The 72,089-nt window shown below is 48.2% G+C and overlaps 1 pseudogene; it reads left to right on the top strand.

Annotated features, from left to right (window-relative positions):
* Positions 1–31,305: 31,305 nt before the first annotated feature.
* On the top strand, positions 31,306–34,983 carry LOC144098178 (uncharacterized; annotated as a pseudogene).
* Positions 34,984–72,089: the final 37,106 nt, after the last annotated feature.

Raw genomic sequence — 72,089 nt, 5'->3', positions numbered from 1 at the left:
GGTTCCTGGATAACTAGAAACATACTTAATCTCAAGCGAAGACTTAAACGCAAACGTAAGGCTTACTCACCCAACCCAAACTCCGGAAATAAACTATGTATTCGCCGCATGAGTAAGGCCTTAAAGAGATTTCTTAAGGCATCAAAAGAGAGATTCTATAACGTGACGCTCACGAAATTTCTTCGCGAGTCGCCTGGCAAATTCTGGCGCTATGTAAATCCGTCTAAAGTTCTGCACCCTGCTCGAGAACGACCATAAACGTGCCGAAGATCTAATTTATATTTTTCATCTGTTTACATACGTGATAATGATACACTGCCTCCTTTCAATGCTGAAACTGAAAGACATCCTATTACTGATTTACAAATTGGCGAGCAAAGTGTCCTAAATCGCATATTGGCTAAATTGCATATTGACATCAAGAAAAGCCATGGTCCAGATCGCATCCCTAACGATTTTTTATATAGGTACGCTGAATGCTATCTAAATACTTGACAAAAATTTTTCAGTCCTCTTTTAGTAGCGGATGCTTTCCAACTGGCAGGAAGCGAGCAAAAGTTACACCAGTTCATAACAGCGGAAATAATTCTGTTAGCAATTATCGCTTGATTTCCCCCCTAGTACAGTTTCGAAGTTGATTGAACACATCATATCCAAACACCTGTTCGGCTATCTCGACCAGCATGATATCCTGTATTATCGTCAGCATGGCTTCCGAAAGGGACTGTCCACAATTGCCCAACTAATAGAAATAGTTCATGACTTCGCAGAAACAATAAATTCACGTGGTCAAACAGACCTTATATACCTTGACTTTGCGAAAGCATTTCATAAAGTACCGAACCAAAAATTTTTACATAAGGTTAACGTGGTCTTCAAAAATCAAGCACTCGCACAATGGTTTTCTGCGTATATATTCTCTCGTGAACAGTTTGTAACTGCTAGTGGTTGTCAGTACAACATTCTTCCGGTCGCTTCTGGTGTACTGCAAGGTAGCGTCTTAGGCCCGCTCCTATTTCTGATCTTTATTAACTATTTACATAGCAGCATTGATGTTCCATTAAGACTTTTTGTTAACGATTGCGTGATGTACAGTAACGTAAACACAATTGATGATCAGATTAAATTAAATATAAACGTGCAGAGAATAGTGAAATGGTGCAACGATTCGCCGATGGCGTTGAACTTTAAAAAGTCTGTGTTCATGTCAGTAACTAGAAATAAAAATGTTCTTCATTACAATTATCAAATCAACGGTTATATGCTCGAAAGAGTCGATCACTAAAGATGCCTAGTCATAGCATCTACATCCGATCTACGATAGAATATCCACATTGAAAACGTCATTTCCAAAGGTTTTAAAACACTACCGTACCTGCGACGCACTATGCGCAGTGCTACTCCGGATGTAGTGTCTCGCTTACAAAACCTTAGTCAGACTGATAATCGAATATGCTAAAGTAATACGGGATCATCACACAGCCACTAACGGTCACAAGCTTGATAGGATTCAGCGAATCGCTGCAAGGTTTATCTTTAATCTATACCGCCGTAACCATTCTTCAACAGATCTCTGCCAACAAGCCCAACTACCAATGCTAGAAACCAGAACCAGTTATGAAAGACTAAAAACTTTGCCTTATTATCAATAATTATCTTAAAATAAATAAATAAGATTCCTTTGAGATCAAAACTAATGAAGCATCAAGGCATAGTGATAGTAGGTTTATCCCATTACCGACTATAAAAAACATTTTTTTCGATATCAGTTATTTCCCCCGAACTTATAAAGACCGGAACTATCTTCCAGATTCTGCTCTTTGGTCGTCATCATTAAGTGAATTTCTATGCCACTTTGAAAATTTCATCTATGGCACTAGCACAGGGCGATGAGGTTAGATTGCTGCTGTATAAGATGGCTGTTGTTATGATTTCTTTGTGATGCATTTTTGTTTTGTTTGTGTGTGTGTATTTCAGAGGCGATTTTTTGATTGACTAATGTATAACAACGATTTTCAACATGTTCTGTATTACTCATTTTGCTGTCCAGTTTCGTTTTGCTTTTCCCGCTCCTCTTACAGCATTTTAAGTATCCTGACGGTATTAATAAATGAAATGAAATGAACCTCCTGTAACACGGGACACATCACATAGAGCATGGCAAAAAAGCAAAATAAAAATAAGTAAACAAATATACATACAGCTGCATGCAGAAACACATTCTTTATATAGAGCAGATACAACCCATAGCGATTATATATGTTTAAAGGATTTACTTAAATACAAGCGCTGCGCGCAGAACATGATGAGTCATCACGGCACAACACAATTTAGCAAGGCGCTTCTCGAACATACCTAAAAATATATTTTCATTTATAATAGGCATGATTTCAGGAAAGTGATTAAGAAGGTCTGCTGTCTAGTAGGTCAATTCTTGCGTGCCATAGTGCGGATTGTTCTTGTTTTTTTGTATTTTGTGCGGCGCAAGTCACAATTGTGATTCCTCGCAAGATATTGGTGTGTGAAGGTACCCGGAGTGCATTTTAATTGGGCATAAATTGCGGGAGTTTCGAATGCCGTACCCTTCCCTGGCCGGCGAGGCGCAGCATGGAGACGCAGGAAAGCGGACGCTTTCCTCCTTCCCCACGGGCGAGTAGCCAGAAGGTCAGCTCGATAGCGCTGCGCCGCCTCCTTCCTACGACACGGCCGGGCTCGAGTAGCGGAGGTGGCGCGCGCTTTGTACGGCCTGCGCGCTGGGGTTATTTCCTGTCTGCCTCCGCTGCGCGATCTTGGCGCTGCGACCCAACCGCTCCTCAGCCTGCGGACTGGGCGCTCGCATGTGAAATGCTGCGGCGCGTGGGCGCTTTCGCTCGCTGATCGCGCTTTCGAAGCACTGCAAACTACTTTAAATCTATTCAGGCTAGTATATACTCAATCCGCAGGCCTGCACATGCCTTGCGCATTGATGTATTCGAGTGGCATATTGTTTATGACCAAAGGTGACGTGGAAATTTGTACCGTATAGTAATATTCTGCCGCGTATCTCAACTATACTCCTTTTTAAGGTCGCAACAGACCACTATTCACAAAGGGTGTGCTTGCCCTTACGGCAGGAACAGCGCAGGACGAGGCAAAGAAGGGTCCCTTTTTGTCTCGTGCTGCGCTGTTGCTGCCACAAGATCATGCACCAACCAGCCCAACTTTTCACCTTGCTATAGTGTACTTGCCCGCTCGACTACTAATCGAAGCTAGCTGGCAGAGTGAGATGCAACCATGAACACGACTCAAACAAGAAAAAAAATAAGCTCTGTTATCGTACAGGTATATTGCCTAAGAGACTTTGAGACTTCGAAACAAATACGCCTTCCCAAGTGTTGCATTCATCAAACCCCCATCATGACATCATTATCACCGAAAGATGTTTGCTCGATCTTATCTGGATCAAATGGTCTCGCCGCCATCCGCATGAATGCCCGTAGCATACGGAAGAATCTCGATAACATTACCGCTCTGCCCTGCAACAACACTTTTCCATTATATCAGTTTCTGAAACTTCGCTATCTCCAATTGCTAAAGATTTGTATGCCTTTGCTGGCGGTTCATGCGAATAGGCGCACCATGTTGATAATTCCTATGGAGGCTTCGCTATCCACGTTTCAAAGCACATCGCTTACGAAATACGCCTTGATTTGCGTTTAAATGTGCCTAAATGCGAACCGGTTTGTAACGATATTGCTTGTTCATTCACTGGTGACACGAGGAGATTATATGCGGCGCTATTTACAGGTCTCCTTCCAATGGCGCGTCTGAATTCTGCCTGGCTTTTGAGCTGGCACTCCATAAACTATCCCTTGAAAATAAAAATATTCCCATCATCAGTGACTTTAACATTAATACGCTTGGTACGGCTGATCTTATCTGCATCGACTGCACGATCTGTTTCTACAGCTATGGTTACACAAATTTGGTTAACACGTTGCACTGACCACGGCTCGCATTCGTAACCAGATCACATTCTCTCAAATTTTCCCACTGCTGCTCGGGTTGGCGTGATAGAACGTGATGTCACTGATCACTTTCTCGTAGTCCTCTACGTACTATCATCTCGTTGCACTAAATACAAGTCCACAAAGAAATCAATTTTTGAAAAATCATGGAAATAATGTCTAATACACATCTTTCGTACATTTCAGGTCTTTTGAATCCTGAAGTGGCTGTTCAAAAAATGTCGAAAGTTATTCTGTCAGCAATTAATAAATGCTCATCGCTTCGATCATCCACTCAAAGATATGATACCCCCTTTTCTCCATGGATAACCACCGCTCTCTTCAAGTCACTGCAGAAAAAATAACATGGATAGGAAAACTAAAAGGCAGCCGTTCAATCTTCGTCTTAAATAGCAGTGCATTAGGTATTCCAATATACTTACGTATATTTTAAAGAAAGCTAAACAAGGTATTACGAAAACTAATAATCGAGACGTACTGACAATTCTAAGCGAATAAGGCAGCTCTTTGATGAATTAACATTGGCAAGTCACCAAGTGGTGTTAAATCTATATTTCGCGATGGTGTTCTTGTAACCGATCCCCAGGTAATAGCGAACACCATTGGCAATAATTTTTCGAGCTCTTTTATTTATCCTCCTTCTTACTTGTGTTAACTTTCTCTTTAAAGCTCCCCTCGTTAATTTACCTTACCCCCAGAAGAAATTGAGTTCGCAATTGCAAAATTAAACATGACCCGTCCCGGCGTTGATAACTTCAATGGAAAGCCTGAGATCATTATCCGATCGTGGCTTGCACCGGTTCTCAGCCACATCTGCAATCTTGTTTTTCTATTTGGCAGTTTTCCCCAACAGCTAAAGATAGCGAAAATAATTCCGGTCTTCAAGATAGGTGACCCAACTCTTCCTAACATTTATCGACCAATTGCCATTCTTCCATGTCTTGGAAATTAAAAAAAATGAATAGAATTAAGGTTGCCTAATTATATTGAAACATACAGCACATTTCCAAATAGTCAGCACACACCTTTCTGCGCGGACTATCTACAGATAATGCGATAGCTTCTCTTACTGATAACATCAATGTTCGCAGGAGCTGTATTCATAGATTTCAGCAAGGCATTTGATTCCACTGACCACTCCATCTTGTTTCAGAAACTCGAATCATGCGGTGTCACTGTACCTTCACTAATGCTCATGAAAGGCTTTCTTCTTGACCGAGAGCGCATAGTCTGCATTAATAACCACGCATCAAACAAACCTGTCATTAACATAGGGGTTCCCCACGGTTGTGTTCAAGGTCCTGTATTGTTACTGCTCTATATTAACGACTTGCCTTCCTGTTTTAAGTATTGCAGTAGCATATTATCTTCAGATGACTGCTATCCTGTAATCCCACCACGACATTAACCAGCTCATATCTAGCCTTCGCAATGAACTCAATTTTCTTGAGCATTGAAGAAACATTAGCTGGCTGGCAGTGAATGTCACTAAGACTTACTTTCGGATTTTCCATTCTGTCACGGATCTCTCCGGAGAACACTCGGACTGAAAGAATGGACTAGGCGACGGGTGTACCCACACAAACGCACAATTAATACACCCTACGTGACACATACACTAGAACACAAAACTAACACAAAACACAAATACTATAAATACACACGACCCGGGCACACTGCTACTAGCGTCTACTACTAGTGTTCTACTATTAGCGGTCGGCGTTCATGCTCACGGTTGGTTCGGTGTGGCTGCGGCGTTTTATGGATCCCGTAGCCGGCGTCGAGGCGGCGTTCGGCGTGCTTGGGCTGGCGTTGCTGGCGGCGTTCGACGTGCTTGGGCTGGCGTCGCTGGCTGCGTCGTACAAGCTCCAGGTCCTAGCGCCCGTGGAGGTGATGCCGGTGTTGTTGGCGTGGGTGGCAACAGCGCTGGAGACACCCCTGGCCGTAGCAGGTGGTAGCGTCCTCTGTTGACTCCCCGAAACGGGCTCACGCACGGCAGGAAGTCCACGATGCGTTGCCGTAGAATGCGAGCTCACCGGAGCAGTAGCCGGCGTCGCTCTCTTCCAGCCAAAGTGTCCCTGACCCGCCGGAGTCTCCGCTTCTCTGTGCCCCCCCCCCCCCCGGGCCTCGCTCTCACTCGCCCTTTTATAGCCTCGGTGTTAGTCCACGTATGCCTTGTCATCGTCTTCTTCTCTTCTCCACCAATCATCTCTCCCCACCTCACCGAATGCTTCTTCTTCCTCTTCTTTATTCTTCGGTTAATTCGCATCGTCTTCTCCACACCTTTTTCCTTTAAAATTTAATTTAGGCTCCTTAATATATGTGACAAGGGCCCCCTCTCTCTCGAGTTTTTCCATGAAAAACTGCTCACGTCATCCTCATCTTCAAGCCATCCAGCCAACCGACTATCTTCTGTGGCGATTCTGAACCCAGCACACACCACACCTCAGAGGTCCAGCACACACCAAACGCGCACCACTAACACAGCACACCAAATTGCGTTGTCAGAACACTAACACACCACTGCCGCTGTCCGCACAGAGTCCTTAATAATCATGTTCGTGTCCACAACACGCACCCTTGTATGATCATAACCACAACAACAGCAACAACAAGATAAATCCCAGAGATACATTAACACAACAACAACAACAAGATACATGCCAGAGATACCTAGAGCTATTCAGTTGGCTCTACTCATGAAGTCCGCTCCAACGTTATCTCCGCCTTTAATATATCCCACCTGAAATGAGTATTCTTGCAAGGCTAAACTCCATCTCATAACTTTACTATTGTTCATTTTGGCCTTGGTTAAGTATTCAAGCGGCTGATGATCTGTTTGAATCATAAATGTCTCCCATAAAGATAAATGTGGAATTTCTTTACCGCCCACACCACCGCCAGACATTACTTTTCAATAGTGGAGTAGTTGCGTTCACTAGCCGATAATCTTTTGCTTGCAAAAAAACTCGGATGTACCACGTGATTCTCCTCTCGCAAGAGTACGGCTCCTAAAGCTCGGTCTGATGCATCAGAGTGAAGCACCAACTCTTTATTCATATTCGGAGCAAGCAGAACGGGCGGTTTTGCCATACACCCTTTTAACATCACGAATGCATTTTCATGTTCAGCAGTCCAATGCAGCTTATTGCATGCCCCCTTCTTAGTGACTTCGACAAGCGGGTCGGCTATGTGGGCATAATCGGGAATAAAGTCTCTGTAGTATCCCGTTAACCCCAGGAACGACTGTACCTCCTTCTTGGTCGTCTGTGTCTGGGCCTGCTGTATTTTGTCCAAGATGTCGTCTTTCGTCGCAATGCGGCCCATCCCCGGCTTGTGTCCGAGAAAAGAAATGGCTTCAAAGCCCACCTCACATTTTGCCGGTTTTATGGTCAACCTGGCTTGCTGAATTCTATCAAATAGCTTTTCCAGCGTAATTATATGCTCTTCCCACGTATCTGTTGCCACCAGTATGTCATCAATATAGTGTTCTACATTTTGGAGCCCATCCAAAACCTTCCTCATCAGCTTCGTAAATATTGCAGATGCTGTCTTCAAACCAAAAGGCATGAATTTAAATTGGAATAAACCCGCCGAGCACGAAAAGGCAGTCTTCTCTTTAGAAGAACCTTCCATTGGTATTTGCCAATACCCTTTAGCTAAGTCAAATTTAGAAAAAAACCTTTTGTGAGCCACCATAGCGAACACCACGTCCACTCTTGGTATGGGTTCTGCATCGGGTACTATGATGTCATTTAGCCGACGAAAATCTACACACAGTCGGTTAGTACCATCGGGTTTTTTGACAACCACAAGAGGCGCATTGTATGCATTGTATCCCGCACCTCCTTTTCTATTGATTCTTGAACTGCTAAAGGTAGTGGGTATTGCTTCACGCTGATTGGTCTATCTGTAGAGAGATCTAGTCTGCAACATATGACATCCGTTTCGCCCGGCACATCTGAAAACACATCCTCTTTGCTTTGGAGTAGGGCCTTTATCTGTGAACTTCCGTCTTCATTAAAATGGGGTTAATTAGCGCCTTATCCCAACCTACAGCTTTCTTCCCACTGCATGGGGCATCTCGACAACATCATCTGTCTCCTCGGCTACTACCGAGCATGCTACCTTGGGGGCGCACTGTACGGGAACTCTTTCTTCGTACTTTTTCAACATGTCTGCGTGGAACACCTTCTTGGTGTTATTTATCAGTAACTTATAATCCATGTCATTTTTCTTCTGCGTCACAAGGTAAGGGCTATTCCACTGCATCAGTAACTTATTATGATCCGTGGGTAGCAAGATGAGAACCTTGTCGCCCGGATTCAAACTCCTGTGAGTGGCTTTCTTGTCATAGTAGCCCTTATAGCGTTCGCGCGCCCTTTCCAGGCCTTGATGTGCAAGCCTGCATGTTTCTTCCAACTTGTCCCGCAACTCAAGAACATATGTGTATGTTGTCTTGAGATCTGATGCAATCTCCTTATTAGCCCACAGCTCTTTGAGTATTGTAAGTGGACCTCTAACGGTTCTCCCATACAACATCTCAAAGGGCGAGAAACCAATACTCGTTTGTGGTACTTCGCGGTAAGCGAACAAAAGAGCTGGGAGATATCTATCCCAATCAGTAGGTCTCTCCTGGCCCATTTTCTTGATCATGTTTTTGAGGGTGCCGTTGAACCGCTCTACAAGCCCATTACACATGGGATGATAAGGCGTCGTCAGTAACTGTTTTACTGACAAAAGGCGGTTAACCTCCTTCATTAGCTCCGATGTGAAGTTCGAGCCCCGGTCACTCAAAAGTTCCCTCGGGAACCCATAACGCGAAAACATTTCCACAAGACCCTCCGCCACTTGGATACTGTCAATAGTTCTCAGTGGAATAGCGTCAGGATAACGAGTGGCCACGTCAACCAGAGTAAGCACATATCTATTGCCTTTGGCGGATACTGGAAAGATTGGCCCCACAATGTCAACCGCCGCTCGCTGAAACGGTAGTTCGATGGCTGGCATCTTGCCCAGAGGTACGGGACCAACTCTTCCCTTCGGAACTGTGCGCTGGCACACGTCACATGAGCGAACAAAGCGCTTAAGGTCACTCTGAACACCCGGCCAAAAGAACTCCTCGGTGATCCTAGGCACCGTTTTTTGAACACCCTGGTGTCCGGCCATAATGGCGTCATGTCCTAAGTGTAGCACGGTCTCTCGCATATCTCTCGGTAACACCAGCTGTTGGACACGCCTTCCTGAACTAATTGTGCATTCCCTGTGCAAAAGACCATTTACTAATTGAAACTCGAATGACGTCCGACTCTTCTTTCTTTTCACCTTTTCCCCGACTCTTTCGAAGCAGGTCTTCAGGCTCGGGTCTTCTTTTTGCCTAATTGCAATTTCGCCCGGTGTTACGCTCAGGCACATCGTAACAGGAGCAGAGAGCGGACGCTGCGTTGCTCGGGCTGTCGCTTGAGCTCTTGTCTCCACTGCAGACGAAAAACTTACTGCACCCGTCTGAGCTGTCACGGGCCTTTCCTCCTTTGGATGTTCCTCAACGCCGAGCATCCTCCACTCGGGATCGGGGTCTTCGACACTTCTTGCACCCGTAATGTTTCCCAAGATGAGATCGTAAATGGCTTGGTCTACGCATTTTGCCACAACCTGTCCAGTATAATATGGCGTGGGCACTAGGATCCTGGCTTCAGGAAGGTACCTTACTGTGCTATCTAGAAGAGTGACGGCCGACGCTTCCCCTGTAAGATCCTCTTCCTTCACCAGGCTTCTCCGAACCAAGACTGTGTTGGCTCCGCTGTCTCTAAGCACCAATATAGGACGGTCCCCTATTTGCCCAACCACCACTGGCATTGCTGCTTTCGACATGGGTGTTCCACTCACTGCTTCATTTTCCAGCGACGTTTGCTCTCCTTTCAGCTGCAGAACTTCGGATGGCGTGACAAGTTCTACCCTAGAGTCGACAACGCATGCAGCTCGGTCCTGCGTTCTGTATCGGCACTCCTCCAGAGTATGACCCCTCCTCTTACTACCTTGACAAACAACCTGTGTTTTTTGGGCAGCACTACTAGTTCGACAGTCAGCTGCACGGTGTCCCACCTTGCCGCATAGAAAACACCTTACTGGCGCCTTAGATGCACTGCCATATGCTCTTGGTTTTGCCGCATCTGTCTCTAGGGTCCTTTGGGTTTCCTCTTTTGCCTTACTCAAATTCTTTATCCCTTGAGCCTCGAGGAATTGGTCAGCAGTGTCGGCGAACTCTTCCAACGAACACAACTTTCTTTCCTTCAGGAATAGCGCCAGCTTTGAGATGCAACACGCTAAAAATTGCTCTGTGACCAGCTTGTCACGCGCACCTTCAAAACTCTTTTCTGTGTTTGACATATCAAGCCACCTATCAAAATAGTTGGTCAGCCTGCAGGAAAACTGCTTCGCGGTTTCCGAATCCTCAGGTTTCGCGGTGCTAAATCTTTCACGAAAGCCCTCTGCCGTAAGCCTGAAACTTTGGAGGAGTGCCTTTTTGACTTTCTCGTAGTCCATGGAATCAGCAGCAGGCATCCTTCCAAAAACATTCAGCGCCTCTCCGACTAAACACATGCTCAATGCCGTGGCCCATTCACAGCGCTCCCAGCCTTGCCCCAAAGCTATCCGCTCGAATCGTTGCAGATATGCATCCAAATCATCTCTCTTGTCATCAAAGGGAGCCATCAGCTTCCTTGGGCAAGCTCTGGCTGGTCTAGGAGGTTCTGTACCCGCTAAGGAACGCTGATCATTGTCCGTGATCTCATATCCTCCCGCGACATGCGCCTGTTTCCACAAAATAAACTCCTTCTCCCGTTCTATCCTTCTTTTCTCCTGTTCTTCTGCCTCGCGGCCTCTTCTAGCTTCTCGCTCTTCTGCCTCGCGAGCTCTTTTCGCCTCGCGCTCTTCTGCATCGCGAGCTTTTCTCTCTTCTCGCTATTCCGCCTCGCGAGCTCTTTTCGCCTCGCGCTCTTCTGCTTCGCGAGCGTCTGCGCGTGCTTGCGCCCTTTCCTCTCTCTGCCTTTTTGCCTCTTCTTTCTCCTCGTCACAGAGACGCATCGCCTCTTCTTTGCTTAACCCCAGCTTGAGCGCCAGTTCTAACGTTTTTGCCAAATCCACACTTTCTGCCGTCGAGAGATCGGAAAAATCCGAGACAAAGCAAAAAGAAAAAAAATTAAATGAATCCTGGCACATGCTCGCCATTTATCTTTGTCACGGATCTCTCCGGAGAACACTCGGACTGAAAGAATGGACTAGGCGACGGGTGTACCCACACAAACGCACAATTAATACACCCTACGTGACACATACACTAGAACACAAAACTAACACAAAACACAAATACTATAAATACACACGACCCGGGCACACTGCTACTAGCGTCTGCTACTAGTGTTCTACTATTAGCGGTCGGCGTTCATGCTCACGGTTGGTTCGGTGTGGCTGCGGCGTTGTATGGATCCGGTAGCCGGCGTCGAGGCGGCGTTCGGCGTGCTTGGGCTGGCGTTGCTGGCGGCGTCGTACAAGCTTCAAGTCCAAGCTCCCGTGGAGGTGATGCCGGTGTTGTTGGCGTGGGTGGAAACAGCGCTGGAGACACCCCTGGCCGTAGCAGATGGTAGCGTCCTCTGTTGACTCCCCGGAACGGGCTCAGGCACGGCAGGCAGTCCACGATGCGTTGCCGTAGAACGCGAGCTCACCGGAGCAGTAGCCGGCGTCGCTCTCTTCCAGCCAAAGTGTCCCTGACCAGCCGGAGTCTCCGCTTCTCTGCTGTCCCCCCCCCCCCCGGGCCTCACTCTCACTCACCCTTTTATAGCCTCGGTGTTAGTCCATGTATGCCTTGTCGTCGTCTTCTTCACTTCTCCACCAATCATCTCTCCCCACCTCACCGAATGCTTCTCCACCAATCATCTCTCTCCACCTCAACGAATGCTTCATCCTCTTCTTTATTCTTTGGTTAATTCGCGTCGTCTTCTTCACACCTTTTTCCTTTAAGATTTAATTTAGGCTCCTTAATATATGTGACACATTCCCCTCCGACACTTTCTGCCCGTCACCACCACCACCATACTTCAATTCCACTGCCATTTCATTGCAAGACCGAGTTTCACGTCTGTATGTTGTTATTGGCCCTCACCTAAAATTTCACTATAATGTAGCGGAAACTTGCACGAAAGTTTCGTATGAATTACGCGCACTAATCAAAGTCAAGTTCGAAGTTATTTCCCTACCCATACATTATCATCCCTTTACTACACCTGCGTCCATAGCCGCCTAGACTTTTTCATGTCATCCTCGGGCCACGCTTATCATATTCATCTTCGGCCCTTAATAAAACTCCAAAAGCAAGTCATACGCATCATAACCTCCTCCCCTCACCCTCACCCTCGAACATTGTGTTCACAGATTTAAAGGTTCTAACAATCTTCGGCCTTTGTTTTTGCCGCTTATCACTTTCGGACACAATGGTGTCTTAAAGGGATACGTGGCCAAAAGTTGAGCCACTTCCTTAGGCGCAAACTGGACAGAAAAGTTAGCGGTGACCCTTACCGCGTCCGAATCTGAAGGGAAGTGGCGCAGGTCCTGGAAGGGGGCAAGGTTGTCGGCCACCACCAGTTTTTCTATTGACGTTGAGCACTTATTTTACTCTGTGCCTCACGATGGTTTGGTTTCTGCGGTCCGCGAACATTTCGAAGAATATAGTGAATTCAGGTTTCGGAATACGACTGCTCTCACAAGTGAGAAATTTCTGGACCTCCTAATGTTTTATTTGGATTCCACTGTCATTTGCTTCCGGGAAGAATTTCACTTACAAAAGGCGGGAACTTGTATAGGCTCGTCAGTCGCACCGGTCCCGTGCGAAATCTTTCTGGCGTTATTTGACCGCACCTTGAAGACAGCTTGAAGGTCACAGGGATAGCAGGTATTTTCAGATACGCTGATGACTATGTTATCCTTCTTATTGTACCTACACACTGTGCCGCAGATACACTTGTAAACCAAACTCTCACTGCCCTTTGGTTCTTTATCGAGGTGTCTGAAATCCACGCATGAACGTGCAGATCATGATCGACTCCAGTTTCTTACCTACAGCTTATTTCAGAAATGCGCAAGTGTGTTGGGCTCATCAACCGCGCTCAAAGAAATCACTTTTGTCCCATGATACTGCCCACTCCATGCTGGTAAAGCGTGGCATATCTCTTTGCATGAAATCTGCATTAAAAATCATGCGCCTGCAATGTTAGCGAAGCTTTCAGTGCCATATTGACCGAATTTTATCTGCAGGTTACCCAGCCCATCTGGTCTCCAGCGCGTCTGAAAGCCTTTTGCAAAAAATTAAAAATCGGGACCATGCAAAGCGCGAGACAGAACAGAAACATGCGCAGGTAATGCCTTACCTGCACGATCTTTCACACAATTTGAGGAAAGTTGCGTCTCGACACGGGTTTAAGCTGGTGCTTTTTTATCTCTTTTTTGCCCACCCTTTACAGGGTGTTAATTCCCATCTCTCTTGAATCTTTTCGCTCTCATATTTTTTTCACCTGTTATGCATAGTCTCATGTCGTTGCGCACTTCCTTCTGTAGCCTGTTATCTTTCATGCAGCTCTGTATTCTCATGTTATTATACATTGTTGTCAGCCCATGTAAATGGTTTCTTACCAAGCTTCTATCAGGCCTCTGCACGTGTTGATATGTTCACCTAATTGAGATTTGACTTGATTCACCTAATTGAGACTTAGATATGCCTAATTGCTCTTCCTGTTGTTTGTTGTTAGGATCAACCTCTCTCATGCAGCTCGTCTCTGGGTATCAGAGGATATATAAGAGCGCCTGGCGGCTGCGTTTTTATGGAGGAAAAACGCTAAGGCGCCCGTGTGCTGTGCGATGTCACTTCACGTTAAAGATCCCCAGGTGGTCGAAATTATTCCGGAGCCCTCCACTACGGCACCTCTTTTTCCTTTCTTCTTTCACTCCCTCCTTTATCCCTTCCCTTACGGCGCGGTTCAGGTGTCCACCGATATATGAGACAGATACTGCGCCATTTCCTTTCCCCCCAAAAAACCAATTATTATTATTAAAGTTGTAAGTTGCGCTTCTATCTTGTCGTCTCTACTCCTCTTTTTCCTGTGAACGTCTATTTAGCGCACAGCCTTTCAAAAATTGAATCAGCGGGCGCCTGTGACCGGTAGGAGAGCTCCATGACGAATGCGTCATAGAAGCGGCGTCACTGTAGTAATTTTTCGCGGGAACTTTGAACGTGGAAGGGTGTCTGCAACGCAGCCACGTTTCCGGGCGGGGAAAAAAAAAACAAAAAAACATGGGTGCTGTTGCCGGTATACGTCGCGCTTAATTTGATATCTCCCTTTGGTTACGAAGTTCTTTCTCTCTCGACCTTGAGTAACATAGGCCTCTTGTTTCCCACACTCTGTCTGTCACTGCAGATGCCTAGCACAATTAAGTATTTTTGATTTATTTAATCAATACGACATTACAATGAATGTGAAGTACGGGAGGATACTTTCGATGGCAAGGTGGACAGGCTGACTTATCAAACAACGAACGTATTGCTGTTTGCTAAACTGAAGTGTTTCAAATATGCTCCTCACCGCCCATAATATGCAACTCTCAAAAACGCGGCTTCCTCTAAATATGGAGGCGTATAAAGCGGAACCCGTCGGTTATAGCTGCAATCAATTACGCATGAAAAAGAAATCTTTAAACCTATTTGGCAGCGCCTTGCAGATCTTAGTTATCTGTTTAATGGCTGCTAGCTCACATGATAGCGTGTCTGTTAATACTGAATTAAATTTGACTACTGTCAAATAACGCTGACGCCGTTTTCCGTTTCTGGAAAAATCCTATCAAGGTACAGCGTAACTTGCAAGACTCCTAAGAAACCGCTCCTGCATCCAGTATCCATTTCCCTCGAAATAAGACATGGAGGTCTAGTTGGAAATTCGCACAAACACTTGGTAAAAACTGAACTGCCAGTTTTAACTAAAACCAAGCCTCAACGCGGCCATATGGCGTATTTCTATAAAGATAACGACGATGTAGCGAAAATGCCTAAACTCCGCATGCATGTTTCACAAGAAGCATGCACTCAACTAATAATGTACGGCAACAACTAGAAGGGAATGAACAAAGCGCACATGATTGCATTCTCTCTGCAAATTGTCACACCACTTCCTCGCTGTAACACTTAAGGAAATTCCCAACAACAAGCAAAGCTAGCAGTTCCCAAGTCAAACTTTATGAATTTAGTTTGATGGCCTGCATTCATGGGACGCAAAGCAATCAGCGGGAAGGCGTTTAAAGATGTGTTTAGCAAAAAAAAAAAACGCAGCTCTGCCTTAGTATCTTTGAAGAGTGCTTCTGATATACTGCAAAGATAGACAGTGCACAAAAGAGAGAGAGGAGAGAGTGAAAATTCGGTACAGCAAGCTCTCCGAAATAATCACGACTGTACAAAACAGTACGCGATGAAAGCGTTATGTATGCACTGTTGACTTTAGAGTCACTGTTTCGGGATAGGTCCGCAGATCCAAGCGCACACAGAGTGAAACAAAACCTATGCTAATACGAAAATTATGATCCTTCGGCCAATATATTGAGGAGTACAACAGACATCAACCGCGATTTAAAATGCCGACACCACCAGACGCAGAAGAAAGCTAAGATTTGAGATTGGCGTTCAGAACAGCAGTACTTAAATCCGCCCCCACATTAGGACTTTCATTCGAAACGGCAAAAAAGAACAAAATTCGGCGATGCCGAGAATCACTAAGATGGTGCAATAGCTTTGCATAACTCGCGTTTGCTGCTTTCGTGGGTCGAGGCAAGGTTTTATCTTTTCCTTCACGGGACTCAAATCGAGCAAACAATTTCATTGCAACTGCAAGATGTCCCGGGGAATTAAAAAAACGCATTTCAAGCGCTGTACGGAGCCCCATGGAAGATTTTCGATATGAAAGAGCTTTGAAGACCACAGCATGGAATAAAATATTAAATCATATCTCTTTTTTGTTTGTGAAGACGAAAGCTTGCGGGAAAGCAGAGATAACGACGCATAGCCTACATTCTATACTCATGTCGTTCTAATTTCTAGTCGATAATATGATGTTTCCTGTCGTATTTGTCCCTGGAGCTAGAAGTGCGTCCGCGCTTGCTTTTTTTGCCCCCGATAGAAGCACCTAAGCCTAAGGCATCTAATCTCGTTGTTAGTGCTACACTACCGTCGACTTTATGGCTCTGCGCTCACGGTTCTTCTCTAATCCCTACCGCACAGGCTTGTCAAGAACATATGCCCCGCACGGGACAAACATTTAAATGCAGCTTTAAGACGCTTTGCAGAATTCTATCTGATTTCTGCGGCATACGACGATGCTCACTCAACCTCCTCGCCGGAAGGAAAGCTGCTAGACTAATCCCTGCCGCCACTGCGAATAGCGGCTTCTTTATGCGCAATGATGCAGTTCAGATGAAACGCCTTGGCAGACGTGTGCTTTGAACCACTTGCTCTCCGAACTACCACCGCTGGCCCTATAAGGATGGCTCGAAAGGGTTAACAGCGCAGTCTCAGACACACACACGGAGGACGAAGATTGAGGACGAACACAGCGCTCCTCATTCTTCGTCCTCCGTGTGTGCGTGTCTCAGACTGCGCTGTTGACTTTGAGATGCTTCATAAACAGCTAGCCCGCCATAACCTCTGAACGCAATTCAAGAGGCATACGTAACAACGAGCTGTGGTGACAAATACTGCGACTCGCACTACAGTGACTCGCGGGATTTTTTCTAGGAAACCAACGTGGTGGCTCAGCAATTCCTAGAGGGGTAGCATGTGTGAATCGGTCGGATAGTGTTCATGACGTGCACAATGCAGGCTACCCGTCTACTGAAACTCGGTCCATATGTGTATATAAATGAGGCCCTAAGCACAAAGGCGCTGACACGCTCTCGCGCGGCCCTCGAGTTAGCCGATAGAAGCACGGAGGACGATAATCACTTCGCTGGGCTGAACAGAGAATCAGACTTGAAGGAAGCCAGGAACGCAGAACGGCGACATGAAATTGACCGCTTATGCTTCCGAGCTACAACCGTGCCCCGACAGTCTTCTATAAGAACCTGTCCCTTTCGAGTATGACCGCACCGTTAAAAAAGCAAACACCGTCAACAGCGACCAAGCGTAGCATTTTCTCTTGTCGACTGCCCTCTGCAACATTATTAAGGCTAAAGCCTTTGATGGCTCATACTCGCGGTGTCCGTCCGTCCGTCCGTACGTTCGTTATGCTCTTCAACTCGATAAGGAAAAAAATCACGCACGATGGGATTCGGACCACCATCCTTCCCTTCGCAGCTGAGCGTGCTAACGACTACGCTACTTCCTGCGAACGCATATGTAGTTCTCCGTGTCTAGGACGCTGGAGAGTGTTTGCTGAAAGGCGTCCAATCAGACGGATGCTCCCCCCCCCCCCCCCCCGCAAACGTCCTCCAGTGTCTCTAGCATTTAAGATTCACAAACAATTATGCACTTAACGTCTTAACCACACATCATTGACACAAGCAGCAAGCCGCGCTAAAGGCTTTCGCCTCACCGCACTTTGGGTAAACAAAGCGCCCCCCCCCCCCCTGAATTTTTTTATTGCGTTTGGCATAGAAAAACAGCGTGTTTCGCAGTCTGACTCCTCCACGCACACACCAGCCTCGTTCGGCGAAAACGTCGCTGTGTCCAAAGCCTCCAACCACCGCCCACTCACTTACGCTCACCCTCCAAAAGGCCTGCCTCCCCTGCCCCCCCCCCCCCCCTTGCTTCTCCAGAGGCTCATGCAACAGCGGAATAAAAAAATAACGACAAGATCAAATGCAAGAACTCAAATGTGCAGCCATTAGTGCTAATAACAGCTAGAAAATAAAGCAATACTGGTAAAGCAGACTGCTCGCATGACATTGTATGATCGCCCTTCAATTTTTGTACAGCTCTCAAAGGGCCCGCCTCTGGCTTCGCGCGCAGAGTTGTCACGCGTACTAAGATCAGGCCACGGCTTGCTGCCACCATCCACTGCTATCTGTGTACGGGACTGTGGCAAGTGTCAGCGCTGTAAGTCGCCACGTCTGAAGCACGCCCCGTAATCCACTGCTGCACCGCGTAGCATGCCACTCGTCCGAGTCGGCATGGACCACCTGACGCCATCCCATTATACACAGCCGGTAACAAGCTGATTACAGACACGACTGAATATTTAACGCCTTATGCGGAGACGCGGGCGGAGCGTTGCACGTCATAAAAAACAGTTTTTCATGCATCACATTGCCTTGTGTCACGGTGCCGCATGGTTGTACAGCACAGCTTTCGCGTTCAAACTGAAAGATTACGTTGCTACACAATGATTTGTGCTCTTGTTTTTGAGAACATCTGCTATTTTTTGCCGTTCTTAAGACAAACGAAATACCGTCCCATTCGCGGACCCACAAGAAGCCTGCAGAAACATCATCGATAAGAACGCACCCTCTCATAGCAGTTAACGTCTTCGACTTGGAGGAGGATGGATTGTCCCAAGTCCTTTGGTTTCCGGGTCACATTGATATGCTTGGAAAGGAAACGCAGGGTACTCGAAGCAAGGCAATATGTAAATTCAGCACTTGTCATTCCACACAAATCGCTCGCAGAGAACAAGCACAAAACGAAAACCTTAAATGTCTTTCAAACATGCACGGTTTCCTGCAAAGTCATTTGTCGAGACGCAAATTATGCAACAAGCTATTCTTGGTTATCTATAATTTGTTGAATGACCCAAGATAGAAAAGGCCTTATTAACAGTAACAGAAACAGGACAATCGCTGCCTACCGTCCCACCTGTGCTGCGGACTCCACCCGTAACTTTAGCACGACACTTACTTTGGGTGAAACAAACATTGCAGTAACTGCAACAGAACCAATATATACGAGGCAAAGATTGTAGACTTGAAATTTGTTCTTCACTTTCTTTGCTATAAATGCATTTCCAGCCATGCGTAAACGAAACAAAGAAGCCCCAGACATTTCGTACAACGAAGGGTGCCTGTGGGCTGTGTGGCGTCGTTGCTCATCGGAGAACCAACCGCAGGTGGTCTAAATTATTTTCGAGTCCTCCACTTCTGCGCCTCTTCGGCCTCCTTCGCTCATGCAACGGGTCATCTGTCCACCGAGTAGCGTCATCCCAATCCACACAGAAAATTTGCAGTTTTGCCGGAGTGCGTGGCAACCCTTTGTTAGCGGGAACACCATGTATGCGCGCTTGTGAAGAGAGGAACAGAAAAGCCGTCGTCCCCGGGGAAAGGTTTCTCTACAAAACATTCCTTGCCGCAGCAAATTAGGCGCATGAGTCGTTACAGTCCGCGTTGACGAAGTTTACAAAGCGGAGCACATTGTCGAGGGAGAGAGTTTCAATCAATATCTGAGGTATGGGTTGTTCAAGTAAATGGACCGACATCAAATCGTTTTTGTTTTTTCCTTTGGTGTAACGCAAAGCATATGTTCTGAAAAGTGCGCTGTCCAGCGCGAACACCCCAAGCCTTGGCTGTGTTTGCGGTGAGCAGACCGATGACGTGGGCGTCGTCGCGATGGCGGCAAACGTGTCGCGTCCTGTTGCTGCAACCAGCGCCCTCGTGAACTATGCCTCACGCGTTTTTCTGCGCCTTCAAGGGCAACCTTGTTCACAAGCAGGACATTGATGCTGATGGTAAAACTGCTCGATGAAAACGGGACGAAACACACGTGCACTATGCTACACATACAAATGCACGTGTGCTGTTGGGGACAAAACTTCCCGGGACGGGAGTTCTAGGAAAGATGTTTATTGCAGCTCCACCCTGGAATACCCAGTCGCCTGATATTGTGAAGAGAGGAAGGAGCAGCTAGGCCTTCAATGCCTTCATACAATATCAGGCGACTGGGGAGTGAGGTGGAGCTACAATAAACGTTGTTCCTAGAACTCCTGTCCCGAAAACTTTTCTCCCCAGCAGTACATATCGCTCGGCTGCTCACCCGAAAGACGCAAGTCCGATGCCGGCCGCGGCAGTCGAATTTCGATGGAGTTGCGATGGAAGCAAAATTCTAGAGGCCCGTGTACTGTGCGATGTCAGTGCACCTTAAAGAACCCTAGAAGGTCGAAACTACCGGAGCCCTCCACCACGGCGTCCCTCATAGCCTCAGTCGCTTTGGGACGTTAAACCCCTATAAAACACATATACATAGTAAATTCAAAGATGGCTCTTTGCGTTTCTTCGGAGGGGCACAGGACCTCTCCAAACGTTAATTCGACGGTGTTGAAGGAGCAGACGATGATTGACGCCAGATGATGAAGAGAAAGAGAAAATGTATTTACAGGATGTACAAGGGCAAACTGCGTTACAAGTTGAGTCACACAGACAGTCAAACTGTAACTTAAAAGAAAAGATCTCACACAGAGAAACTCGACAAGACCTTACTCATCGACCCGAGGTTAGAGTCTAGGTCTGTACAATTATGTGCCACTGCACGGAGCCTCTAGCTCAACTAGACAAGACTGCTCTCCAATGATTTTACATGCAATTTTAAAGGTTTTGCAAACAAAGAAGCCCCGCCGCGGTGGCTCAGTGGTTAGGGCGCTCGACTACTGATCCGAAGTTCCCGGGTTCGAACCCGACCGCGGCGGCTGCGTTTTTATGGAGGAAAAACGCTAAGGCGCCCGTGTGCTGTGCGATGTCAGTGCACGTTAAAGATCCCCAGGTGGTCGAAATTATTCCGGAGCCCTCCACTACGGCACCTCTCTCTTCCTTTCTTCTTTGACTCCCTCCTTTACCCTTCCCTTACGGCGCGGTTCAGGTGTCCAACGATATATGAGACAGATACTGCGCCATTTCCTTTCCCCCCAAAACCAATTATTATTATTATTAAACAAAGAAGTTAGGGCGGTCATTTTTCGAGGCCCGCCCTAAGCTTCGATAACCAATGGAGGTAGCCACAACCCCTGAAGACTGGGCCCAACTAACGAGCCCGGGGCTTGGCTCAAAAGAAAAAGAAACACATACAGAAAACATTCTGAAAACCCTCTCCCCGGGGGGGGGGGAGTTCTCGTCCTTATTCCTTGATGCTTTCCCCTTCCCTGCCGCACCCGTACGTCGCCTCTCGAAGGATGAAAAGTTGTTTTTCAGCTAATTGGCGGGACCACTGATCCACTGGTTCGCCGCAGGAATGTCAGACGGCGGAGAACCGCGACGCTTGGGTGCCATCGAGAATGTCAAAAAAAGAAGGAAAAAAAGAGGCCCATCACGGAATGCGAGGTGGTCCGCATTCTGCCGCAGTGGGAATGCTGCCTAAGACCAAGCGACGCCACGTGCTCGTTGTGTGCTCCTCGCATGCTTTCTTGGCGCGCTTAACAAAGCCAGGTGTCTTCGGCCGTCACAGTGGTCAATCAGCCAGTTCCTCCTGCGCCTTTGCCACTGCTTGCGGGGGTAGGGGGGAGGCACGCGGGTAGTGGGGGGAGGGGGGGGGGTGACGTAGACCGGAGGCGTGCAGTGACCGCAAGCCAAGGGAATAAAAAAAAATGTACGCGTTGGTGAAGCGCGGCCTTACATACATATACTATGCTATACTATCCTCCATATAGTGCGCTATTGTCTGTCTTTATTCGTGTTTCATCCCGTTTTCGTCGCACTATATATTTTACCCTGAGAACCTTGCTCAACGTGAGCTAATATGTGTCGCATACGAACAGAGGGATAGCAACATAGTCATCTGTTAGTGCGACGCCGCCTACTGCACGAAACCCTCCCAATGCCTGGTCGAGTGGCACTATATTTGAACTGGCGGTCCACAGCCGCCCTATTGCGTAACCGTCCATTTAGAGACCTGTGTCAAGTGAACGCTAGCAGTTTAGCATAAACGTTTCGGCTGCCGTAAAATCCATTTGCATATCCGAAATTTGTTCTGCGCACGGGTTTGTTATGTGAACCTGCAAATAACGTGTTCTCGATGTGGCATACATACCTACATCGCATTGCGATATGTAGCAGCGTCAGCCTACGGTGAAGCTATGACCTCGGTTGAGCGTTGCTGCAATTTTTCGACCACTGAGCTATACATGTATTCCAAGAGCCGCCGTGTCTTCACGAATAATAGTCAAAGTACGGCCCGCTCTCGATCACCTTGTGCGTAACCGGGCATGCGAGGGCAAGCGCTGCCGCAGACGAGAAATCTGTTTACAGCGACGAATCCGCGTTCCGCAAACCAACGAGCCGAGCACGCCACGGGTCTTCGGGGCCCGCCGCTGGGATCCCACTCCGCACATATCGAGGCAGTCGCTTGCATTGAGCACTGCCTGTCAGTCTGAGATACTGGCTGCCTGAAGGCCCAGCAAGGCAACAAGCTAAAGACGAGGGCAGCAAGAACAAACGATCAGACGTGACAGTCGGCGACTTCCAGCTGATTTTACAGCGAGAGTTGAAATAGCTCTCATCAAGCCTCTTAGCAAAGATAATTTAGGAGATACAAAGGCAGCCGTGTGAACCTTAGGCGTTACGCGCAGCGCGTTGGGTGGAAACCACCGCCACGTGCCTCAAAGCGCGATGATGTTGTCCACTGACCCAGGGAGCAATGCGCCATTCCTTTCCTCAAAACCAAGGGAGCCTAAGGCATCATTAACACTTACGACACAAAGAGTACGCGCCCAGCAGTCGCTTGCGACCAGACAACAGCTCGACGACACCGTTGTTCACATTTGCAAGCGCGACCTGCGGGTCGCCTTCTCGTTAGATTCTCGTTTGAAGCGCGAACTGGCGAAAACTCTCGGGAATGACGTTGTGTGCGCGCTTTCGGGAGTTCCGTCCGCTTTGGCCGCGTCTCTTGCACTCGGTCTTCTAATTGATTTCGACTAGGATGTCATTAACACCGGTTTTTTTTCCCTCATCCACTCTACCAGCTTCCGGTCTCTTAAGGATACAACTATCATTTTTCTTTACATGGCTCGCTGTGCCGTCCTTAACTTAAGCTGAGCACATTTCGTTAGCCTCCACGTTTCTGCCCCGTAGGTGAGTACCGATAAGATACAGCTGGTGTACACTGTTCTCTTCAAGGATATCGGTAACCTGCTATTCATGATCTGAGAGAACCTGCAATATGCACTCCACCCCATTCTTATCCTTCTAGTTATCTCCCTCTCATGACCCGGATGAGCTATCACTACCTGCCCTAAGTAGACATATACCCTTAACCTCACTACCAATTGTGAACTATTGTTCTCTTGCTAGACAAGACGCATTGCTCAAAATATGGCGTTTTTGAAGACAGTAGTGTTATTCAAAATTGAGAGGAAAAAAAACCCCATCCAAAATTTTTCTGAAATCTTCCGCAACAAGTCTGTACAAGGAGGTGAAAAAAAATACGAAAGAACTTATTGCATTATATTGTTTGCAATAAGCAAAAAAAACTTATGTAAGCGAGCAAAATATATCCATCATGGCTTTAATATCTCGATTCTTACGTCATAGCAAAGATGCGAAATTGAGCTGTGCCCGAAAACGCTGCCTCTGCCACGACGTCATTTATAATTTTTTGTCCTGAAAATTTCGATTCTGACCAAACAAAATTCCCTATTGGCAAACAGAGTAATGTGTGCATAATGTATAAAACAATTTAGAAAATTAAAATTTTGAAATATTTCTGCACTTTGATCTCTCGTGGAAACACCCCGTTCCAATTTCAGCGTGTGCCCTGTTGGATTTGCGAAAGTTAATGTGTCTGGATCACGTATACAAAACTGAGAAGCGTGTTTTCCATTTCTTTTTGTCCTGTCCCAGTGCTTATTTCGAGCGCTGATCACAGTAAGGGCACCTCTCATGTGCTTCCTGTTTGCTGTTTCCAAGCACGGACGTGCGTGTATAAGCGAGGTCTGAAGCTGTCACTCGGGGTTAAGTACAAAATTAAAAATGCTTACGGAGATCCGGTGTATTCATCAAGCAAGAGATAAACCAATTGTTAGCAGCAATCTCTCGATTAAATTTTACGACTTAAGTAAACAATGCGGAAGGTAACTTTTGACCCGTGAACACGTTACAGTACGATCAAATGGCATCGTTTAGAGGGAAAAAAAAAAGCACCGCACTATTCTCGCTTTCCGATTCCATCGCCGGCTCGGCCGCCCACCATGTGCGAGCCACGGTCTTTGAGCGCACGTAGAGCACAACGCTCAACTCGGCCTCTATCACCGATTCAGAGGAAACCTCGCCCCACGGTGAACTCTTTGCGTGTGAATAATGTTTGATGTTATGTGGCTTTCTTATTGGACTGTAACATAGTTACTTTTGTTTCCTTACGCTTTCCTAATGGTGTCAATTTTCCCCCCGGTTTCTTTACTTGAACCTGCACGCGATAGCCAATCCCCGGCTATGTTTGGGACAGCGCTGTTGCAAAATGAGTTTTTGCGAGGACTGCGTGGCATCGTTTCTTGAACTGAAAAAAGCGCGCTCGCCAGTGCCCGATGCTCCCCGTTGCCATAGAAGCATCTAGCTCGGGAGACGTCACGAAATGCGCGCCACTTTCCTCCCGCGCTTGTACCATCTCAACAAGTTTGGCCAAAATCCAGCGGCACGTGTGTAGTTCATACAAGACCAATGGAATGCATTAGTGGCGGAGCATGTCTGTCAGTGGGACAGTGGAACCTATTTTATCCCTAATACTCCGTTTCACTGCAAGCTGACCGTCACAAAGGTCACAAAGAGGCAGTTCAAGAAAAACAGGAAAGAAGAAGAAAAAGCGGGCAGTAAAATGCGAGGACTGCGTTTATACCGTATTAGCCCCTTGGCCGTTCCGGAGATACGATAATCCTTCGCAGCAGCCGCGAATGGCGAGTTTGCTCAGGGCTAGAGAAGTAGCGAGCATTGAGGGGGGGCCACGGTTCTGTGTGCCCCCCAAGAGAAATAAACGCGACTTGATTTTACTCCGCGGGTCTCACGCGACATTTCGTGGCCCGGACGAACGCGCTCCGGCTGCCTTGCGACAACGGCAGCTGACTGTCCAAACTCCGTTTCTGTCGTGGCCGAGCGCGAAGACAGGCGCCCAGCCGGGCCAGAGTCCTTTACAGGTGGCCCCAATCGATGGCCGTTCCGAAGGCAGCCCATGTCAACAATCCCATCTCGGCATGACAACGTCGATCGACGCCGCTCTCTGCTGGCAACGGCTGACGCCACCCGAGCGACGCCCCTCTTCCGTCTGCAGGCTCCGTCCGCGCAGTTCCGTTCGCCGTGCATGCTTCGATCCCTCCTTCTCCCTGCTAGCTGCCAGGAGTCGCGCTGTTCACGGCCGCTCTCATGCGCGGCGCACATTTATTTCTTATTCTCTATTTGTACGTACATGGCGTGTATTACCCCTGCCTTTTCTTACTATCTCTTCCTTTCCCTCTCCCTGTCCTTTTATTCCCGCTAGTCGCGGCTCAGGTGCTTCTGGCTTCGATGGCAGATGCCGAGGCCAGCAACATCTTTCCCTTCCAATGTTATTTTATTAATAAATAGCCACTAGCTAACGCGGTCGCTGTTAAGGAGGATCAGGCGGCGAACAACCGCGGGTACTGCTTCAGTCACTCGTTAGACGCTTTCGGGTGCTTGCGCTACGTTTTTTTTTTTTCCTGGGGGAAGGAGGGGGGAGGGGGGTTGACTTTGGTGCGGTGCCCAATGCAATAAGCGAAGCAGACAAAATTTACAGCCGCTATTTACGTCCAAATCGCTCCTCCCGCAATAGCGTGAAGGAAGACCAATCGCGCTACCGGGCCGTGTTCAAGACATCAATGTGGACGCCCTTCTTCCACCTCTAACATGCCTCACAAACAAGTTTGTAGGGAAGTTATTGTCCTTCCTAGTTCGCTTTTTATATGGAATATTTACTGAACTGGTTACGCTATGTACTTATGTGTACGTAAGGAAATAAATGCAAAATAAAAAAGGTGAAAAGGTGACAAACACGACACGTGTCAGCCTTTCTCCAGGTCTCATATCTCATTATCAGTGAAATGGTGCAGGGATGTTTTGCTGGAGGCAGCAAGAATGGTCCATGCGTAGTGAACCACTGCCTAAAATTTGTGCGCCGTGAACGCTGATTAATAAGCACTTTGTTCGCGCAAGATTCATTAGATTGGCCTGACTGGCTCATGCGTAAACACATGCCTCAGAGAGAACAAAGATGCTCTAAAGAAAAACTTGGCGGTGGTTTATCTCTGGTTAAACATGGAGTGACACGGTAGCTACGGCTGGCCAAGTGGAACTTTCTGAGTTGAATTGCTAAGTCAGTCTTTCGCCGCTCCGTTTCGCTGGGCGTTCCTTCTTCATCTTCGTCCCAATTGACACGGCGCATGCGCACAGCTGTCGCAGCTCGGTTTCGTCGGCAGAAGCAGCTGCTCCACACCACGTGACCAACAATGTTGCTGGTCACATGACGAACCACGCGACCACCCACGGTGCCGCGCCGCGGAAGCTTCTCCGCACCACGAGCCCGGCCACACGACCGTAGCGGTGCCGCCACGGTGGTCACTGCGCCGCCACGCTGAAGGCTCGAAATGCTACCGTAATGTAGCTCTCAGTACAAAACGTTTCTTCTCCGAAGCTGGCCACTTGGTACCGTGAATGCAGTTGCACCCCATAGTGTCTACAAAACAAAGTGTTTTTCAAACATACGCATATTGCAAATAGACTTTTTCATTCATGTAATTGGTATTGAGATATCACACGTCGAGAAAGGGTGACTCTTATCGATGTTGTCATACTTTCACCTGCCTTATTATTTGAATCTGTGTGTTGTGTGCGTGCGCGTGTTTGTGGGCCTGTGTACGTGCGTGCGCGCATGTGTGTGCGTTCTGTGTATACGTGCACGAGTGTGTGTGTGTGTTTGTGTGTGTGTGTGTGTGTGTGTGTGTGTGTGCGTGCGTGCGTGCGTGTGTGTGTGCGTGTGTGTGTATGTGTGTGTGTGACTGTGTGTGCGTGCACGCGCGTGTGTGTGTGTGTGACTGTGTGTGCGTGCACGCGCGTGTGTGTGTGAGTGTGTGCGTGCGCGCGTTTGTGTGCGTGTGTGCGTGCACGCGTGTGTGTGTGTGTGTGTGTGTGTGTGTGTGCGTGTGTGTGTGTGTGTGTGTGTGTGCGTGTGTGCGTGCGTGCGTGCGTGCGTGCGCGTGTGTGTGTGTGTGTGTGTGTGTGTGTGTGTGTGTGTGTGTGTGTGTGTGTGTGTGTGTGTGTGTGTGTGTGTGTGTGTGTGTGTGTGCGCGTGCGGGAGTGCGTGTGCGTGGGTGTGTGTGTGTGTGTGTGTGTCGTTATGTGACGCAATTGAACGCGCGTGTCGATGTGGATAAATATTCGAGTGTAAGTGCAGCATTGTGCACACCTCAGGTCGCACCTCGTCTTTTAGAGACTGTCAATGGGGATGTGCGTGGAAATTGATGGGGAGTCGGACGCCGTTCTTGGCAGCTTCCCTGGTGGCGCCTATTTGTGCGCGCATTCCGCGTGATATGGTACTGATACAAGACGAACGCCCACGGTGTTTCGTTTCCTCAGCAGGCTACCCATGACTTTCTGATATTCTGACATTTTTCACGTCAATTCTAACATCAGCTTGAACAAGCGTAAGGCTTCTGCGTGGGCGACGTCACAGTCGGAACGTGGCTCAACCATCTGAACGACGTGTTCTGTTAGTGGGCCCGCCGTTTGTGAAGATTCGATTCGTTTGCCTTTCATTTCATTACCTGCCACTGGTCTCTGCTCTTCGCGGCGTAGGCCGCGGGGATGGCGCCATGCTGGACGTTGCAGAAACACGCTCATAACTACACTTGCATTCAGGCATGCCACGCCGATGCTGCACCAACGAACCGACCCCGATGCCAGCGAGTGCTGGAGAACGACGACACCCCTGGTATCAGACAAGGTTTCTCGGCGCTGTTACCTCCTTGGGAACCAACTGTGTGATCGCTGTGCTACGATTCGGCGTGACACGGTTCTTGTGACACGGCCGGATTGGATGCGGGGGTGACACGTCCAGCCCAGCCGTGCCTGGGAGTGGTCGTTTGCTTGCCTACGTGTGGTTTCCACGACTGACGCCACAACTTAGCGAAATAAAAACGGCGCGGAAAGGTGCCAAATACAACCCTTTATGAAACCCGCCCTCTTCCGAATGCCGGAGCCCGAATAGCGGACGGCTCTTAGAGATGGCAGAGGGCAAAGGCGCATGCAAACACTTAACGCTTCCTCGGGTGCTGTATTTTTCTTAAGTCCTTCAGATGAAGCTTCGAATGGGGTCTCAACAGCTGCATCGTAAATGTTCGTCGCTCCTTCTGGTCACTGCTGGGCCCTAACTGTTCTTATCAGACCCGACAGGCGACCGTTCACAGCGAGGAAAAGGATGTCGTACACACGTTGGAAATAAAAGAGAGAGCATTTGAGACTCGTCACTGCGTTCCGCCCTGTCGCTGAAGTTTCTCTGCACGCTCCATGAGGCGATTTTCTACAGCGCTTCTTCACTTACATTTCGCTCAGAGTGACGTACAGCAGCTGGGGATGCCGGACGGGAACCGTCTTGTCCACTTTGTCGAAGCAGCACCGACGCTTCTATCCAGGTGCCAGAGACGACACAGTGCCTGAGACGCCAAGAATTACTCTTCCTCCCCGCTTTTGTTTTCTCCTTTCTTTCACTTGTTTCTTTCATTGCTCGTCGTGCCGGTGGCCTTTCGAGAAGCATAACTGAGCAATCGATGACTCGAAGGCGGAGCCCTGTGCACTGCTTCCTGACTTGTGTCCTCACTCGGCTTCAACTTTCGGCCCGCTTTGTGTTCAGGCCAATGTGCATTCACAGCAGCCCATGCGACGGGGCAACCAATTGGCCGCTCAATCTCGCCTCTTTATTTGCAGCATCGTACACAGAGGTTGCTCTATGGATGGCAACGTTATTGGGTTGGCGTCACGAATTATGTGCAAGTTCCACCACGAGGGACGACGTGACCATTCTCTATTTCTCAGGCGGTTATCGCCAGCTCCACGTAACCACTTGAGAGCCACGCCAAGCTACTACAAGCCCCGAAATAGCAGCGGGTAGCTAGAAAGTTGTCAGTTATGCATGTTTTCAGCCGCCACTCGCAGGTTATTGCAGCTAGCCTCCAAAAGCCATCCCAATTAACGCCAGTGCCGAAAGCTACAAGGCCACGAACAAAACAACTCACTGACATACTCTCATTAATAACTTACACTTGACTCGCTTGGTGTCCCAAGGTAATTGTGAGGCCCTATCCTGCACATAGAGCCGCCAAAGCTGCGCTATCTACTAAACGTTGCCGTGCGTTCATGCGTGAAGCGCCGAGTAAAAAATGTGTCAGCTCATAGCGCCACGCTCAGGGGAGACGCCCCTCAGGCTACCAGGCTGCTCATAAGCAAGCAACGGTCTCCGAGTGCAAGTGGCACGTTTGGGTTTGGCACGCGCGCCCTTTTGTCATCAATGCCTGGTCTCGTGCTCCAAGGAGGTCGTAACTCATCGAGACACAGCTGCTGCTGTAGCATTTATTCTTTGGATAGGGCTCCGGACATAAATACGCGGAATATAGATTAATGTCGGTCCCACGTACACTGAACTCTCAGGGCCAACATGAGGAGCGTAACACGGCTGGCGTAGCATGCCATGCAGTGAAGCTGCCACACGGGACAACAATCAGTGGAGGATACGTCAACTTCAAAATTTCTCTCCTCGTAAAACAACAAAAAAAACTACGATAAAACTCTCGAGTGGGGAGGCGGAGGAGAAGGATGAGGAGGAGGAGGAAAGGCAGGGAGGTTAACCGGAAGAATAATCGGTTTTCTAACCTGCACGGAGGGAAAGGGGTGAGGGATAAAAATATGGAAGGGAAAGGGGAGTAGCAGAAAACTGGAGTCCCTATGAAACGTTAGCGCTCACTCACAGCCTATTGTGCAGGCTAGAAGTTCGCAAGAAGCGGAGCAGTGCCTTGGAGGCCTTAACCGCCGATGATCGCCGCGGCCAGTGGCCCAGAATGTTCATTTCTGTCAGTGGGCGTGGATCTAGACGCTCCAGCGCACGACAGGGCGACTGCCTTTCGGCGCTGTAGGCAGGGCAGTAACAAAGAATGTGGGATATAGTCTCGTCACACTCACAGATGGCACATGCAGGGCTGTCAGCCATCATACCGATTAACAACGAGTAATTATTGGTGAAAGCTGCACCAAGCCACAGGTGACATAGCAAAGTTTTTTCACGTAGTTGTAGGCCGGATGGAAGCCGCAGCTTCAGATCTGGGTCCAAAGATTTTAAACGTGAATTGGAAATTGGCCGGAATTCCACGCGGCAGGCGTGATGTCCCGCGCAAGTGCGCGAACCCTGGCCGCTGCGTCTACTCTCGAAATGGGGATCGACACAAAATTGTCGCCGTAGCGAGCAGTTCGCACGACCTCATCCGCACGGTGATTGCGTGCTATACGTGTGAGGGATTCGTACCGACGACCTTTTTTCCTCTAAGCCTTAATGAGGGCGACCTTACGAAGCCCTTGGCGGGCGAACCAGTGGTCGCAGAAGGGACTCGGGTGGTACCGAATGAATTGTCGTTACGTGATGTGCACGTTTGCATACGAATTTGTCAACAGCATAGGTGAAGACAACTTAGCTGACGCTCTTCATTTCATATTGCATTCGCGAATCATTCGTTCTCGTTTTTTTTTTCACCTCGGCTTTAAAAAAAGGCCGCGAAGTATGAAAAAAAATAAACCTGTGGCGGCGCTCATGCGCTATCGGACTGCAGCGCTCTGAACCGTTCTTTGAACGAAGCAGGGGAGCCGCCGTCGCTATCAGGGCATTGACGTGAGGTTCGCCAGCGTTGCTGCAGCAGTATGATCGAGCGGCCCGGGAAAATAAGCGCATCATTTTGCGCCGGCTTTGGTTCTAAGCCAGGCAGAGGCACGGAAAGATATTTCTCAGTAGGTGTTTCTTTCATTCTCTGCTAGATGCCAATCTGACAAATTTCGGTTGTTGGCGGCCGTTTGTTTCAGTGTCACTTTCGGCGCTTGTTAAATGGCTTCGTCCAGTATGGAAGCATTAGAAGCAATTCATGCTTATTATTTAGCAGCAGCGTATGCGACCGCAAAAGAGCTCCGATCACGGGGGGGGAGATAAGCTTACATTCACTGAAAGAAGAGGGAAATGGAAAGGAAAGCATAATAAACAGGAAAATAAACCGGAAGAGAGCAAAAAAGACCACCTAACTTAGCTTCGTATAAATTCAGCGAAGAGATGGCCCCGACGACCCGACCGGTGGTGCACTCGGCAAAACAGCAGAGGCCCGAGAAAAACAGCAGTAAAACCGTTCCTGGTAAGAAAATTCCACATTTGGTCCAAGTTCTTTATTTTTTATGCCCCGCAACGTGTTTTACTGCAGTACCTTTCTTATACAGTGGGCCCTTTTATATGTGAGCGCCTGTCTCGTCGTCTCTTCCACTGCGCTTTCCTGATTGGCACGCTTTACTTTTGTACAAACCATGCACCAACTGAAAAATTGAAAATTGGTTTTTACGGAAAGGAAATTCCGCACTAACTGTCTCATATGCGTCGGCGAACACCCGAAGCGCGACGTAAGGGATGGGACACGGCCGCTTGATGCAAAGCGCGAAGCGATGTGCTGCCAGCCACGTCGCGCCGCCGACAATGGGCGAGCGCGTCTCGACGGAGTTTACAGTCGCAACCTCTGCTTTAGGTGAAGGCGCCACTGTTCGGGGACCAGTCGCCCGGCTTCCTGGGAGTCGACTCCTGAAGCGCACCTTGCTTCGTCGTGTCCGAGCGCGTTTGCCTCATGCTGCTTGTGTTTGCAGTGCTTTCTTGGGACTTTTTCGTGTTCGTGTCAGTGACCACATTTGCCTCGCTTCTGCAACGCTGGATTTGAAATTTTTACTGTGCGCATGAGTAACAGCGTTTGACTCGTGTCTGCCGCACACGCTTTGGGCCGTTTACGCACGTGTGTGTGGCAGTCACTGCCGCGTACGAGGCGCGATGCGCGCAACTGCTATGTGCTACTCTGCGTCACAAGCGCAAGAAAGGACCCCACCGTGAAGTATCACGAGTCCCCCTGTGAACTACAGCGTCGAGAAGCATGGCCAAAAATTATCTCTCGCCAAGGACCGCTAGGTATAGGAAACAAGTAGGAGCCAAGCGACAGGTCTCTTGTATCTTCCTTGCGTTTCACAGAGAATGACTACAGAAAGAACACTAAGGTCAAGGTTGTGCTTCCGACTGCAGTCCGGACCGTGTTTTACAAATATCCTTAGCATATGCGAAAGGAGAATGTAGACCCAAAAAAACACCAGCGAAGGAACTTTACTGATAGCAGATTGGTTGGAGTAGGCCATGAATGTGGCAACTCAGGAGAAATCGCCAACGTGAGTGAAAGTCTCGTGCACTCCCCCAGCGACCAGGTAGAAGCGCTCGATCCAATGGCTGGCATAGAACCGTGTGGTTGTCCAGTTGATCAGGCCTGCCAAGCTACATTGGCATGTCTTTTGTGCATGTCTTGCAAGAGGCGAAGAAAGCGGAGAACAGACTGAACAGAAAGGCTGCTCGTCAAGGTAACCAGCTACAAAAATTACAAACTGACCTTGACGACACAAAACAGCTCTCCAAGTCTACACAGACAACAAAGAAATTCAGGCTCTTCTACAGGTGTTGAAAGTAGCGGGAAAAGGAGACAAAGCTGCAGTTTTTATCTGTAACCAAGTGGCTAGTTTCAATAAAAAAAAAACCTTCCTACAACGAAGGAATACTGCGGGAATGTGTTTTGTGGAAAGCCTGCTCGAACAAAGGGTATGAACACGTTCGAAGCAGAGGCCTTTTGAAGCTCCCAAGTCGAGCTACGCCACAGAATTACATAGGGCATTCAACCGGCGAAACTGGAGTGACTTCACTGATAAGAGAGCGGCTTCGTGTGGAGCACGAAGGACTAGGTGTGGAGCAGGAAGCTTACTGTTCCCTCGTTGTCGATGAGATGTCTATAGCTCAGAAGGTTCTATGCGACCGAGAGGTGGACAATATATTTGGTCGTGTTGACATGGGCCCCGGGGATCAACAATTACAGCCCCTCAAGTGGCAGGCCGCTTGTTGCGCTTCGTCTTACGAGGACTGTCGACAGCGTATGTCATACCGGTTGGCTATTTCTTCATGCGGTGTTTCAAGAACGACAAGTTGTCGACAATGACAATGGAAGTCAAGAAAGACGTCGAAGATGTGGGTTTTCGTGTTCTAAGAATCGTCACCGACAACCACCAAGCAAACGTGGCTCTTTTCAAAGGCCTCTCAGAAGACGGCACGCTTGCGCATGCGGTGTCTCATCCTGTGCGGGCAGGCCACCCACTGTTCTTTTCCTTTGACCCTAATCACGTTGTAAATAATCTTCGCACTATCTGTCTTGAGCGAGAAATGACATATGGCGAATCACTCATTCAACATGGTTTCTACTTAAAGAAGCTCTTTGAACTTACGCCAGAGCTGCTGGTCAAGCCAGTCAGGTTTCTTAACCGCGCACACGTTGAACCCAACGATTTGGAAAAAAATGAAAGTGTGCAGGGCCACTCAAATATTTTCTGCGCCAACAATAGCAACACTCCAGTTTCTTCAGGAGAACCCAAACTGTCATCCTCATGCAGGCCAGTTCAAGGACAGCTCGGCCACAATCAGTTTTATGAGGATGGCTGCGAAATGGTATGCCTTCCATGATATTGGTGCAGTGATGGCACGGGGGGTAAGCATGAGGAACCGTTCTTCGGCACAGATGATGAAGGACTCTCCAGGCTGGAACTATACTTCATCTGTTACCTTGAAGATCTCCAGATGAATGGCGACCGATCGAAGCGAATGACCAGAGACATACGAAGCGACGCTTCTCACAAGGGCAACAGTGGCATTGATTGGATATCTGCTTGACCACATAAAGTAGGTTACCTTTATTCGGCTCTGCTTTTCGTTATTTACATCAATGTGTTATAGAGGTAATTTTATTAGTTGCAGCTTCCGCTACATCTTGACACGCGGCCTAAACAGCGACCCTGTGGAATCACTGTCTAGCTGCCTTCGGCAGTTCAATGGCGGCAACGACAGAATGGATGCCAGGACTGCAGTTTTTACAGTGGAGAAACTACTAAAGGTACTGCTAAAAATAAAAAAATAGTGTTCAAAAAGTTTCTAAAATATATTTGACTCATTTCTCTTTCTTCCTTATTTCCTTTTTCAGGTTGGCATCGTTCAAGCCGCAAGAAGTGGCAATGCACCCACTTCTTTTGAAATGAAGGCACCTCTGAGGCTGGCAATTCCGCATGCCGAAACATCTGCCCTGCCAGCAGCCGTTGAATTTGCTACCAGGGAATTGTCGAGTGAACTCGCTATGTTCCGAGGCACACCTTGAGGTAGCACCAGTTGCTTTTCTGGCTGGCTACGCTGCGAGAGCATGCAAGGAAAAGGTATGAACAGTTTTCTCTATGTGGACACAAACCGCGTAATTTGTCTAGTTTGAGTGGTCTCGGTAGAAAACCTATGCATTATGCTTCGTTCAACGTAACTGTTTATATATACTGCTATGATTGTATGAGCCGGAGCATTTTTTATCACTGCCAAGTTGATGGTTTATGGGATTTTGGTACTGGTTTTCAGGTGACATGCGAGTCATGCAAGACCTTGCTGCAGGCAACAGAGCCGGCCGGACCAGCTTACAGGCTAATAAATGACATGGACAGTGGAGGGTTGATGTACCCTAAAATGGAAGCGGTCAAGATTTGCCAACTCACGCGCATCTTTGTTAACCAATTAATGAAGCTTCCAGAGATCAGGCGAAGCAGTAAGCTCTGCAAGCTGTTGATGTCAGTACTGCTTCCACACTTTACACGGTGCCCGCTACTCATCTGTGAAAGCAACAACCGTGCCCACACTTAGGAGCTTTGCAAGATATTCTTAAGCAAGTTGCTCCGACCTCTGATAACTAACTGGGCTGGGAACGATAATTCTACAGTAGAGCGACTTTTGAGGCTTTGTCACAAAGCTCTCTCAAGGAAGGTTCTCCATCTGTGAATGGTTCCTTACTTTTTTGTATAACCGTGCAATAAATGAAGGAAGAAGGAAACCAGCGCAAAAGACGAAGACACAGGAACAAGGAACACAGGACAACGCTGGACTATCGACTGTATTTAATTGAGAAACGATCACATTTATACCCTTCAGTTATCAACCAAGCTTGCGCACACATGACAAGCTTGCGCACACATGAAGGTGTCAAGCTGCTGTTTGAAGTACTTTCTGGTTTTCTCGGCTGCAGTTGCGCTTACAAATACTCCATAAATTCACCTATATTGATTTTTTTTTCTAAATTGCAATAACTTACATAGATTGGCTGTCTGTAGCGCTGTGTGTGGCCATCTCGTTCAGCATCCTTTTATCCGCTACAACTGGAAGCATGCATGCGTTCGCGAGAAGTGAATAAAAACAGATTAAGAGGTTCAGGCGCATTAACGCAGCATCCTAAGGCTGAGCCGCTCGCCCGGTCTTCCATCATACAAGCATCCGTCATGAATAAAGATCAGGAATACGCTAGAAGGGGGATTCCCACCTACTAATAATAATAAAGATAATAATAATAATAATATATATTTTATTCACTTCCATTCACAAGTACATGCTCCAGCCCGCGTAAGCGTTATCGCTTGTGTGCGTGGCTGGGCAGCCGGGGTGTGAAGTACCTGATTCAGTGAAATAAAAATAGAAACACAAAAATAGAGCTCGAACAAGACATAGACTCACAAATTGCTTCCGCGATGCAATAAAATAGAAACCCAAAAAAACACACAAAAGAGCTCGAACCAGAGAGAGACAGAAATTGCAAGGCGAACACATGTACAAGAAACGTGGAGTGCAAGAAAGCATTCCACAATTATCACTTTCATGCATGAAATGACAACGCTGAGAACATGGAAAAAAATAGATCAAAAATTTGTCACTCAATATTACTATTCAACCACGACCGAAGAAACTTGTTAATTTGTTTTAATTCATTAATGCTCGGGGCGGTTTGTATCTTATTGAAGTAATAAGGAACATAATGACTGCGGGTGTTTTTTTCCATAATTAGGGTAAATCCGTGGTATGACGTATTTTTCCGACTGACGGAGAGGCCGTACTTTGATGTTGTCGATTTTAAAGACGCTGTGGAAGAAATTTTTTCGCAATATGTCAAAAATAAATTGCTTGTGTACAGGTAGCATCTCAAAATGTTCCATACTAGCTATAACTGCTTTATCATGACAGCTAGTTCCGTAGGCGAGATTAGATGCAATTCTGTACAGTATGCGGCTTAGTATGTTTAGTTTATATAATGATGCGGTTCAGTAAATTGATATTCCATATCGCAATATGGATTCTCCTAACCCTTTATAAACCATTTTTCGAACCGACACATCGCAAATAGATCGTAGGGCATACATATAAACACACACCAGACGCAAACGTTTGGCTAGCTCTTGAATATGAAAATTCCATGACAGAGTTTCATCAAATGTCATGCCAAGATACTTGAAGCTCGATTTAAGTTCCAAAGGTGGGCATGAACAGTATGAACAATTCTTATCATGAAGGTATATATTAGAGCATATTTTAGGTTGTTTGTATGGACTATGAAAACAAAGAAGGCAGGTTTTTGAGATATTAGTATAAATCTGATTAACGTTGAACCATTCTATCAAAAAATGAACATCCCGTTGCATCCTGCTGCATGCTTCTTCATAAGTTTCACTTGGTATCACCAGAGCAGTGTCATCTGCATATAAAAAAATCTGAGAGCTTAAAGGAAGATAGGTCACGTCATTGACGTAAATATTGGATAATAAGGGTCCTAAAATTGAGCCCTGGGGAACACCGGTAGAAACGCGTAACATTTATTTATTTATTTATTCAAAATACCTTACAGGGCCCAGAAGGGCATTGAGTAAGGGGGGCAAAACAATAGATTAAGCAAATAGGAAGAATAAATTAAAAACAACGCGTGATACAAGGCAAAAATTGAACACAATTATATATATACAGGGCAAAACGTAACTAAAAGACATACATCACCGCGAGCAACAAAAATTAAATTAGTAGCAAGAATGCATCGCAAGTGCCCAATAGGCATCAAAAGGAAAAAGCAGTAGTCATAAAAAACATACAGATGGCTGAAATTGCACAAGAAACCAAAACTTTGTAAAATACCAACGAGAAGAAAAGGGGACCAAGGACACAGAACAACCTGAAACAAGACACAATGTCGTTAAAGAAAATGTTTGTGCAGTTGGTCTTGAAATGATTGGTGGTTGCCGATAGATGCGATACAGTTGGGAAGATCATTCCAAAGAATAATGGCACGTGGAAGTGCAGATGAATTGAATGCTAAGGTTCTTCCGTAAATGCGTGTAATGCTATACTGATTATGTAGGCGGCGTGAAATGCGTGAAGGCTCTTCGAGGGGCAAGGGAGATGGCCTGGTGCTATGACGATATTTATGAAGTAAGCATAAAAGAGCGATGGAGCGACGAATATGTAATGGTTCGAGGGAGATATCAAGTTTAATCTTAGTGATACTGGACTGGGGGTGGTACTTTTGTGTGATGAAACGAGCGCCTCTATTTTGTACGGATTCAAGCATGTTGATCAGGTAATTTTGATAAGGGGACCACATAGGTGAAGCAAATTCTAATTGAGGACGCACGATTGTTAAGTAAGCGACTTTTCTCACGTTATTAGGGGCGTTTCGCAAGTTCCGGCGCAGGTACCCAAGTGATCTTGAAGCTTTGGCACAGATGGATTGAATGTGTGTGGCCCATGAAAGATTATCTGTGAGGTGAATACCTAAATACTTATAAGATGATGCCCGAGACACTGCGGTACCTTCAATGGAGTACGAGAAATTAGAATTAGTACGCTTGCGGGTGAAAGAGATGACCTTGCATTTAGATGAGTTGAGCATCATTTGCCATTTACTGCACCAATTTGAAATTAAGTTCAGGTCAGTTTGGAGGGCAAGGTGATCATGCATAGAATTAATGGGCCGGTAAATGATGCAGTCGTCAGCAAAGAGGCGTATAGAAGAAGATATGTCTGTTGGCAAGTCGTTAATGTATATTAGAAACAATAAGGGGCCAAGAACACTACCTTGGGGTACGCCAGACTCTACATCACTGAGTGGGGAGGTGAAATTGTTAACTGTAGTGAACTGCTGGCGAAATGAAAGAAAGTTACGTAGCCATGACAGTGTTAAAGAATCTAGGCACAGAGCAGACAATTTTGAGAACAAGCGGGAATGTGCAACACGGTCGAAGGCTTTAGCAAAATCTAAAAAGATACAGTCAGTTTGAAGGTTAGCATCCATGTTGAAATGCAAGTCAGTCGTAAATTCTAGCAGTTGGGTGTCACAAGAAAAACCTTTTCGGAAGCCGTGCTGATTAGGAAAAAAGAAAGAGTTAAGTTCCAGATGGCAGTAAATGTGAGAAGCGATAACATGCTCGAGTAATTTACAGCAAATGCAGGTTAGCGAAATGGGGCGGTAGTTTTCCGGTGAAATTCTGTTTCCACTTTTGAACACTGGAACGATCTTAGCAATTTTCCAATCTGTAGGAAGTAAACCGGATGATAATGATTGCTGATAGATGAGGCATAGAATTTCACTGGAGATCGATACGGTGTTTTTCAGTATTTTAGAATTTATGTTGTCAACACCTGCTGATGAGGAAACCTTAAGATTAGAAATGAGACGAGCGATACCTTCAGCGGAAATGGTAATAGGGGCCATAAATTGGTAATCATGATTGTACTACATTGTACTATATGATTCGCCTATTCGAACGCATTGTTCTCGATCTGTAAAATAGCTCTTGAAAAACGACATATAAGGACCTCTGAACCCAAAATTATCGAGTTTGGCTAATAGTAACTTATGGTTAATAGTATCAAACGCTTTTTGCAAATCAATAAAAAGTGTAAGGACAATGTTATTTTTATCTATTTCTTTACAGATTAAATCATGAAAATCTTCTAGTAGGCTTATGGTACTTTTACCTTTGCGGAAACCATACTGGGCGGGATTTAGTAGATGGTACTTATCACAAAAGGACGTCATGCAGGCGTGTACAATTTTCTCCATGATACAAGCGATGGCGGACAAGATCGCAATTGGCCTGTAATTATTAAAATCTCTTTTAGAGCCTTTTTTGTGCAAAGGTCTTATTAAACTTATTTTCATATGCCTATGAATGTGTCCGGTTGTGAAAGTTTCATTGATAATATAAAGTAATAAGGTTTTAAATCTGTCAAAATGCACTATGAGATCCCTCATCCTAACACCATCATACCCTGGCGATTTTGTGATTGACATTGTTTTGAATACATCCCGTAATTCTAGCTCAGTAACAGTAGGCATGTAAGCTGAATGGATGTTCGAAGTAGCAGCCGTAGCTTTCCTCATTGATTTTCCCTGTTTACACAAGAAGGAAACAGATTCTACAAAGCGCTTATTGAATTCGGTGGCCAAGTCTACGTTGTTTTCATCTGGAAATGTTTGTTCTAATACGTCATCAATGCTTTTCTTGGGTGGTTTTCCTATAGTGTTCTGCTCTAAGTTCCATGTTTTTTTTACATCCTTACTGCATGCCGAAAATTGATTTAGTTGGTACTGTTTTTTTGCCAGTCGTATTTTCGCTGTGATTTTATTCCTCAGCTGCCTGAATTCCTCTCTTAGTGCAATGTCATGTGGGTGGTCATTGCACCTTCTTAAAAGTTTACTTTTAATATAGGATAATTCAATGATTTCTTTGTTTACCCAAGGACTTGCCTTATTTCTACGTTTCATCCGGACATTTGTTTTTGAGGCGTTATAAATTGATTTTAATTGCTCAACAAGGAGTTCATAAGCATCTAAGTGATTGTGCTGTAAGAGCGAATTCCAGTCAAACGACTTAATTAGTTTATCTACTTTGACATTGTTAATTACAAGCCTATCCGCAGGTTGCTGCTGTGCCTCTATTTTACCCTCTTTTAGCACCGTAAGAGAAATAAAATAATGATCAGCAACTTTTTCTTTGATAATACAGCCCCACGTCTCCTGTTCCATCACGGTTGTACTCATATGGTCAATGCATGTCTGTGTTAATCTACTGCCAAGAAATTCTTCTCGCGTGTAGCCTTGAATTTTATTCTCCAAACCAAAACTAGCCAACAACGTTAAGTATTCGCTTACGCCTACTTTGCCAGTTACAGAAATGTCAATATTGAAGTCTCCAGTAAGAATCACACGTTTGTTTACTCCATATCTTTTAAGGAAACTAGCCAGCTCCTCTAAAAAAAACTACAATATTTTTGCTAGGAGGTCTGTAGATAGCACAAACTAACAATTCCTCATCACAGTTTGTAAGATTAAGAGCTATAACTTCTGCTTCATCAAAATCAACTTTCAAGCGTTCACAAAACCAAGAGTTTTTAACAAAAACTAACACTCCCCTACCACGTTTGTCCTCCCTGCACAATGCATATGATTGATAGTTGTGTATATTGTAAAGAGATGATTCAAAATCACGGATATTGATCTCAGTAAATGCTATGACATCCAGAACAGCTAAATAATTCTCAAGGTACATTTGCAACATGTCCCAATGTTTGTGAAGGCTTCTCACATTTGCATGGATAATATCAAAACTTATGCAGGGTTGGACCGATGCAAATTCCCGCCGTATCTCCATCCATTCACAAAATGAACGCACACTCGCAGCCATCACGTTATCTTGATCAAATCCGCTTCGTTTTCAACAAGAATAACAGGGACACCTTCAATTTTCCTTACAAATATACGACCGTTTCGCACCCAAACATATTTGTACTGTTTTTCAGTTGCAAGACGCTTTGCCATCCATCGAAGCTTCCTAGTTAGGTATGTTAGATTTTCATTGATGTAAATGTTCTCATCCTTGAGTGTGGTTCGTTTCACAAGCCACTGTTCTCTTGTTTCCCTCCTGGTGAAACGTACTAATATGGGAGCCTCAGCATCTGCTTTGCCTTTGATCCTGTGCACTGTTTCGATTTCCTCATTGCTGGGAATGGGGAGTTCAAGTCTACCTGCAATTGAACTTATTACTGTTTTCAAGTTTTCGTTCTCGTTGTACTTGACACCGTGTATCTCCAAATTATTGCGCCTTGAATAGGATTCCAATCTATTCACCTCCATTTCCAGCTGAGGAAGCCTAGTGTCCTTTACCAGCAGTTGAGCCTCCAGATCAGCAGTTTTTTCTTTAGCTCCTTTACTTCTTGCTTCTGTTATTCGAGGTTTTTAAGCACTTCATCGTACTCAGAAGAGAGTAAATCGAGCGATTCTTCCATGCACTGTATCGTTATTCCTTGCTTTTGAAGATTTTCATTGGTGGTATCATGTTTAGCCAGTTGTTCCTCCTGTTTTCTTTCAAGTTCGTCTAAACAGCGCAGGACAATGTCTAACTCTGACATGACATCAGACAAAGAAGGCTGACCACAATCTGCCGCCGAGCTCCCACGCCCATAGCCAGGCTCGCTTTCAGTCAAACGTGTTTTACGTTTAGCGCACGTGGGACACAGCCAACTACGGATGTCTTCTGCTGACATGCTTTTCAGGGTAGTCTTTGTGACACCTGAACATTTGCCAGTGTGATAAGGGTTATCACAATCGCTGCAGCGAATACTCTGGCTATCAGGCGCAAGAGCTTTCAGGCACGCGATGCAATCACTTTTAGACATCCTGAATACAAAGTTGTGCAGTGATTAGTGACATAATCGGCGCTTTTAATGACAACTTGAAAATTCCGTGTGTCAGGAGGAACTATAAAACGCACTGTTTACGCCCTCAAACAGTCAGCACAGGCGTACCGACGCACCTGTCGCGGCGGTTTCCCAGAGCAGTAGCGCCGCGGCGGGCGCGCGGAGAACTAGGCCCAAGGCGCCGTTTCTGTGCGACATGGCGGGCCGCACCTCGCTTCGCGCTTTGCATCGAGCGGCCGTGGATGGGATAAAGGAGGGAGTGAAAGAAGAAAAAGAGAAAGAGGTGCCGTAGTGGTGGGTTCCGGAATAGTTTCGACCACCTGGGGATCTTTAACGTGCACTCACATCGCTCAGCACACGAGCGCCTAAGCGTTTCTCCTCCATCGAAACGCTGTAAATTTGCCCCCCCCCCCCTCCCAACGTGCTTTAAGGCGAAAGCCTTTCTTTTTTTATTTGTTACTGTAAGTCACATCAAGGACTGTAACAGGAAGGGCTGTGAATGATACAACCAGGTGTAGTGCACATATTGGTAAGTAAAACAACTTGAACAATAACATATGGCGAAAATAGTTACAAAATCGGTTAGACAATTCAAGTTGAGGTACAAATAACAAGCTGCAAACATAGTGAAAAGCATAACAGAAAAAGGAAATCGGCTGGGGTTAGCGCTGTCTAGGCACAAACAAAACGGTAAAAAAGAACAGGGCAGAATAGGAAAGTGTGCAAAATGAGAATAACTACTGGGAAACAAACAGGTGATCTATAACCAGGGCAGTAAACGCATGTAATGATGATCTGTTAGTAATATCTGTGTTTAGATTGTTCTATTCTCGTATAGCTCAACAAAAAATGAGCATTTGAATATGTCAGTACGGAATGGACACTCGTTTAATTTGTGTGTGAGGTTGTGGCGGGTCGATCTAGTCTTTGTGGTCGTTATGTATTTTCTAGCGGGCACATTTAGTTGGTTGTGTATTAGCTGATACATAATTTTAAGTCTTGCAAATTTTGCTCTGTTCTCCAGGGTTAGGAGTTCTGCACATTTTAGTAATTGTGTTGGTGAGCCTGTAAGGGAGTGTTAATTATATACTCATCTCAGTGACTTTCTCTGCACCTCTTCAAGTTTTTTAATGAGCTTGTTAGTAAAGGGAAACCAAACGTTGTTGGCATACTCTAGAAGTGGTCTGATAGTTTTATATTCATGTAATTTTCTTTCAGATGGTGCTAGTTTAAGGCGTCTGTTAACGAAGAAGTCTTGTTTTAGTGCGTTAGATGTGATGACGCTAACGTGCGAATCCCATCTGAAATCAGAGGTTAGTTTCACACAAAGATACTTATGCTCAAGGACAGATGTAAGATGAATATTATTAAGCGTGTACTGAAAAGCTGATGTGTGTTTTTTCCTAGTTATAGATAAAAGAACAGATTTATTTAAACCTATGTCCATCTGCCAGTCCTGACACCGCTGGGACACTGCTGTCCAGGCGTTATTTAAAACTATATGGCCATCAAGAGAGTTAATTTCCTTGTAAATGACGCAGTCATCCACCAAAAGTTTAATATTTTGTGAAACACAAGCTAGTAGGTCATTTATAAATATTAGAAACAGTACTGGTGCTAGGACACTTCCTTGGGGTATTCCCGATGTAACTTTAGTTATGGCTGATTTCTTATTGTTAATTTCAAGAAAATGCATGCGATTACTAATATAGTTTTAATCCAGTTTAGAATAGGGCCAGCTCCTAAAATAAGTTGAAGTTTTGCAATAAGTTTAGTACTCGAGACGCGATCAAATGCTTTCGAGAAGCCTAAAAATGTGAAGTCAATTTGTGTCTGGTTTTCAATGCTCGTGAATATGTCATGTGTTATTCCAATTATTTGAGTAATAGTAGAAACGCCCTTACGAAAGCCGTGCTGACACGGGGTTAAAATGTCATTTACTTGAATAAAAGCGTTTATGTGTTTTAAAACAATAGGTTCTAATAACTTGCATACTGTGCTCGTTAGTGATATAGGTCTGAAGTTTGAAGGGTCGGATTTATTCCCCGATTTGTGTATGCGTGTTATCTTGGCGTTTTTCCATTCCCTAGGGAGGGTGCAAGTGGATAATGATTTGTTAAAAAGTAGTACTAGGAATTTAGCTATCCACTCGGCATATCTATGTCGGGATATGTTAGACATGTTATCAGGCCCTGGTGCTTTCTTAGTGTCCAGATTTAGTAAAATGTTTAACACTCCTGGTTCAGTTATCGTTAGTGGTTCAATTGTGACGCCTGCACTACAGTTCATTCCTGGTACCTCTCCGTCATCCGTTGTGAAAATGGAGCAGAAGCAGTTATTCAGAGTAGTTGCTGCATTTCTGTTATCAGGGTGGATACGTGTCCACATTTAGTTCTGTGTTTTCTCTTTTTCGCCTGTTTTTTCGCGTGCGGCGTGGGTCGGACAGTGCCCTCCGTGGGAACGAATGCCGACGACGCCCCTGCGGAGAAATTCCCGGCAAGGGGGGCTCATTCTAAAACGAAAAAACTCAACAGGAACCCTCAGGCGCAAGCTAGGCTTAGCTCGGCGCTGCAGAGCGAGGCCACGCTACGTGTCTGTATGGATTCTGCGACGACAGCTACGCGGGTGCCCGCTGTGTTGCCACCTTACGCAGCCTCCACGTCCACGCAATCGTCAGCGCCTCCGGGCCTCCAGCCTGCGCCGTTTTCGGACGCAACGACTTTGGCCTGTGACATGCACTGCTCCAACGCCTCCGTGCCCGTGACACTCCCCCAAGGAACTGTGCCCGTCGCGCCAATTCAGTATTCCCACCAAGGGGCGGTCTCCAGCGTCTGAGCGCCTGCCACCTCCACAGATGCCTCCCGTGAGTCAAGGCTCTCTTCCGCCTGCTGCGAACTCGTTCCGCGTTACCATCAAGCCTACATTGCGCTTTTATATGACCGCCATCCCTGCCCGGAATGTTCCAGCCACAATTGAGCACGCTCTTGGCTCTTCGAACTACTGCGGGTTTGTCGTCCATCACTCATCGAACACCATCACGGTAAACTTGCCATCCTTGATGGACGCCCAGAAAATGTGCGCAATTACGCAGATCCCCCTGGATGATAGCAAGCATATCCCGGAGCAAATATATTTTGCATCTGGTCCTGACACCCTCTGCTGCACGGTGTATCATGTCGACAGCCCGAGCCCTCCCGATGAGGTGCACGCATGCACGCTGCTCAACTCACGTAGTACTGCAAGCAAGGCCCGTTGACTCTCCCGAAGTACCTTACCTACTACGGTGCGATCGTCAAACCACAGCCCTTCCGACCTCGTCGTATTTTTTGTTATCACTGCCACAAAGAAGGACATATGCAAATTACCTGCCCTAATCCTGCAGCTGTGGCCGACATGAATGAACCAACGAATGAAGCAACAGTTTCTTGTGCCCTATGCAAATCGCCCCCCCCCCCGCATGTCCAAAGAAAAAGCAAGCGAAGAAGTTTCACAAGTTGCCGCAAAAGTGAATGTTCCTACAAGTGATCGCTTTGCAGCTCTCGCATGTGACGACAACGACTTCCCTGAACTTCCTTTATCTGATACCTCTGCTCACCATACACGTGTCCTCCCCAGCGTTCATATGCACAAGTGGCGGCTCACCTTCCCGAATCAAATTGTACACCAAAACAACCAGTGCTTTCATTACATGCGGATACCACAGATGAAGACAGCTTTAGACAATGCCATCGTGGAGGCTCGCCGACGACTAGACGAACTCACCCAGCTCCGGGAACAGCGTCGTACTCACTCCTCTCGAAGAATTCTAATAAGTCGGGAGCAATCATCAGAGGAATCAACTAGGGTAAGCACTGGGCCACAATCAGGTGCCGACCACCTGTTAGCCGTGACTACTGCGACAATGGATAGGATATTAGCACTCATGAAACAGGTGACATCCCCCATCGTAGAAGCTCTTCGGCCTCGTCATGGATAGCGCATCATATATGGTGGTGCAGTGGAACTGTAGAGGATTCGCTAATAAGGCCTCTGAAGTGAACATCCGCCTTCGCGACGGAAAGCTGAAGGCATGGGCGTTCCTACTGCAAGAGCATAATGCACTTCCACGCCTTTCATGTTTCTGGGCATATCGTTCACCCTTTATCCCTGATCGCCGTTGCACCGCCTCCTCCCTCATCCCAGGTAAATCTGCAATTTATATTCGCAGGTCAGTTCCGCACACACCGCTCGACCTTTATGGTGGTGCAACACACGTCAAGAGGTTGTCGCCCTTCTCGTAAAGCTTGCACGCACACCCCTTGTCCTAGTTTCTTTTTATAGACGTCCTGGCTCCGCATCTCCCAATCTGGGATGGGTTGGTTTTCTACGTTCTACCAACTCGGGTATCCCTATTCTAGTTGGTAGCGACTTCAACGGCGCACACACTTCATGGGGTTACCCATCTGATTCCTCAAGGGGCGCACACATCCAAGGGAGCTTTTCAAATAATTCCATTCAACTTTTAAACCACCTGAATACTTCTACCCGCCCACGAGGTGGCCCGTATTCACCTGATTTGACTTGGTGCTTAGGCCCCGGTAACCCTCGTTGGGCTGTTGATTCAGATACTTGGGGTAGGGGTCACAGCCCTATTTTTATCTCCCCCGCGCCTACGCGTCTACGGAAAATACGCCGCAGCGTACGCATAACATCATGAGACTCTGTAAGCACAGAAAACCATTTATCTACATTCAAACCGTCTTAAGCACTGTCTACTCTCTCTGCTGTTCTCCCTACTCACACTACTACCACTACTGTAAATGGCTTGGCGGCACCGGCAGTGGGTTTGGCGGCACCAGCGCGAACAGAATGAACAATTCACTTCTCACCCTTCTCCAGGTGGTGGCCTATTCTGCACAAGTTCTACCGGAACATGGCCTCGTCATCGTATCGTGGAACACGGCTTTCATTTGCGCCGCACAAGAAACAGGAGCGGCTGCAACAAGCTTTGACGAATGGCAATGGACCGGCAACCGCTGCGTCGGCAGAGCACCAGGAGCATCGACATTATCGGCGGAGGCGTTTTCCTTGAACCTGCCTGTCCGTGATTTAGGCAGTGGGCTTGGCGGCACCGGCGCGAAAAGAATGAACAATTCACTTCTCACCCTTCTCCAGGTGGTGGCCTATTCTGCACAAGTTCTACCGGAACATGGCCTCGTCAACGTATCGTGGAACACGGCTTTCCTTTGCGCCGCACAAGAAACAGGAGCGGCTGCAACAAGCTTTGACGAATGGCAATGGACCGGCAACCGCTGCGTCGGCAGAGCACCAGGAGCATCGACATTATCGGCGGAGGCGTTTTCCTTGAACCTGCCTGTCCGTGATTTCGGCAGTGGGCTTGGCGGCACCGGCGCGAAAAGAATGAACAATTCACTTCTCACCCTTCTCCAGGTGGTGGCCTATTCTGCACAAGTTCTACCGGAACATGGCCTCGTCAACGTATCGTGGAACACGGCTTTCCTTTGCGCCGCACAAGAAACAAGAGCGGCTGCAACAAGCTTTGACGAATGGCAATGGACCGGCAACCGCTGCGTCGGCAGAGCACCAGGAGCATCGACATTATCGGCGGAGGCGTTTTCCTTGAACCTGCCAGTCCCTGATTTCGGCAGTGGGCTTGGCGGCACCGGCGCGAACAGAATAAATAAATAAATAAATTCTTTATTTCACTCATGAAGTGAGGGAGTGCGGGAAAAAAAGCTGAAAATTCAGCTTGACTAGTTCCCAGCTCCCCAGATTACAAAAAATTCAAGAAACAAAAGAGAGGACCAGGAGAAAAATAAAATAAAATAATGGCAGAGCGGCATAATAACAGCACAAATCAAAATACAGAAATGCTTTGTTTACAAAGTCAGATCGGCTTGTACAAGGAAAATAAACAAAACAATTCTAATTGAACTGTATGATACACCGGTGATAAGCGAAAGTACATGCCGGAAAAAGCCCGAAAAAACAAGAACGTTACATAAGTAAAGGAAAGAGACGGAGAAAACAATGCGCATGAACAGAAAAGCGTTGCTCAAGGAAAGGTACAGCGTACATATGCAAAATGCTAGAAATACCCCATCATATGAAGGAATTGTTTTCTATGAACAGTAATTTCAGTTCTCTTTTTGAAGTTAACTCGGGAGTGATACCGTTTCTGTAACAGATATTTAACAAGTGTGGTAGCAATCTGTTTATCATTTGTCGTCCATAATCAGTCCTGCACGTTTTTACTAACCAAGGCTGTGTGCTTCTATATTCATAAGCTAGTGTCCTTTTACAAAGAGATGCCAAGAGTACTAGACAATGAGTGTTGTTTTTTATTTCAGTCCTATAACGCAAACACAAGCCGTGCGAGTATAGGCTGTCTATTTTCATTATGCAATATTTCGAGAACAAAAGGTGGGAAGGGTACCTTCTGGGGACGTTTTCAATGTTTCTTAACATTTTTTTTCTACAATGTCAGAATTTTTTGCAAATTTCCTTTCGTTGTATTCAGGTGGTGGCCTATTCTGCACAAGTTCTACCGGAACATGGCCTCGTCAACGTATCGTGGAACACGGCTTTCCTTTGTGCCGCACAAGAAACAGGAGCGGCTGCAACAAGCTTTGACGAATGGCAATGGACCGGCAACCGCTGCGTCGGCACAGCACCAGGAGCATCGACATTATCAGCGGAGGCGTTTTCTTGAACCTGCCTGTCCCTGATTTCGGCAGTGGGCTTGGCGGCACCGGTGCGAACAGAATGAACAATTTACTTCTCACCCTTCTCCAGGTGGTGGCCTATTCTGCACAAGTTCTACCGGAACATGGCCTCGTCATCGTATCGTGGAACACGGCTTTCCTTTGCGCCGCACAAGAAACAGGAGCGGCTGCAACAAGCTTTGACGAATGGCAATGGACCGGCAACCGCTGCGTCGGCACAGCACCAGGAGCATCGACATTATCGGCGGAGGCGTTTTCCTTGAACCTGCCTGTCCCTGATTTCGGCAGTGGGCTTGGCGGCACCGGCGCGAACAGAATGAACAATTCACTTCTCACCCTTCTCCAGGTGGTGGCCTATTCTGCGCAAGTTCTACCGGAACATGGCCTCGTCATCGTATCGTGGAACACGGCTTTCCTTTGCGCCGCACAAGAAACAGGAGCGGCTGCAACAAGGTTTGACGAATGGCAATGGACCGGCAACCGCTGCGTCGGCACAGCACCAGGAGCATCGACATTATCGGCGGAGGCGTTTTCCTTGAACCTGCCTGTCCCTGATTTCGGCAGTGGGCTTGGCGGCACCGGCGCGAACAGAATGAACAATTCACTTCTCACCCTTCTCCAGGTGGTGGCCTATTCCGCACAAGTTCTACCGGAACATGGCCTCGTCAACGTATCGTGGAACACGGCTTTGCTTTGCGCCGCACAAGAAACAGGAGCGGCTGCAACAAGCTTTGACGAATGGCAATGGACCGGCAACCGCTGCGTCGGCACAGCACCAGGAGCATCGACATTATCGGCGGAGGCGTTTTCTTGAACCTGCCTGTCCCTGATTTCGGCAGTGGGCTTGGCGGCACCGGCGCGAACAGAATGAACAATTCACTTCTCACCCTTCTCCAGGTGGTGGCCTATTCCGCACAAGTTCTACCGGAACATGGCCTCGTCAACGTATCGTGGAACACGGCTTTGCTTTGCGCCGCACAAGAAACAGGAGCGGCTGCAACAAGCTTTGACGAATGGCAATGGGCCGGCAACCGCTGCGTCGGCACAGCACCAGGAGCATCGACATTATCGGCGGAGGCGTTTTCCTTGAACCTGCCTGTCCCTGATTTCGGCAGTGGGCTTGGCGGCACCGGTGCGAACAGAATGAACAATTCACTTCTCACCCTTCTCCAGGTGGTGGCCTATTCTGCACAAGTTCTACCGGAACATGGCCTCGTCAACGTATCGTGGAACACGGCTTTCCTTTGTGCCGCACAAGAAACAGGAGCGGCTGCAACAAGCTTTGACGAATCGCAATGGACCGGCAACCGCTGCGTCGGCACAGCACCAGGAGCATCGACATTATCAGCGGAGGCGTTTTCTTGAACCTGCCTGTCCCTGATTTCGGCAGTGGGCTTGGCGGCACCGGTGCGAACAGAATGAACAATTCACTTCTCACCCTTCTCCAGGTGGTGGCCTATTCTGCACAAGTTCTACCGGAACATGGCCTCGTCATCGTATCGTGGAACACGGCTTTCCTTTGCGCCGCACAAGAAACAGGAGCGGCTGCAACAAGCTTTGACGAATGGCAATGGACCGGCAACCGCTGCGTCGGCACAGCACCAGGAGCATCGACATTATCGGCGGAGGCGTTTTCCTTGAACCTGCCTGTCCCTGATTTCGGCAGTGGGCTTGGCGGCACCGGCGCGAACAGAATGAACAATTCACTTCTCACCCTTCTCCAGGTGGTGGCCTATTCTGCGCAAGTTCTACCGGAACATGGCCTCGTCATCGTATCGTGGAACACGGCTTTCCTTTGCGCCGCACAAGAAACAGGAGCGGCTGCAACAAGCTTTGACGAATGGCAATGGACCGGCAACCGCTGCGTCGGCACAGCACCAGGAGCATCGACATTATCGGCGGAGGCGTTTTCCTTGAACCTGCCTGTCCCTGATTTCGGCAGTGGGCTTGGCGGCACCGGCGCGAACAGAATGAACAATTCACTTCTCACCCTTCTCCAGGTGGTGGCCTATTCCGCACAAGTTCTACCGGAACATGGCCTCGTCAACGTATCGTGGAACACGGCTTTGCTTTGCGCCGCACAAGAAACAGGAGCGGCTGCAACAAGCTTTGACGAATGGCAATGGACCGGCAACCGCTGCGTCGGCACAGCACCAGGAGCATCGACATTATCGGCGGAGGCGTTTTCTTGAACCTGCCTGTCCCTGATTTCGGCAGTGGGCTTGGCGGCACCGGCGCGAACAGAATGAACAATTCACTTCTCACCCTTCTCCAGGTGGTGGCCTATTCTGCGCAAGTTCTACCGGAACATGGCCTCGTCATCGTATCGTGGAACACGGCTTTCCTTTGCGCCGCACAAGAAACAGGAGCGGCTGCAACAAGCTTTGACGAATGGCAATGGACCGGCAACCGCTGCGTCGGCACAGCACCAGGAGCATCGACATTATCGGCGGAGGCGTTTTCCTTGAACCTGCCTGTCCCTGATTTCGGCAGTGGGCTTGGCGGCACCGGCGCGAACAGAATGAACAATTCACTTCTCACCCTTCTCCAGGTGGTGGCCTATTCCGCACAAGTTCTACCGGAACATGGCCTCGTCAACGTATCGTGGAACACGGCTTTGCTTTGCGCCGCACAAGAAACAGGAGCGGCTGCAACAAGCTTTGACGAATGGCAATGGACCGGCAACCGCTGCGTCGGCACAGCACCAGGAGCATCGACATTATCGGCGGAGGCGTTTTCTTGAACCTGCCTGTCCCTGATTTCGGCAGTGGGCTTGGCGGCACCGGCGCGAACAGAATGAACAATTCACTTCTCACCCTTCTCCAGGTGGTGGCCTATTCCGCACAAGTTCTACCGGAACATGGCCTCGTCAACGTGTCGTGGAACACGGCTTTGCTTTGCGCCGCACAAGAAACAGGAGCGGCTGCAACAAGCTTTGACGAATGGCAATGGGCCGGCAACCGCTGCGTCGGCACAGCACCAGGAGCATCGACATTATCGGCGGAGGCGTTTTCCTTGAACCTGCCTGTCCCTGATTTCGGCAGTGGGCTTGGCGGCACCGGCGCGAACAGAATGAACAATTCACTTCTCACCCTTCTCCAGGTGGTGGCCTATTCTGCACAAGTTCTACCGGAACATGGCCTCGTCAACGTATCGTGGAACACGGCTTTCCCTTGCGCCGCACAAGAAACAGGAGCGGCTGCAACAAGCTTTGACGAATGGCAATGGACCGGCAACCGCTGCGTCGGCACAGCACCAGGAGCATCGACATTATCGGCGGAGGCGTTTTCCTTGAACCTGCCTGTCCCTGATTTCGGCAGTGGGCTTGGCGGCACCGGCGCGAACAGAATGAACAATTCACTTCTCACCCTTCTCCAGGTGGTGGCCTATTCCGCACAAGTTCTACCGGAACATGGCCTCGTCAACGTATCGTGGAACACGGCTTTCCTTTGCGCCGCACAAGAAACAGGAGCGGCTGCAACAAGCTTTGACGAATGGCAATGGACCGGCAACCGCTGCGTCGGCACAGCACCAGGAGCATCGACATTATCGGCGGAGGCGTTTTCCTTGAACATGCCTGTCCCTGATTTCGGCAGTGGGCTTGGCGGCACCGGCGCGAACAGAATGAACAATTAACTTCTCACCCTTCTCCAGGTGGTGGCCTATTCCGCACAAGTTCTACCGGAACATGGCCTCGCCAACGTATCGTGGAACACGGCTTTCCTTTGCGCCGCACAAGAAACAGGAGCGGCTGCAACAAGCTTTGACGAATGGTAATGGACCGGCAACCGCTGCGTCGGCACAGCACCAGGAGCATCGACATTATCGGCGGAGGCGTTTTCCTTGAACCTGCCTGTCCCTGATTTCGGCAGTGGGCTTGGCGGCACCGGCGCGAACAGAATGAACAATTCACTTCTCACCCTTCTCCAGGTGGTGGCCTATTCTGCGCAAGTTCTACCGGAACATGGCCTCGTCAACGTATCGTGGAACACGGCTTTCCTTTGCGCCGCACAAGAAACAGGAGCGGCTGCAATAAGCTTTGACGAATGGCAATGGACCGGCAACCGTTGCGTCGGCACAGCACCAGGAGCATCGACATTATCGGCGGAGGCGTTTTCCTTGAACCTGCCTGTCCCTGATTTCGGCAGTGGGCTTGGCGGCACCGGCGCGAACAGAATGATCAATTCACTTCTCACCCTTCTCCAGGTGGTGGCCTATTCCGCACAAGTTCTACCGGAACATGGCCTCGTCAACGTATCGTGGAACACGGCTTTCCTTTGCGCCGCACAAGAAACAGGAGCGGCTGCAACAAGCTTTGACGAATGGCAATGGACCGGCAACCGCTGCGTCGGCACAGCACCAGGAGCATCGACATTATCGGCGGAGGCGTTTTCCTTGAACATGCCTGTCCCTGATTTCGGCAGTGGGCTTGGCGGCACCGGCGCGAACAGAATGAACAATTAACTTCTCACCCTTCTCCAGGTGGTGGCCTATTCCGCACAAGTTCTACCGGAACATGGCCTCGTCAACGTATCGTGGAACACGGCTTTCCTTTGCGCCGCACAAGAAACAGGAGCGGCTGCAACAAGCTTTGACGAATGGCAATGGACCGGCAACCGCTGCGTCGGCACAGCACCAGGAGCATCGACATTATCGGCGGAGGCGTTTTCCTTGAACATGCCTGTCCCTGATTTCGGCAGTGGGCTTGGCGGCACCGGCGCGAACAGAATGAACAATTAACTTCTCACCCTTCTCCAGGTGGTGGCCTATTCCGCACAAGTTCTACCGGAACATGGCCTCGCCAACGTATCGTGGAACACGGCTTTCCTTTGCGCCGCACAAGAAACAGGAGCGGCTGCAACAAGCTTTGACGAATGGCAATGGACCGGCAACCGCTGCGTCGGCACAGCACCAGGAGCATCGACATTATCGGCGGAGGCGTTTTCCTTGAACCTGCCTGTCCCTGATTTCGGCAGTGGGCTTGGCGGCACCGGCGCGAACAGAATGAACAATTAACTTCTCACCCTTCTCCAGGTGGTGGCCTATTCTGCGCAAGTTCTACCGGAACATGGCCTCGTCATCGTATCGTGGAACACGGCTTTCCTTTGCGCCGCACAAGAAACAGGAGCGGCTGCAACAAGCTTTGACGAATGGCAACGAACCGGCAACCGCTGCGTCGGCACAGCACCAGGAGCATCGACATTATCGGCGGAGGCGTTTTCCTTGAACCTGCCTGTCCCTGATTTCGGCAGTGGGCTTGGCGGCACCGGCGCGAACAGAATGAACAATTCACTTCTCACCCTTCTCCAGGTGGTGGCCTATTCTGCGCAAGTTCTACCGGAACATGGCCTCGTCATCGTATCGTGGAACACGGCTTTCCTTTGCGCCACACAAGAAACAGGAGCGGCTGCAACAAGCTTTGACGAATGACAATGGACCGGCAACCGCTGCGTCGGCACAGCACCAGGAGCATCGACATTATCGGCGGAGGCGTTTTCCTTGAACCTGCCTGTCCCCGATTTCGGCAGTGGGCTTGGCGGCACCGGCGCGAACAGAATGAACAATTCACTTCTCACCCTTCTCCAGGTGGTGGCCTATGCTGCACAAGTTCTACCGGAACATGGCCTCGTCAACGTATCGTGGAACACGGCTTTCCTTTGCGCCGCACAAGAAACAGGAGCGGCTGCAACAAGCTTTGACGAATGGCAATGGGCCGGCAACCGCTGCGTCGGCACAGCACCAGGAGCATCGACATTATCGGCGGAGGCGTTTTCCTTGAACCTGCCTGTCCCTGATTTCGGCAGTGGGCTTGGCGGCACCGGCGCGAACAGAATGAACAATTCCCTTCTCACCCTTCTCCAGGTGGTGGCCTATTCCGCACAAGTTCTACCGGAACATGGCCTCGTCAACGTATCGTGGAACACGGCTTTGCTTTGCGCCGCACAAGAAACAGGAGCGGCTGCAACAAGCTTTGACGAATGGCAATGGGCCGGCAACCGCTGCGTCGGCACAGCACCAGGAGCATCGACATTATCGGCGGAGGCGTTTTCCTTGAACATGCCTGTCCCTGATTTCGGCAGTGGGCTTGGCGGCACCGGCGCGAACAGAATGAACAATTCACTTCTCACCCTTCTCCAGGTGGTGGCCTATTCCGCACAAGTTCTACCGGAACATGGCCTCGTCAACGTATCGTGGAACACGGCTTTGCTTTGCGCCGCACAAGAAACAGGAGCGGCTGCAACAAGCTTTGACGAATGGCAATGGACCGGCAACCGCTGCGTCGGCACAGCACCAGGAGCATCGACATTATCGGCGGAGGCGTTTTCTTGAACCTGCCTGTCCCTGATTTCGGCAGTGGGCTTGGCGGCACCGGCGCGAACAGAATGAACAATTAACTTCTCACCCTTCTCCAGGTGGTGGCCTATTCTGCGCAAGTTCTACCGGAACATGGCCTCGCCAACGTATCGTGGAACACGGCTTTCCTTTGCGCCGCACAAGAAACAGGAGCGGCTGCAACAAGCTTTGACGAATGGTAATGGACGGGCAACCGCTGCGTCGGCACAGCACCAGGAGCATCGACATTATCGGCGGAGGCGTTTTCCTTGAACCTGCCTGTCCCTGATTTCGGCAGTGGGCTTGGCGGCACCGGCGCGAACAGAATGAACAATTCACTTCTCACCCTTCTCCAGGTGGTGGCCTATTCTGCGCAAGTTCTACCGGAACATGGCCTCGTCAACGTATCGTGGAACACGGCTTTCCTTTGCGCCGCACAAGAAACAGGAGCGGCTGCAACAAGCTTTGACGAATGGCAATGGACCGGCAACCGCTGCGTCGGCACAGCACCAGGAGCATCGACATTATCGGCGGAGGCGTTTTCCTTGAACCTGCCTGTCCCTGATTTCGGCAGTGGGCTTGGCGGCACCGGCGCGAACAGAATGAACAATTCACTTCTCACCCTTCTCCAGGTGGTGGCCTATTCCGCACAAGTTCTACCGGAACATGGCCTCGTCAACGTATCGTGGAACACGGCTTTCCTTTGCGCCGCACAAGAAACAGGAGCGGCTGCAACAAGCTTTGACGAATGGCAATGGACCGGCAACCGCTGCGTCGGCACAGCACCAGGAGCATCGACATTATTGGCGGAGGCGTTTTCCTTGAACCTGCCTGTCCCTGATTTCGGCAGTGGGCTTGGCGGTACCGGCGCGAACAGAATGAACAATTCACTTCTCACCCTTCTCCAGGTGGTGGCCTATTCTGCACAAGTTCTACCGGAACATGGCCTCGTCAACGTATCGTGGAACACGGCTTTCCTTTGCGCCGCACAAGAAACAGGAGCGGCTGCAACAAGCTTTGACGAATGGCAATGGACCGGCAACCGCTGCGTCGGCACAGCACCAGGAGCATCGACATTATTGGCGGAGGCGTTTTCCTTGAACCTGCCTGTCCCTGATTTCGGCAGTGGGCTTGGCGGCACCGGCGCGAACAGAATGAACAATTCACTTCTCACCCTTCTCCAGGTGGTGGCCTATTCTGCACAAGTTCTACCGGAACATGGCCTCGTCAACGTATCATGGAACACGGCTTTCCTTTGCGCCGCACAAGAAACAGGAGCGGCTGCAACAAGCTTTGACGAATGGCAATGGACCGGCAACCGCTGCGTCGGCACAGCACCAGGAGCATCGACATTATTGGCGGAGGCGTTTTCCTTGAACCTGCCTGTCCCTGATTTCGGCAGTGGGCTTGGCGGCACCGGCGCGAACAGAATGAACAATTCACTTCTCACCCTTCTCCAGGTGGTGGCCTATTCTGCACAAGTTCTACCGGAACATGGCCTCGTCAACGTATCATGGAACACGGCTTTCCTTTGCGCCGCACAAGAAACAGGAGCGGCTGCAACAAGCTTTGACGAATGGCAATGGACCGGCAACCGCTGCGTCGGCACAGCACCAGGAGCATCGACATTATTGGCGGAGGCGTTTTCCTTGAACCTGCCTGTCCCTGATTTCGGCAGTGCGCTTGGCGGCACCGGCGCGAACAGAATGAACAATTCACTTCTCACCCTTCTCCAGGTGGTGGCCTATTCCGCACAAGTTCTACCGGAACATGGCCTCGTCAACGTATCGTGGAACACGGCTTTCCTTTGCGCCGCACAAGAAACAGGAGCGGCTGCAACAAGCTTTGACGAATGGCAATGGACCGGCAACCGCTGCGTCGGCACAGCACCAGGAGCATCGACATTATCGGTGGAGGCGTTTTCCTTGAACCTGCCTGTCCCTGATTTCGGCAGTGGGCTTGGCGGCACCGGCGCGAACAGAATGAACAATTCACTTTTCACCCTTCTCCAGGTGGTGGCCTATCCTGCACAAGTTCTACCGGAACATGGCCTCGTCAACGTATCGTGGAACACGGCTTTCCTTTGCGCCGCACAAGAAACAGGACCGGCTGCAACAAGCTTTGACGAATGGCAATGGACCGGCAACCGCTGCGTCGGCACAGCACCAGGAGCATCGACATTATTGGCGGAGGCGTTTTCCTTGAACCTGCCTGTCCCTGATTTGGGCAGTGGGCTTGGCGGCACCGGCGCGAACAGAATGAACAATTCACTTCTCACCCTTCTCCAGGTGGTGGCCTATTCCGCACAAGTTCTACCGGAACATGGCCTCGTCAACGTATCGTGGAACACGGCTTTCCTTTGCGCCGCACAAGAAACAGGAGCGGCTGCAACAAGCTTTGACGAATGGCAATGGACCGGCAACCGCTGCGTCGGCACAGCACCAGGAGCATCGACATTATCGGCGGAGGCGTTTTCCTTGAACCTGCCTGTCCCTGATTTCGGCAGTGGGCTTGGCGGCACCGGCGCGAACAGAATGAACAATTCACTTCTCACCCTTCTCCAGGTGGTGGCCTATTCTGCACAAGTTCTACCGGAACATGGCCTCGTCAACGTATCGTGGAACACGGCTTTCCTTTGCGCCGCACAAGAAACAGGAGCGGCTGCAACAAGCTTTGACGAATGGCAATGGACCGGCAACCGCTGCGTCGGCACATCACCAGGAGCATCGACATTATTGGCGGAGGCGTTTTCCTTGAACCTGCCTGTCCCTGATTTCGGCAGTGGGCTTGGCGGCACCGGCGCGAACAGAATGAACAATTCACTTCTCACCCTTCTCCAGGTGGTGGCCTATTCCGCACAAGTTCTACCGGAACATGGCCTCGTCAACGTATCGTGGAACACGGCTTTCCTTTGCGCCGCACAAGAAACAGGAGCGGCTGCAACAAGCTTTGACGAATGGCAATGGACCGGCAACCGCTGCGTCGGCACAGCACCAGGAGCATCGACATTATCGGTGGAGGCGTTTTCCTTGAACCTGCCTGTCCCTGATTTCAGCAGTGGGCTTGGCGGCACCGGCGCGAAGAGAATGAACAATTCACTTCTCACCCTTCTCCAGGTGGTGGCCTATTCTGCGCAAGTTCTACCGGAACATGGCCTCGTCATCGTATCGTGGAACACGGCTTTCCTTTGCGCCGCACAAGAAACAAGAGCGGCTGCAACAAGCTTTGACGAATGGCAATGGACCGGCAACCGCTGCGTCGGCACAGCACCAGGAGCATCGACATTATCGGTGGAGGCGTTTTCCTTGAACCTGCCTGTCCCTGATTTCGGCAGTGGGCTTGGCGGCACCGGCGCGAAGAGAATGAACAATTCACTTCTCACCCTTCTCCAGGTGGTGGCCTATTCTGCGCAAGTTCTACCGGAACATGGCCTCGTCAACGTATCGTGGAACACGGCTTTCCTTTGCGCCGCACAAGAAACAAGAGCGGCTGCAACAAGCTTTGACGAATGGCAATGGACCGGCAACCGCTGCGTCGGCACAGCACCAGGAGCATCGACATTATCGGCGGAGGCGTTCTTCTTGAACCGGCCTGTCCGTGATTTCGGCAGTGGGCTTGGCGGCACCGGCGTGAACAGAATGAACAATTCACTTCTCACCCTTCTCCAGGTTAGTGAAAAACGTTATTACAGCAGTATTAGGGACGATTGTCCTGGTTTGCTAGTGCTGCCGAGCCCACATGCCCTCTTGTCTATTGCTGTTGAGTGTTGCGATGTCATTTCTGGCATTCTGCTGTGCTGTGGCGATATTGAAACGAACCCGGGGCCCGACACGGCGGCTTCGTTACAAACTATTCTTGATGGTCAAAACGAAATCAAGGCGGATATATCAGTAATGAAGCATAAGCTGTCTAACATGGAAACGGCGGTATCTCATGTGACCGAATTGGCTAAAACGCTTGAGGAGTCTGAGAAAGAACTATCTAGTTTGCGTGGAAGCATGGATAACATGTTGAGAAAGTTCGACGACCTCGAGAATCGTTCTCGTCGAAACAATGTTGTCATCCACGGTATTCGTGAGGTTCCAGATGAAACGTACGAACAGCTAAAAACCAGTGTAGTAAGCGGGGATTTTTTCATGAAAAACTGGGCGTTTCCGTGGCGAGCACCGAACGTATTCATAGGATAGGAGGACCAAGCACAGAGCGTCCCAGGCCTGTAATTGTGCGTTTTGGCAACTACAGTGAAAAGGGAGAAGTACTAAAAAATACCAAGAAGTTGAAGGATACAAATTTTTCCGCTCACGAAGATTTCTCAAGTATCGTCAGGAACAGAAGGCAAAACCTTTGGAAGAGTGCTGCAGATAACCGAAAGAACGGACAAAAAGTGGCTTTAATTTTTGACAAGCTGAAAATAGATGGTGTCATGTATGCTTGGAATGACGTTACAAGCGAACGTTATCAGGTTCATCAGCCGCTATCAAATGCTCCCACGTCTGCCCGAGAGAGTGCTTCTACGCCTACCCGGGGGAGTGCTTCTCCATCTGTTCAAGACTGACAGACACGCGGAAATGAATTTCATATACTAAACATAAATGCACGCAGTCTTGTTAATAAGGTAGAGGAGCTGGAGCACGTTTTATTAGAACACCAAACTGATGTCGCAATTGTCACGGAAACTTGGCTTCACCCTGATATTTTGGATACGGAGATATGCCTCCAGGGTATGGCGTTATCAGATTTCACCGCAGCAGCCGAGGGGGAGGCGTAGCCATTTTCATTGACAATACGATAGAGCACACGGTTATTTCAGGCCCTCATAACATCGAATCCGCTGTTTGCCGAGTCTATCGCGGAACACATGAAATTTTAATTGGCGCTGTGTATCGTCCTCCGGGCGCAACTTCAGACGTCATTGATGCATTGATACGACTTTCTACACCATTTGCGAATTCAAAACAAAAACGCGATAATCGCGGGGGATTTTAACGTTGCGGATGTGAAATGGGATGAAATGATGCCGGGGCAACGTGAATGAGAGGCAGCGCTCGTTCTTCTAGATTTGTGCTTTTCTCATGGGCTTCAGCAGGTAGTACGAGAGTACACAAGAGTACAGGGTAACAGCAAATCAGTTTTAGACCTTCTTTTCTCAAGGTCTTTGTCACAGCCGGTGGAGGTAGAAGTGTTGCCTGGTCTTTCCGATCATTGTTTAGTTAGTATGAAATTGTCCTTTGCCTCTTTTCGAAAGAAAACGATTGAAGTGTCATCTTACAGAGATTTTAACAGGGCAGACGACACCGCCGTACCTGACGAGCTAGATTACTGCTTTGGCCCGTTTGAAGAACTGAGCTGTAACGAGTCAGTGACTGTTAATGAACTATGGTTAGAATTCAAATCTTTAGTCCATAGGTGCATAACTCGTTATGTGCCACTGGTCACAAAAAAGAAACGTGCGTGCAGTCCGTGGATAACAAGGAACATTATTCAACTAAAAAGAAAAATCGGCAGGCGTAGGAAAAAGTACCGACGCACACTCGATCCGGCTGCGTTGAGTGACATGCTAGCTCTAAGTAGTAATATGAGGTCACACATAAAGGAATCTAAGTTTAAGTTTTATAACGTTACATTGGAAAAATTTCTACGAGAATCACCTCAAAAGTTTTGGAGACACTTGGCAGTACCAATGAAAAAAGTCGCGGAGATAAGTTCAGAGAGCGGACCTATAAGTGAAAAGACTGAAATGTGAGATCTTTTCAATAGATACTTCGCAAGTGTTTTCAGTGAAGACGATAACAAGCCAGCGGATACTAGGTTCGCTGCTGAAACACGCGCAATTGACGACATAAGCTTATCGATAGAAGGCGTACTGAATTCATTGTTGAGCCTAAAAACATCAAAATCAATGGGCCCTGATAATATTCCTAATCTGTTTTTGAAGCGATACGCAGAATGGTCAGCTAGATACCTCGTACTAGTGTTTAGGAAGTCACTATCAACAAGCACGGTTCCCGGTGATTGGAAACCTAGCAAAATAGTTCCTATTATCAAGACTGGAGATTCAAAAACGGTCAGTAATTATCGTCCCATCGCAGTAACGTCAACCTGTTGTAAGCTTCTAGAGCACATTGTCTCAAAGCACATTCGACAATACTTAACAGATATTGAATTCTTGAACAGGTGTCAGCATGGTTTTCGACAAGGCATGTCAACGGTTACACAATTAATAGAAACTTTGCATGATTTTAGCGAAATCTTTGACCAGAAAGGGCAAATTGACATAATATTCCTAGACTTTAGGAAAGCCTTCGATCAGGTAAATCATAGAAAACTTTTAAGCAAATTTCAATCAGTACTCAAAAACTCAAATATAGTTCGTTGGCTGGAAAGTTTTCTTGTGGGCGGCAGGCAATTTGTAAGTATTGACGGGAGCGCATTCCAAGTGTGTGACGTGACATCGGGAGTGCCACAGAGCTCGGTACTCGGACCGTTATTGTTTCTTGTTTACATAAACGACCTCATTGAAGATTCAGAAATCAAGGCCAGATTATTTGCACACGATTGCATTATTTATACTAATGTTAATTCAGTTAAAGATCAAGTTAAGCTTAATGGTTACCTGCTCAACATTAGCGAATGGTGTAGAAAGTGGCAAATGTCTTTAAACCCCAGTAAAACAGTATGTATGACAATCACACACAAACATCAGCCACTCGAATTTGACTACTCATTACAAGAAAACAAACTTAATCGAGTAACAGAATATACATACCTGGGAGTGACAATTACTTCAGACCTGCGTTGGAACACTCACGTACATAACATTGTTGCTAAAGCAAATAAAAGATTAGGATTCATTAGGCGGTCACTTAAGCATGCTACACAGGATACTAAACTTACGGCTTATAAGATGCTCGTACGCCCGATAATGGAATATGCGTGTGAGGTGTGGGATCCCTACACTCAAACACTTGCAGCTGAACTGGAGCGAGTGCAGCACGTGCACTTCGCTTTATCTTTTCTCGCTTCGGAAGACAAGATCAGGTAACCCCACTTTACACTTTAGCGAACTTGCGCCCTCTTCAATGTCACCGGAAACAAAAAAGACTCATTCTTTTCTATAAGATTATGAACAACATGGTACATATCGATAAGCAGCAATACATAAGCGAAACTACTTCACGTATCACTCGGGGTAAACATTGCAGACACGTAAAAGAACAAAAGTTTTCTAAGCACTGCTACAAGCATTCCTTCTTCCTGTCCACAGCGAGAGAATGGAACAGACTGCCAGAGAATGTGGTGCTCGCATCGGGTGTGGATGTGTTCTCTGCCGGAGTTCGTGATTGTTGGTATATTGCCTGATATAATGCGCCTTGCATTTGTGTTGGGCATGGTGTTTTCACATTGTTTTCTGTTTCGTTGCAGCGATATTTGTTGCTTAGAGGTCAGTTCCATTTTTTGATATGTTAAAACTTGGCACCGACTGGATGGTGCTGGTGTTTTGTTTGTCGTGTTCCGCCTTTGTAATCTGTACCCTGTATCGCTCCTATCTTGGTCCTGACCGGACTGATAGTATCTCTAATAAATGAATAAATAAATAAAAAGACGACCCAATCCCGGACATACATCTCCTGAATCTAAGGGCTCTTCCTCGCCAGGCCGATCTTTACGCTACTCGTCACCCCGACGACCCTTCGGCTCTTCCCACTATTCACCGTGCTACCGCACGTGCGCAAAGCGGCTAGGCAGGCAACGCTGGGCTGCATGGTGTGCCCGCCTGTCCTCTATGCATTTTTGGAGAGTGTTTCACGCCATGGAGCGCCCTTCTCAGGTTGCAGATTACACAGAGAGCATTCGCCTCGCGCTGAATGTGGATGAGGACACATTTGCACAACAAGCGGCCCGTCAGTTTTTTTCCACACCATGACTGCACCCCCACGTCTCCGCCTGACTTATCTGTAACAGAGCCCTCCGATGGGATTACTTCTGACCTAACCATGGCAGAGTTGCTGGCCACCATTGAACGCCTAAAAACTTCCGCTACTCCAGGGCACGACGGCATGCCTAACTCCTTATTCCGTAACTTGGAAGGGACGGCTTTGCAAACCCTACTTGATACTTTTAACGAAGTGTGGCTTTCTGGCGTCATGCCGGAAGACTGGAAGCATTCTATAGTGGCTCCAATACCCAAGTCAGGTCAGCCTCCAGTATCTCTCTCGGTCCTTCGTCCCATTTCCTTTACGCCTATCATCTGCAAGCTTTATAAAAACACTCTAGCCGCACGGCTGTTGTCGTGGCTGGAATCCCATGATTGTTACCCAGATTCTCAAATTGGTTTCCGCCAACAAATTGGAAAGGATGACGGCCTTGCTACTTTGGCTTCTGACGTGCTTGACCACTCTCCGCAGAGTGACCTTGTACGAACCGTGATCGCTGCAGACATAACAAAGGCATATAACATCCTTCACGCTGCCATTATTGCCTCCCTTCAAACTCTTGGTCTCCCTCACCGGTTCCTCCTCTCCATTCACGCCTTTTTAGCAAATCGAACCTTCAGTGTGCGTGTCCACGGAAAGCCCTTTGGTAACTTCACTTCCAATAGAGGAGTGCCCCAGGGCTGCGTTCTCGCCCCCAATTATTTAATGTGGCTTTTATTCCTCTTGTTCGAGCCCTAGAGACCATCCCTTCTCTCCGTGTGCTTGCGAATGCCGATAATATAACCCCGTGGTGCTGTCATCCAGATGCGTCTATCCATCAGTCGGTCCTTTTGTCTTTACATCTCGCCTCCCACCTCTGGGTCTAACACTCTCTCCTACTAAATCACGTTTCATTCGCATTGGAAATAAAGGCGGCTTACTGAAAGCTCCCCTTTAAATTTTACGATACGTAATTCTCCTATTCCTCAGGTAAAAACTGTTCGTATTTTTGTTTTTCTCCTCCATACATCTGGTGGAGCACGTGCTCATACGGCCCGCCAGCTTGCGCGCTTTATCCTTCAGGCATGGATAGTATATCAGGCACAATTTCAACGTCTCACCCGCAGACAGTGGGTCTCCCTTGAAGTTGTCAATCGTGAGGCTATGCGCGCCATAACATATCTGCCTCGTTTAACTCCCATACCTGTGCTGCAGGAGTTCGCCCAACTTAATACACTCAGTGAACTCATCGACTAACGGGTGGCAAATAGAGCTCGAAAACAGTCTCTCCAACTTCATCGTTTAAAGACACTTCCTCCGTGGTCATATTGCCAGCTCACAGACAATCGCCCCACTGTTTTCCCGTCGGTATCAGCCGCGTACCTGCCTGAAGGGTGCATAATGTACACGTGTGCATCACATACTGCAGAGAGGGGAGTTACTGCGGTGTATAGTCCATCTCATCCGCATCTCAACTCTCGCGCGACGTATACCGCGAGTCACGATATTGATTTTCCCTCCTCTCTCTTGTTGTGCGATGTTGTTTTTGCATCCAGATGTTAACGTGGAGTGGTAGAGGGCGGGTCTCGTGAGTGACCCGGGGGACGTACTTCGCGACTGGCGAGTTTGAGACAGGCGTGCAGGTCTTCTGACGTTGGAACTTGGAAAGGCTTTCCTCAAAAAATTATTTATTACAATATTTACAAAACTTATTTACATATGTCGACAGATTTCGGCCTCTCCACTTTAACTAAAAAAAGGCAAAACTCCAACACTCTCGCGACTCCGGACCACCGTCGGCCACCACACGGCCAACCCGCCCGGCCGCCGCTCAAGCAACTCGCTTCTCCAACTCCGCGACCCCGGGACCACCACTGGCCACACACGACCGATCTGTCCGGCTGCCACCAACCAACCTCCCGCGCTCTCCTTAGCGCGCACCCATCTCCTTGTCCTCCCGCCAAAACTACACCCTCAGCCAATAGGTGACTTTCCCGCCACATTTCGGACGCAACATATCACAACACAAAAGAAAAGCACACAATATAAAACACACGCCTTGCAACGCAAAAGAAAAGCACAAAATATCGAACACACGGCTCGCTGCAAGCTGCCCTGGCTAACTATAAAAATGCCACAACGAGGGGGGAGAAACCAGTTAGAACACATGCGTCCTGTTGGCCGCTCTGGCCTAGGGCGCCCGGATACCCGCTCGCCTCCGGCGCTGGCCCATCGAGCAAGCTGCCGTGGCTAACTAAAAACGTGCCACAACGAGCGGAGAGAAACCCTTTACGACACATGCGTCTGATCGGACCATTCCCCCTCGCTTAGGCCGAGGCTCCCGACACTCGCGCGCGACGCCGCCCTGAGAGCCTCTCCCTTTTGTCGGCGCGTTCCCCTGCTCCCCCCCTTCGGCGGCCCTCCTCACGCCTTACCACGACGTACGCCAGCTGCGTCGTGACACCGCGGATACGTGCACTCCTCTGGCATTGGAACTTCAAGCCATTTGTAATGCCATTCCTTCCCTTCCGCTCGTTCCAACATTCAATGCAGTTCATATTTACACCGACTCCCACGCCGCCCTTAAACAGCTTAAGGCTGTTCGACGCACATTTCAGATTTCACAATCAATTCACGTACTCTGCGCCAAGTATCAATGTCATATGCGCATACACTGGATTCGCGGCCATGCTCCGGATCCACATAAAATGCAAGCGGATGCTATGACTCATCTTCATACATCAGACGATCCGCCACCTTCCCCTCTTCCCCCAGATCCGTTCCTGTCCCATGTTTTCGATTCCGAAGTTCTGCGCCAGCGAATACGCGCTCTAATTCCTCCGTGTTCGCAACCTCTCCCCCGTAGTCTTACTCGGCAGGAGGATGTATCCGTGCGCCGGATTCGGGTAGCAGCGGCTCTGACACCATTTGTCTGTCATCGGTGGCGTGCAAAAGATCTGCCAGAAACTGACAGGTGCCCTCACTGTAGCGCTGCACCGGATATTTGTGATGTGCGGCACTTGTTGTGGACGTGCCCAGCGACGGCTGCTATTATAAAACGGCTCCTCAGGGAGGTTGGCCTGCGGTGTAACCGCGAACGTGACTATGTGAAGCGGACTATGAACAATCGTTTCATCAGCAATTTCTGCGACTACCTCAAAGCAACGTGTCTTCACTCCTTTTAACTTTCAATCTCTCGCATTCCTTCCCCTTTTTTCAACTTATTACTCATGCCACACTTTTCGAATAAAAAAAAATTCTGTTATCCTCCGGCGATGCTTGTCTTTCACCTTGTTTTTTAGGGTTTATGTAACGCCAGAATGTTTGGGGAAATTTTTTTAGAAATTTAGGAAGTGTTTCTGTAACATAATGTTTTGGCTCTCTTGATTTTTGATTTCAGATCATCAACAGCAGAAATAAGTTTTTGAACTGTTCGTTGTGACGGATGGTCTTTCTGGCTCTTTCTGAGTCGTCGAACATTTGTTTTTACGTGGATTACGGTTCGAGTTATCCAGGGGTTATGTTTATGGGTCCTTTTTGTTTTCAATGGTACATAGTGACACAGTATCACACAACTGTTTTAGATTTATGCCACAGGGATTGTGTGTGTGTGTGTGTGTGTGTGTGTGTGTGTGTGTGTGTGTGTGTGTGTGTGTGTGTGTGTGTGTGTGTGTGTGTGTGTGTGTGTGTGTGTGTGTGTGTGTGTGTGTGTGTGTGTGTGTGTGTGTGTGTGTGTGTGTGTGTGTGCGTGTGTGTGTGTGTGTGTGTGTGTGCGCGCGCGTGTGTGCGCGTGCGCGTGTGTGTGCGTGTGTGTGTGTGTGCGTGCGCACGCGAGTTGATAGAAGCATGAGAGTTCGAGAGAGAGTGTATCAATGATGCTTGTATCATCGGCTGTGCTGTAATCTTTATGCATTATTGTTGATCGCGAAGGGGGTAGAGAACCATTATATGGGACAGCACAAAAGACCAGTATGTGGTCTGACAGGCCGGCTGACACTTCGGATTTTGCCTCATGTATAGGCAAATGATTACTAAGAAATACTAGGTCTAAAATGTTTAGGCTAGATCCTTCTAGGCGGGTAGGTTCGTTTATTATCTGGGTTAGATCGAAAGAAAGCATGATATCAAAAAAAAAACATCTGCGCAAGGTGATCGGTGATGCAATGTGTGCCAGTTAATGTCAGGTAGATTGATGTCGACCAGTAATATCAGCTTGTTTCCCTTCACATGCTGCTGCATATACGCGTGCAATGATTGCACAATGACCTGATTACAATGATTGCATTGTAATCAGGTCGGAAGAAGGACAGCGATAAACGCATCCCACTGTGTTGGTAGTATCTACAAGGCAAAGTTTACAAAAAAAAAACTGCTTCAACTACTTCAACGTCAGGCAAGGTAATGAGCGGTATTTCTTTTTTTTATCAACAAAGCAACGCCTCCGCCTCGTGTTGGCCGATCTTTGCGAATAATGAGGTACTTTGGGAGAGAGAAAGAGAGAGAAGCAGTAGAAGAAAGGCAGGGTGGTTAACCAGTAAAATGCTCCGGTTGGCTACCCTGCACTGGGGGAGAAGGATGAGTGGGCGTAAAAGAGTAAGAAGAAGTAGAGAAAAGCGGTCCGCAGCACGACAGGCAATAACACAAGCACTGTAAGTTCCAGGCCGCCGCATCTGTAGCCTGCACACCTTGAGGGCTGCCGACTGCTGCGACCTGAGAGGAACAGATCGAGAGGCCTCTATCACAAGGCAGCGCAGACGTTTCAGTGTCAAGAAAGGCTGCTTGCCGTTGAGGCTGATAATGTTGATGACAACGTAAGCATCGGATTTCTTCTCGAAAGGATGAGGCTGGAGGATGCGTTGTGCCAGCTATTGGACCGCTGCAAGCACTGCATTCAACAAATCCAGCATCTGCAGAGCATTCTGTGCAGCTGGCATGTGCATGCTGAAAAGCAGCACAGGCATGGCATTGACGATTGGCTTTAGCATTGCAATCACTCGCTCGTCTGCGACCTGGTCCGGCTTCTGACCTACTACCCGACCAGCAGTAGGCTCAACAAACTGGGTTCGCGTGCTGGGGTGGGTGCTGGGTGCTTCTGGAGCGATGGCCAAGTCACTTGCCGGTCCCGATCTTGGACCGGAGTTGTGACTTGTGCTTTATTAGCAATAGGCTCTGGACTCTCAGTATGCAATACCTGCTTGGTCACTGCGGGTGTGTGTAGCTCAGGCAGGGATGGCCAAGGCCCATCTGCGACAATCGTCTGTGTCTTGCCAGTCATATTGCTCCCAATCCTTTAAGTACTATGCGGAGGGGAAGGGCAGGTTGCGGAAATTCTTGGACGATTCTTTCCAATGCTCGCTACACTTTTAGAAGGTCTGTGACGAGTGCGACGACGTCGTCGCACTTTAGCGGCAGCTTCTCTGTGCGTGGAATTGTCTCTTGCCATTTGTTTGAGTATCGCCCTTTCCCTTTTCAGGCGAGGACAATCTTTTGAGGAAGCGTCATGAGGGCCGCGGCAATTGGCACGCGTAAGGACTGTTGCCCGGCAAGAATCGCCGCTTTGTGGCTGAGTACACCGTGGGCACATGATTGGGAAATCGTACACACTACTCACGTGTCCTATATTCATGCATTTCCTGCACTGCATATCCTTCGGGACGAAAGGCCTAACAGCATGCCGAAAGTGCCTAACCTTCACGTATGTACGTTGGAATGCAGTCCTCTTGGAAGGTCAACTTGATGCACTTTGTCCTTCCAAGACGCTGAGCTTGCAGTATGGCTACACCGTCGGTAGTTGGTTGAATCAAAATGGGCAGATCAGAGTTGCGGAAGGACATGGGAATGAACGCTGATTCCGCCGAGCGTTCTGATGTTGCTCAATCTCTCAAGCGCGTTCCGGTCCATGACATCAATGGCGACGACATTCCTAAAACGATTCACCCTCACATTTTTAATTGCTCCCGGGACGCCGGCCTCCAGGAACGCAGACGTGGCTTCCCTATTGATGTGGTTGAGATTGTCGGTGGGATGTCTCTAGCACAAATAGGACAGTATGTGCCGATGATCCTCGCTCCACAGTGATCGTGGACGTACTCGACGACGACGAGTCCTCACCTTTACGCAGTCTCAGTTTGGCCTTCTTGCTTACGACTCTCATGAAGCCGTCGTCAGCCGAAGTCATCACTGGTGGCCGAGTACACCACGGTGGCCTGTCTGCTTGCGTCATTCGGGAAGCCAAGACGTTTCCTCTAGGCGGCAGCGGCTGACCGAGCGGACTGAAGTTCAACAGCGTGCACTTCCATCACCGTCACCAAAAAAGAAACAGTGGTTTCATTATAATGTTGTAAATCAGGAAAAAAACTGGAGAGGCGAAGGGACTGCTTTCTGGTCTAGAGCCACTTCATCGGGAGTTATTTGAGTCTGACGTGTTTGGTTAGCCAAGTTTCTGTTATTGCGATAAATTCTGGCTCAAAATTTAATATTATTGATTCGAGGGGATCAAGTTTGTTAATTATACTTTGAGCGTTAACATTAACGAAGGTTATTTTGGACACTGAGGGCGGCGTGGACGCAGGTTGCGCGTATCGGGATCCTGGTTTTTTCTTTCATTAGAAGTTGGCACTATGGGAGACACAGCGTTTTTTCTTCATCCCAAAAACAAAGGCGACTGATGATCTTTAATTTGCCATAAACTAAAGCGACTTTATCACCAGAGTCCTTCTCCGGTTTCCCATATTTCGGTAGCTTCCGCCTAATGTCTCGAACCCGGGGTGAAAAATCTTCGCTGATGACGTATTCACTCCCCTTCAGTTTGTAACAGCTTCGCAAAATTTTTGTTCTCACTCGTAAATTTAACAGCTTTAAAATTATTGGCCTTGTTTTGTTTACCTCTGGTCTGCCTAGTCGATGGATCGGTTCAAATGTGACCTCATCTAACTTTAAAGTATCCTTAACGACCTTTTCGTTGACTGCGTGTTCCAGGGATTCCTAGTTTTCTTCTTCATCTTGTGGCATACCATACACGATGATGTTCGATCTTCTGTATCCATATTCTAGGGATCTATTCTTAATTCAAGGGATGATACAAGTTTTTGTAGGCTACCGACTTTAGTCCAGGTTGAAACATTATTTTCAAGGCATTTTAGATGATCTAGCTTTTCTTCGATCGACGTCACTCGTTCCTCTGTTCGAGATTTTATGTCGGCAGCGATTTGTGTTAGCTGTTCTGAAAGCTCCGACATCCCGGGTCCAGGATTTCTCTCGACATCAACAGCAAGCAATAGCAACTTTGCAAGGTACATTATCTCATACAGAGCATCCAGAAGTACCGCATGGCACAGCAGCACAAGACCGCGCTCGCTGGAGCGAAAACGTTTTTCAAAACGTCTTCTTACTTGCACGTAGAAGACAAACGGGTGAGCCATCAGCGTGTGAGCCCTGCTGCCGTGCCCTTTGGAAGCGGCGGCGCGTTGGCGGTTTTTATCCTCAGGAAGACGGGTGGCGCTGCGCTGAACGGGTTGAAGCATTCAATTCCACTGGAAGTAGACGATGATGGGTTCCCAACCGCAGGTTCGAGAATAGGAAGCGGCAAAAAGCTGACGTTTTGTAGCACATGCGCGTGGTGAATCACGAAAGGCCGGTGTAACTCTTGTTGTCCCGCTGGCATCAGCAGCAGGCTGGCGACGATCTGCACGCAGAAGACAAACGGACGAGCCATCTGCGTGTAAGCCCTGCTGCTGTGCCCTTTGGCGTGGACGGAATCAGTGGCGTGGGCGGAAGTTGTAGGCGGAAGTTGTCCGCACGAACTGTCAATCAAAAGTTGTGTGGTAATAAACAAACATGTAAAAGCTGATTACGCGGCAAATCTTAAGGAACGTATGTATGAAATAAAAAACAAATAAAATTAAAACGAAGTAAACAATAAATAGGTAAAAATAAACAAGCAATTACAATAAAACAAAAAAAAAAACAAAAATTGCACAAAATTAAAAAAAAACGAGAAATGAAGGGAGAAAGAGGACAGGGAAAGGCTTTCGCACTTTTAAGCAGACAAGTGCAATCCTGTATTATTTTAATGCAGTTCCTTTAATCATATTTTAAGAGTTGGTTTATTTATTTATTTTTACCTCAAATACCCGCAAGGGGGCATTAGATAAAAGGTGGGCTGACATATGTTTTAAGTGATTAGTGGTTCGACTGAGGGCTTGAAGCGGTTGGCAAGTTGTTCCATTCTCTGGCAGTCTGGCTGAAGAATAACTTGAGATGGGCAGGGGTGTATGCTCGAGGAGGATGAAAACTTTCGGGTGGTTAATACAGCTTGAGTGACGATGGGCTGGGGTGATGACGGAAGTGCTCAGGAATGAATAGTAGAATTTATGATAAAGGCGAATTCTAGCTCACTTTCGTTCAAGGCAGGAGAGGTTACCTCGAGATTTTGGTGATGTAACGCTGGTGTGTCAAGAATAATGTAAATATATGAAACGCACTCATTATTCTGGAAGGATTCCAGGGCTTTGGAAAAGTTGTTTTGATGGGTGTCCCAGATGGCAGATGCATATGCAAGTTTCAGCCTCATTAAAGTTTAGGCGGTTAGTTTCACTTAGGGTGGATAAGCCGTATATTGAGTTTAAGCTAACCAAGGACACAGTATCATTAGTTATATTTATTATGTGGCAAGTCCAAGTCAGGTCGTATGTTAGGCAGATTGCTAGGTATTTGTCTGATTGTGCGTGTGCCATCGCGCCACCACATATGTTGTAATTTGATTAATGACGACGATGAAATGAGGCAAGAGTTGTCTTATTTAAAGACTTAAACCAGTTAGAATACCAGTTACCAAGAAAAGACAAAAACACCGGTTGCGCGCTCCGGTCGTTGGCGCCGGCTATAGCGTTATACGGTCGGGTGAAGCTCCAAAGCCAAGGGTATAGCCCTCTCAGTTTAGCGTCAGAAACGTGAGCGTAACAGCTCTTGCTGTCAAAAGCGAGTATTTCGAAATGGCGACAACCGAAAGGTCTACAAAGAAGAGCAGCATATATATGGGGGTGCTGCCCCGCCAAGCACCAAGCCGGTTCCCGGCGACATTAAAAGGCGCAGTCGTGGACGCCCGCTCGCTCCTGTCTGCCTGTGCTGAAGTTACTGGCTGCGTGTGCAACGTTGGTAAATACGTGAACCGTGAAGCACGAAGTGGCCGACTGCAGCTGAATGTAGCAGACGGCTGAGCCACCACTTGCAACAGTTCTTTAGAAACCAACTTGGCAGCAGCGGCTGG

This window comes from Amblyomma americanum, chromosome 7 (genome assembly GCF_052857255.1).
Source record: "Amblyomma americanum isolate KBUSLIRL-KWMA chromosome 7, ASM5285725v1, whole genome shotgun sequence".
In the NCBI taxonomy this organism is placed as follows: Eukaryota; Metazoa; Arthropoda; class Arachnida; order Ixodida; family Ixodidae; genus Amblyomma; species Amblyomma americanum.
This window is presented reverse-complemented; position numbering and strand designations above follow the sequence as displayed.